The sequence below is a fragment of the Amblyomma mixtum genome, chromosome 10 (genome assembly GCF_055824585.1).
Source record: "Amblyomma mixtum isolate Tamu chromosome 10, ASM5582458v1, whole genome shotgun sequence".
In the NCBI taxonomy this organism is placed as follows: domain Eukaryota; kingdom Metazoa; phylum Arthropoda; class Arachnida; order Ixodida; family Ixodidae; genus Amblyomma; species Amblyomma mixtum.
In genome coordinates this window covers 52,173,353-52,244,684 of record NC_143021.1, presented here as the reverse complement: position 1 = coordinate 52,244,684, position 71,332 = coordinate 52,173,353, and the positions used below count along the sequence as shown (strand labels likewise).

The 71,332-nt window shown below is 49.6% G+C and overlaps 1 protein-coding gene, 1 long non-coding RNA gene and 1 pseudogene across 2 annotated transcripts; 1 reads left to right on the top strand and 2 right to left on the bottom strand.

Annotated features, from left to right (window-relative positions):
• Positions 1-21,496: 21,496 nt before the first annotated feature.
• On the top strand, positions 21,497-29,042 carry LOC149325790 (uncharacterized). The gene is made up of 3 exons (XR_016286172.1): positions 21,497-21,555; positions 27,337-27,430; positions 27,974-29,042. It is a non-coding gene; the product is annotated as an uncharacterized LOC149325790 (long non-coding RNA).
• A 2,151-nt stretch (positions 29,043-31,193) lies between these two features.
• Positions 31,194-33,347, bottom strand: LOC149325789 (uncharacterized). The gene is made up of 2 exons (XM_089564384.1): positions 33,192-33,347; positions 31,194-31,919 (listed from the first exon to the last, which is right to left on the bottom strand). The coding sequence occupies exons 1-2, from the start codon at positions 33,345-33,347 to the stop codon at positions 31,362-31,364; spliced, it is 714 nt and encodes a 237-aa protein (XP_089420510.1). The 3' UTR covers positions 31,194-31,361.
• A 21,204-nt stretch (positions 33,348-54,551) lies between these two features.
• Positions 54,552-60,349, bottom strand: LOC149325788 (uncharacterized; annotated as a pseudogene).
• Between the last annotated feature and the right edge of the window lie 10,983 nt (positions 60,350-71,332).

Below are 71,332 nucleotides of genomic sequence, written 5' to 3'. Positions count from 1 at the left end.
TCGCCGACGCGACGGCGATGCGCTCGTCGGGCGACGATCGGCGCTCAGTCGGCGTCTGCGCAGTGTGACAGGCGCGCCGACGGCACGAAAATCGCTGCCGCCGACCATCGCCAGACTGAAATCGGCCGATCGTCGGCCTAGTGTGAACGCGCCTTAAGTAGTGACATCCGTATCCTCTGTCTACATTTGTAACTCAATGTACTTCTGGTAGAGCACATACATATTTACACTAGGATGGTATGTCCATCATCATCAGCCTGACTATGCCCACTGCAGGGCAAAAGCCTCGCCCACGTCTCTCCAATTAACTCTGTTTTTTTGCCAGTTGCTGCCACTGTATCCCCGCAAACTTAATATTATCCGCCCATCTAACGTTCTGCCGCCCCCTGCTAGGCCTACCTTCTCGTGGAATCTACTCCGTTACCCTTAAGGACCAGCGGTTATCTTGCCTTCGCGTTACATGCCCTGCCCAAACCCATTTCTTCCTCTCGATTTCGACTAGGATGTCATTAACATGCGTTTGTTCCCTCGTCCACTCCGCCCTCTTCCGATGTCTTAACGTTACACCTATCATTTTTCTTTCCATAGCTCGCTGCGCTGTCCTTAACTTAAGCTGAACCCCCTTTTTTAGCCTCCGCATTTCTGACTCATAGGTGAGCATCGGTAAGATAGATATTGTATACTTTTCTGTTGAGGGATAGTTGTAAACGGGTAAATTTGTTTTCGATGAATGGAAATGGCGCAGTATGTCTCACACATCTCAGTGGACACCTTGAACTGTGCTCTAAGGAAAGGTAGGAATGTGGTAGTGAAAGAGATGCCGACCTCTCCCCAGAATAATTTCGACACCCTGGGAATCTTTAACGTGCACTGATATTACGCAGCACACCGGGCGCCTTTCGCGTTCAGCCTTCATCGAAATGCGGCCGCCGCGGTCGGGTTCACAACTGGGTACCCTAGATCGGTAGACGAGCGCCTTAACCCCTGAGCCACAGCAGCGGGTAAATGGTAAACTGCCATTCATGATCTGAGAGAAGCTGTCTTATGTACTCCACCCCATTCTTATTCTTCCAGTTATTTTCGTCTCATGATCCGGATCAGCGGCCACTACCTGCCGTAAGTAGACGTAGTATTCCCTTACCTCCTCCAGCACCTCGCTACTAATTGTGACCTGCTGTTCTCTTGTGAAACTCTATATGGACTTTAACGTCCCGAAGCAAAACTGGCCACGAGAAACACTGGAGTGGAGAACTGTGGTAATTTCAGCTAACTGGAGTTCTGTAGGGAGCACTGACATCGCATAGAACACTGGCACCTTGGGATTTACCTCCATCGAAAGGAGACCGCTGCAGCTGGGAGTGAAGCTGCATCCTCAGGCTCAGCAGTTGAATGCCCTAAATACTTATCCATCGCAGCAGAGCCATTCACAGTAGAACTGGCACACTAGTGTGTTAATAGACTTAGTGCAAAGTGGAACGAGAAAGGTGCCAGATTCTATAATTTTACCAAATATGTCTACACGTACCTGAATGGTACGGCGCATCATGCAACGTCAACTGGAATCCCAACGTAATGTTTGAGTCAAAAAGGTGGGATAAATGCGAACTTACGCTGTCATTATCCTCAAAAACAAGTGTCGTTGAACAATCAATACCTTAAGCACCTAAGTATCAAGTTCTGAGAATAAAAACCAGACAATGATGTAATCACTGTCTCTCTGAAGCCTAGTTATTTGTTAGAATTATTTTCAATACATTTTCATTCCTGCATTAGTTATGCCTCTGAAGTTAATATGACCTTTTCCTTTGAAATCTAAATCGGCGACAATTCAATATTACAATCTCTGCAGAGAATTTTCACAATAGCTGCAAAGTTATTGTGAAAACCAATTGGGAATTGGAGTTGTTGAGTTCGCGGTATCCCTCTCCTGGATATACTTTTCTTTCTCTAAAATTACTATGCCGCCTCCTTTGTCAGCGGGTTCAATAACAATGTCCGTTCGCTTGCTGAGTGATTCCAAGGCGTCACGCTCTTCCCTGGAAAGATTCGGTGGTCCCGGTTTGTGTGGCCCGAAGGCCTGAATGATGTCTCGTTGAATCGCTTTTATGTACATGTCCAGATGTTTATCCCTACCGAATCTCGGTGTCCACTGTTCCTGAGAGGGAGGAAATGAGTTACAATTTTGGTTCGGCTTATCAGAAAAGTACTCCTGGAGTCTCAGATTTCGAGAAAAATTGTCGAGATCCTTTAGTAATTTGCATTCGTCATATCGGCCAGTATTCGGACAGAATTTCAGTCCACGTGACAATACTGATTTTCCCTCTTTGCTAAGGGGTGCGTTTGAGAGATTAATAATGTTCCGCTGAAGATCCGAACCTTCCAATCTATGATTAAATGGGGTTGCATGGTCGCTTGCAGACATGCGGGTGTATATAGGTTGTAATATGTCCTTTCTTTGTTGCGATGCCATGGCGCACTCTCTTCCTTCATCAAGCTGGACGTTATCTCGCGAGAATTTTTTGAATTTATTATTCGAGATTTGCTTAGTCTTGCTCGACTGAAAGAACTCAAGCTCTTGAGTCTCCATATCCGAAAGTACTACATTTTGACGAGCTGGCCTCTCCTCACGACTCAGTGATGCCAACATCTCTTCGCAATGGTCTATGGTTATTTTCAGAAGGTTTAGGGATGCGTTAAGCAGAACTTGGCTCCAAGCTAGGCTATTGGTTTTCGAGAGATTGTTCATCGACGGCGTTAAAGACGCGGAAAGGCCCTTGGACAGCGTATTTGATTTTAGGTATATTTTCAGGGACTTATGTGGAGCTCGTGCCTGGTCTTTTTGTCTACTATTTTTCTTCATTTTAAAAAATTCGGAGAGTGTATTTTATTTATTTATTATTAGTACCTAAAATGCCCCTTGGTGTGGGGTATTACATGAGGGATGGGCATAATGTTCAAGTGAAGAGTGGTTCAATGGCAGTCTTGAAGGAATGTGGGTCGGAGTGGAGCACAGCGTCGACAGGCAGCAGCTGAGGGGGGCAGTAGGCGGCTGAGCACGACCAGACCGTCAGTCCTGTCTCACTCGATGGGCGGAGCCGCAGCGTCGCCTGAGGTCATTCCTCGATTTCGGGGTATAAAGCCCCACCTCGACGGACACATCCGAGGCGTACGGGCGGAGCGGCTGCGCGCCCAGCACGCGTCGCGACGGACGTCGGAAAATGGCATGTCCCTCCATGTCCCTGGTGCTGGCTCGCTCCCCCTCGCGAGCCGACTGAAAAAATGTCAAGCCGCGAAGAAAAGGGGTTGGGGGCGCTGAAAGGACCAATTAAACCGCGAAGAAAAAGTTCGGGGAACCCGAAAGAGGCTCAAGCCATGAATAAAAGAGTCCCCGAGAGCCCCGTGGTCCTCCCTCCCATTGTGGTAAACCGGACCCCGCTTCCGACGCGCGCGCGAGCGCCCGTGCGCAGGCGCGCCGATATCTGACATGCACAGATATCTGCGCCCCGCTCGCGCCTGCTCGCGCGTCGCGCCTTGCGCATGCGCAGACAGGCTCCATCGTACTCCCATGCGCGTAGGCGCTTCGCGTGTACGCCTCGGAAGTGTCCATCGAGGTGGGGCTTAAGGGTTCCCCGCACAGCTGCTCCCGATGTCAGGTGTCCGTCGGCGTCTTTCGGCCGTTTGAGCTTCAGCTGCTCTAGGAGACGCTGATACGCTCAAAGTTGAACTGCAGGTCTCAGGTGCAAAATCCAGCGGCGCCTCCTTTGATCCGCAACAACTGTTTTGGGTGGTGGGCTTTGGCGCAGCAGAGTATTCCAATTGGTGCCCACTGGCAGGTGGCTTGGAGGTGGTTGGGGCGAAATTGAATGGTGGTTCCCTCGCTTCGCTGGCATTGGTTTCTGTCCTGAATTTTGGTGTACTGGTGATATTTATATGGTGATACGAATTAGCGCGATGATTCTGCTGTGCTGGACTGGAGGATCCACGACCGTACTGAGAGATTTTTGCAACTTCTGACTGTGCGTCTCTGTGAGAATCCACTGGCCGAATGCTTGCATTGTCCGCTGGAAGCGTTCGCCGGAATACTCGCGTAAAAGGCCTCTGAGCATCCTCCCTTCTCCGTGCCTCGGCGAGGGTAGGGAAGCAGTGGCTTGCCAGTATGTTGGCTGAGTTCTGGTCCTCGGCTACTCCGATGTAGGTGGGAGGTGCTGTTGTACTGCATCCTGAGGCAGGAAGGTGGTCAAGCCACGGTGCTATGCTGTTCCGCTGGATTGTCAGTACCAGGCTGTGAATGTGCCATGCAAGCACTGCGACACCGCCATAACTTGGATGCACCCCATCCGCGGCCAAGAACGTAGACGGGTGGAAGGCTTCCAACGAGCGGTGGAAGTAGAAGACGTTGTCGAGTTTTTCGCTGAGCTGGGCAAGTTGTGAATTGAACCTCCCAGCTCTCCTGTTGAACTGTTACACCGCTTGCCATTTACCGAACCGTCACCGGCGGTTTGGGGCACGCGGGAGCACCAAGGTGGAGAATATGGCCTCGATTTGGGGGCGTCGTGTCTGGATAAAGTTGATAACGTCCACATAATTTTGAATGGTGGTGTGAATGTCCTCGGAATAGAGGTGGTTCGTCCCAACATGGATTATCACACAGGTCACACTGTGGGGCACAAAGTCGAGAAGGTTCGGAACATCCCCGATTCTTGCTCTGGGCTGCATAACGAATGCCGGGCAATGTTGGCTTGATGGGTCAAAGTAGGTCGAGACGTGCCTTGTTTGAGAGTCCCCTATCACAGCACATGTTGGAAAGTGATGGGGAAACTTCCATACAACGTTTCTTGAAGGGACGTTTCTTGAAGGGGAGTTTCTGGAATTGCAGTTTCTTGAAGTGACATTTCTTGGAGCAGCCATCGCAGGTGAAATATATTAGGATGAAAAAACTTGCTCGACTGCTGATAGCATAAGGAAAGAGTTGAAATACACTTCTTACAGAAACATTTATTTTACCGACGATTTCGGGCGGTGGACCGTCCGTCATCAGGGTAAGGTTGTTTATGAACAAAGACGATCCGCTTTCACAAGGCACAGTACACAGATGGAGAGAGGAAGGCGCTCTCCTTTGAGGAAACAAAACAAAACCCGAAAAGGAAGACAGAGTGGCGCACAAGGGTGTTCCTGCCGATTAAGGGAAAAAATGAGGGCTGCAAAGCGAGCAGACAAAAAAGAACAAGTTCAAGAAATTGGAAAAGAGGGGGTGGGGAGAAGGGAAGGATGCAAAAGGTTGTAGCGGAAGTGGAGAGGGGTGAGCTGTCCGAGAGACGTCAACACGCACTTGTTAACCGCCGCAATGCAACCTGCGACTGTGCCACCTGCGTATTTTTGCCTCATTTCTTCGCTTTGCTCTCCTGACAGGCTCTTCTACCAAACATCCTGGCACCCTTCTTCCCATAAATATACTAGGCTGTCAACCCGTGTCCCGCTGTGCGCTTCCCGTGAAAAACAGCATCCGTTGGGTAAAATACTGAGCTAGCCCGTGTGCGTAATTGGAAGGCAAAGATTAGTCTGGGGGAACAAAACAAAAGGAGGGAAGAGCAGAAAAACTTAACACAAAAAATATTTAAAGAAAATGTACACCACAAAAAATATTCACACACACAGAAAGAGAAAAAAAATCTATTTATGAAATGTGGCGCCACACAAATATGACATAGGCGACAGTAATTTGATAAAGTTTGGCGCAGTGTATGTGGTTTCGAGATTTGCATGCACGCGCAGGTTAAATCATTCTGAGATTATCGAGTTAAGTCTATGTTGCTGTAACTAAATAACAAATGATAAGAGATGTAGAAAAATGAAAATGGCACGGAAAAGTTAAATTAGAGTAGAAGAACTTTTACAAAAGTTAAAAATTAAAAATAATAATACATGTGTGCGAAAAACGCGAAAGGTCTGCTGCCCGCGGAGCTGTCGCGTGGTCCCAGTGCTCTAGATGATAGATACATTATAGGTGTCTATTTGGGATAGAACGTGGATGCTGGCAGGAGGTTGGACAAAGGAAGTACTCATGAAATAAACTGCTAGATTCCCTGCCATTTCAGAGTGTGGCTGCTGTCGTCAAGAACAGGTTCCGGCATATTCCGGTTTATAACGCTGTCCAAGGCCTATGACCGGCGAAATTTCCTAAGTTGGCTCCTTTAAACAGGAAAGTTTCCAGGGAGTAGCGCTCATCCCATGAGAGAACGTGCCGATCTTGTGAATGAAGTATGATTCCCCTTGTTCCCTGTAATAGGTGTTAGGGAACCCGGACTGGAGAAGGATTACACGGATGTTTTCGAAAGTGTGGAGTGGCAGACGCAGGTGCCTGGAAAGGGGCAAGTTGGGTAAGGATGACACATAGGCTTTGTGGTTGTTGAAGCGGGAACGGAATGATGTCTTGGTCTGACCAATGTACTCCTCTCCACACACCTCGCATTGAAGTTTTGTAAATGGCATTGCTTGAGTCGCAGTCGAGGTCTTCATTTATGTGAAACACAAAGCTATCGAACTTGGATTTTGCCACTTTGGTGTCTGAAACGTGTGGACATACTTTGCAACGGGGTTTACCGCATGGCTGGCACCCACCTCGGGTAGTGTTATTCTTTTTTACGCATTGACAAGCAAGTCTTTAAAGTTCTTGTCCCTGTGGTACACCACTTGGGGTGGTTCCTTGAATATTAGTGGCAACCTATTACTGTGATTAAATTTTAATGACGGCTTAGTATGTTGTTTACCTTGGGAGCCGTTGCGGAGTAGGTAAGGATTAGGTTTGTTTTGCTGTCTTTTTTCACCTTCTTCTCTGCCAAGATGGAGGAGCGGTCTAGGTTGCGAGCACATTGAATCGTGTCATCGACTATTTCCCCCGGGTATTTCTGTCGTGACAAAGCGGCCTTGAGAGTCTCCGTTATCTGGTCAAATTTCTGTTTGGTAGAACATATTCTTCGGTATCTGTGCGCCTGAAAATAAGGGGTACTTGTTTTGCAGTGCTTCGGATGGCTACTGTGAAAATGGAGATATTGCTGTCTATCCTTGGGCTTTCTGCATAGGGTAGTCGAGAGGCAGTTAGCGCTTACGGATATTTACACGTCGAGAAAATTAATCTTTGAGTCGGTCGGACATACAGTGGGTAAACCAGATGGAGGGATGTGGGTATTACAATTAATCCAACAGGCTCAGTTAATCATGTTTCCTTGAAAGAAAGATGTCGTCTAGGAAACGCTTGTAGAAAAGTGTTTTTTTTTTTTTGCCTGTTCGTCAAGGAAGGCAATTTCTAGTGACGCCATGAAGATGCTGGCATAGCTAGGTGCCATTTTTGTGCCCATCGCAGTACTGCTTATTTGGAGGTAGTGCTCGCCATCAAACTCAAATTTGTGGGAATTTAGGACCAGTTCAATAAGGACGGAAAGAGTTCCATCGTCCAAATGAACCGAATAGTTTCAGCTTTCGAAGGCTGCCAGCGTTGCTGCTGTGCCGTCTGCGTGCTGGATATTTGTATACAGGAAGCAAACATACATGGTTGCCAGAGGGCCTCCTGTGAGGATGGTCAAGTTGGAAATCTCCTGAAGGAAATGGCTTGTGTCTTTGATGTAAGAAGGAAAACGAGGAGGGATGTCCTTGTTGAAAAAATGAATAAAATTAGATATGTTCTCCGTCGCTGCCTCATTGCTGGACACGATTGGGCCAGCCATAATGGTTAGCTTTATGTATTTTAGGGAGAAGATAAAACCGGCCTGGAGCTGGATCGCTCGGCGACATTGGTTTAACATTGCCTCAGTTATTCCACAGTCCTTAGCGAGCCCAGCAAGATAGTCCTCTATTTCTGTCACTAGTTGACGTGTGGGGTCGTTCGGAAGCTTGCTGTAGAACTGAGGATCATTAAGCTGGCGGTGGCCTTTAAAATATTCTTATTTGTCCAGGATTACTATAGCTCTACCCTTATCAGCAGGTTTTATTACGATATTTTCGTCTTTACGCAACGTTTCCAAAGCCTGTAGTTCTTTGTTGGAAATATTGTTGCGGACCGGACGTTGTTTTCCATGCGCCCTTATTATATACATGTGCATTGCAGATATATAAAAAGTAGCGGCGTAGGTAAAAGCTATAGCGATAGCTGGGGAGGGAACGAAGCTTCTCAGAAGGCGGCAGCCAGGAGAGAGAATAGAAGCAATATCCTAACAAGGAAAGTACGAAGCAAATACACACAAAAATACGCTTTTTCCGCACCATCCCACGGATACCTTGATGCTCAATATTTATTTTTCTTGTTTTTATAATTTGTAGTGTTTGTGTTAATTGCACCTGCCTTCATCATGCTTGTATTTACCCTAACTGTATCCCCTCCTTATGTAATGCTCTCGGGCCCTTAAGGACGAAATAAATGAAATGAAATGAACAAGTACATGCATGCATATGTACAGTACGACACAGAACGGACCGCTCTCCAGCGGTGCAGGTGTTCAGGGCCGTTGTAACGTGAGTTACGAGTTAGGCCACAACAGTTTGATCACCTTAAGAGAAGTTAGTGATCGGCACGGTGGAAGCGCGGCGCCGCGGTCGTGGGATGCAAGGCGGCCGGTCAGACGCCGTGCGGGAACCCGATCCTGCAGCCGAGTGCCGCGGCGGCTGTTCCTCAGTTGGCCATTCCCTTAGTGCTTTTCGTTGCGAAGGCATTCGCAGTACAAACTCGTCCTTCAGAATAAGGGGCCGGAAAGAGGGGCTGAGAAAGAATCTAAAGAATAAATACATTTAGAAAATAACAAAAAAGGGAACGTGGGGCGCCCGGAGAGAGCAGACCCCATGGAAAAGGAGAGATTCAAGACGTTCAAAGCGTTCGGTTGGGTAGGTTTTTGAGAAAGGAGGAACTGCCCAAGTTTTCATTCATGCCATGGGTTGGTGTCCGAAATCTGTGTATGAAATAGGACTCTTTTTGTTCTCTTTGGCGACTTGTTTGGAAACCCGACTGGAGAAGGATGACTGGAATGCTTTCGAACACATGTTGGGGTAGACACTATGGGGGTTATTCTTGTGGTAACGCTCAAAGGGCTAGAAGCAGTTCTCGCTCTCTAGCACCAGCGTGCCAGCCCTAGCAGTCAGAGCTGTGACCCCCAACCCGCGGTGCGGTGAGTCGCAACCACGGCGGGTTCGGGCCAGAGGGGACAAACACGAGTATGCTACTCGGAGGAGCGTTTATTGCTCCCGAGCAATACAATGCAGCAGCAACAATACAACCGCCGTAACGAGGGAAAGTGTTCCGCTCGCGTACGGGGGTGAAAAACACAAAGGGCAGAACGCACGCAAAAATGTGGGGGAAGAAGGTTCCGCTCACCTCGCGTGGCTCCTCGCTCACGGCCCGCGGCGGTCAAGTGACACACGGTGGCCGGGCGATAAGGGCAGCGGTCTCCGTGGCAGATCTCTGATCCGTGCGTGTGCACGGCTCCCGCCAGAAGACGAGCGAGCGTCGGGAGAAACGCGTCTCCTCTCGGGCTGTGGAGAGGAGGTCTCTCCGTTCTAAGAGGGGAAAGAGGGCAAGTCTCCGCGGCGGCGTCGCGGCGGGGAGCGAAAGGAAGCGGGGGTGGCGAGAGTGCCCTCCCTCGCAAAACCTCCCGAACGGCGCGCGCATAGCATCGCGTGATAATTACGCGCGGCCGTTACAATGGGGCAGGGGATTCATGTGTATCCCCACATCCCCCCCTCCTTAAAACTGCCCTACGGCCGAGAAGTGACCGCGTTCACACAAAAGGGTATACCGAGTGGGGCCGGCGAAACGCCGTTTAACTTTAACAAAAATAAACAATTAACAAAAGTCGGCTCACAGCCACTGGCGCCGTCGTCGAAGGCCATGGTCACTGGCGCCGAGAGGGGCTCCCTAGTCCGCCATCAAATCTCCGAAATCGATTAAAGGGTCTGCCGACGACGCCGTCGATGCCGAAGAAGGTGTCCAGGCCGGCGCAGTCGGGGACAGCTGGGACGGGCTTGGCCCCGAAGACGAGGATTGAATGGGAACGCCACAGCCGGTAGCCTCCTCCGTAACCCCGCCGCCGTCCAAATTAACGAGCAGCGACGCCGACGGCTCCGGACCAGCGCGCGCCACGGTCAGCAGCCACTGTGCATAGGCCGGGTCCTGGCCGACTCACCGGATTACTTCCTTCACGGCCGCAGTCAATTGCGGCGCCGGTGCTGTTACCTGCGCAGCGGATCCCCTCTGGTGCCGGTCGATCCGACCTCTGTGCAGCTTGGACTTGGAATGGGAGTCCGCCAGCAGCAGACCACCGCATACGCAAAACACGGAGCCGGGCGCCGGAGGCAGTGAGGCACCGTTGGCGCGAAGGTCCTCGTCATCCACGGTCCGTCCCTGAAAACGGGCCTGCAGACGATCAGTTTTCTTTCCCCTGTGGGTCCGCTCGTGCCGCTTCCATGGTGCCGCAGAAAAGTATGAAACCGGCGCCTCAGTGCCGCTGTGGTACGTCCAGGTCGCCACCGAACGCTTCTCCGGAGACTTCACCACCTCCGCCGTGCCCGGTTGTGCGGTGGGCCCCGAACCCGTAGATGTAGTGGCCCCGGGGCGTGCGGGTTGGTGCTTGAAATAATTGCCGTGCTGCTTCTTGCCTGCTGGTCCACAGGTATTCGTGCTCGGATGCTGTGGGTGCGGTCGCCTCTTCTGGCCGCCGGAAAAGGTTCTCTGAGTCTGCATGACCTTTTTCCTTTCGATGATGCGGAACCACGGAAATTGACTGCGAATAGTTCGGTGTTCCGATTAGAGCACTGCACGGGCCTCAATCTGAGGCCCAAGCCCGGCCCGGGCCCGAGACCTGAAGCCCGAGCCCGGCCCAGGCCCGTGGCTTCAAGCCCGGGCCCGGCCCAGGCCCGCTAAATTATCGCTCTAGCGGGCCCGGCCCGGCCCGTGAATCCCGGAGTGAAGCCCAGCCCGGGCCCGGCCCGGCCCGTTTCACAGTAACGCTTGAGGTTTACTGCTCGCTCTGAGCAATTAGACTTCTACTAGACCGATAAGAAACAGGCCGAGAAAGGTTCTGAAACCGCAGTTTGGCTTGCAGAAAGTTGGTTCTTTTTAACCCAGAAGGAAGTGATTAAGAGTAGTGCTCGCCAGGCCCGTCTTTTGGACAGTGATCTCACGTAGGTGCGCAAAGATAAACTCGGAAGTTCCGAGAGCCAAATAAAACGGGCTGCATACGCGCGTAATAGACTACTTTGCATTCCCCCATGATTTTAATCAGTCATATTTTGCCGCCCGGAAGTATAAACATTAAAGCTGCCTAGCAAGCAGTGGGATGACATTTTTTCACTGAACGCGATCACACAGGTTGAACTCATATCCGAACTTGTCGCCTTTCAGCAGAAACGAAAAGCTAGAAGGCTTGAGTATTTCACGGTGTGTGTTTTGATGACTATAGGCGTCCTAAACTCATATGTTCTTCCCTAATGCATTTCTAATAGTATATAGGTATGTTTTTGGATGACGAACGATCAATGGCTGATTAAGATCAGTTGAATTTTACTCTTACTGGTGGAGCAGAAGATAGCGCGCGAACCACGTGATAACTTACAGGGTAAAACACTTGTCATGACAACGAGGCTGAAGAAGCGAGGAGGGATAGATGTGGTTATGAGATGAGAGTTACAAACTCTCGCGAGTTTTTGTGGCTATTTTATTTAGGAGACGTTCCGGTCGGCTGATCAAAAAGAAAACCAAACGCGCTTTAGTTTGTGAATTTTCTCAAATGAGCAAAAAAAAAAGCTGTGAAATAAAAGATATGTTTTTGGGGCTGAAGGGCCCAAGGGGAGTCAGGCTGTAAGAGACACCGAAGCAGAGGGCTCCCGATCATTTCGATCACCCGGGTTTCTTCAACGAGCTATGATACTGCAAAGTACATGGCTGTCATGCTTGGCGCCTAAATAGAAATGCGGCCACCGAGGCTAGGAGCAAACCCTGGTTCCCCGGCTCAGTAATCAAGCGCCTTGACCACTAAGCCACCGCGGCGTGGAAATAAGGAAATAAATAAGTCAATGAGTAAAACTTAGTTTTTTTTTTCACAGCGCGTACTATAATCCGTAGCTCATCCATGTCGGTGCTCCAATGCCGCAGTTGTGCACTTCACTCTGCAAAAGTGAATGAATAGTCGGACACCAGCCGTTTCTGTACGGACCCAAGCCCGACTCGGGTCCGCAGCTTTAAGCCCGAGCCCAGCCCGGGCCCGCAACTTCAGGCCCGGGCCTGGCCCAGGCCCGGCAAAACAGATCATATCTCGGCCCGGCCCGGCCCGCGGGCCGGGCCGGGCCCGGGTTTTCGGGCCGGCCCGAGCCCGTGCAGTGCACTAGTTCCGATGACGAGTGCAGATCCCCCAGGCTTGCAGGCCGCGCCCTTTCCCCTGGTCGGACCCGTACTCTCTTTCTTCTGACACTTGATTTACTAGAGCAGACCGTCGCGATGGCCCACTGGACCCTCTCACTTGGTCGAACCGCTTGCTGTAGGCTCACCTCCTTTCCATCCCTGCGACCTTCGGCCCAGAACTCCGGCGCAACAGAGGCCATGTTCCGCTGCCGCCTCCTCCTGACTCCGGGACCCGCGATGGCCCACGCAGCGGGGTGTCGGAGCGCTCTTGCGGGCGAAGCCGTAGCAGGGGAGTCCGGGGCTCTCAGGCGGCCTCTCCGCCGCCGTTTTCGCTGTGTTAGACAAAGGTGCCGGCTTCCCCGAATTCCCGCTCGCTCGTCCCGCGGCCGACCGGAAGCTGTTCTTCTGCGCAACTTGGTGGCGACAGCGGGCTCTTGACTCGGGAATGCGGCCGCCCTCCAAACGGCCTGGCTCTCGGTGTTCGAAGCAGCAACGGTCGTTGCGGCGTCCGCTGGCTCTCCTCCGGGCACGCTGTGAAGTCTGGCCTGCGGCTGCAAAGCTGTCTTTTCTTTTTAGTTACTTTTAACGATTTACACACATTTTTTTTTCTTTCAGTTAGTCTAACCCCGCTCGGTCTTTTCCGAGGAAAAACGTGTGCTTGCTCCGGAAGCCACGGCGCGAAATATAGAAGGGGTGTTCCGTCCATATTAAGCAGGAGAAATTACTCCCTGCGAGTTGGTCAGAGTTGTTTCTGCCGTGGGCGCAAGTTGTAACGAGGCGCCGGGCTCTGTTGTCGAGCCTTGCCTCTCGGTGCGGCTGCCTGCTGGCGGGGGAGGGTTTTCTCCACAGGCCACTCGTTCCCCCTGTCAAAGTAGGGTTTGAGATCACAGACATGCACTGGCCCGCCGGTCGGTCTTAGCGTCAAGTCCGCCAGCCTGTAGACGAGAGAGGAAAGTTTCTCCCGAGCTACATATGGTCCCGTCCATTTCGGCGCCAGAGAAGCAGAAAACCGCCTACTGGCATCGCTCAGAACGTGACTGCGCCTCAACACCAGGTCACCCGGTTTGTAGTGAACTTCCCGGTGAGAGCGGTCATACTGCGCTTTCTGCTGGGCCCGACCAGTGCTCAGATTCCGGCGTGCTTTGTCCAAAGCCTCCGTCATCCTCGCGCGCAGCCCGGTCGCATAGTCGGCGCGTGCCGACCAAGCACTCGGGGTGTTGCTGCGAACCTGTAGAGTAAGTTCTAACGGGTTCGGCAGCTCCCTGCCAAGGTTGGGCGCCAAGAATATGGGGGTTATTCTTGTGGTAACGCTCAAAGGGCTAGAAGCAGTTGTCGCTCTCTAGCACCAGCGTGCCAGCCCTAGCAGTCAGAGCTGTGACCCCCAACCCGCGGTGCGGTGAGTCGCAACCACGGCGGGTTCGGGCCAGAGGGGACAAACACGAGTATGCTACTCGGAGGAGCGTTTATTGCTCCCGAGCAATACAATGCAGCAGCAACAATACAACCGCCGTAACGAGGGAAAGTGTTCCGCTCGCGTACGGGGGTGAAAAACACAAAGGGCAGAACGCACGCAAAAATGTGGGGGAAGAAGGTTCCGCTCACCTCGCGTGGCTCCTCGCTCACGGCCCGCGGCGGTCAAGTGACACACGGTGGCCGGGCGATAAGGGCAGCGGTCTCCGTGGCAGATCTCTGATCCGTGCGTGTGCACGGCTCCCGCCAGAAGACGAGCGAGCGTCGGGAGAAACGCGTCTCCTCTCGGGCTGTGGAGAGGAGGTCTCTCCGTTCTAAGAGGGGAAAGAGGGAAAGTCTCCGCGGCGGGGTCGCGGCGGGGAGCGAAAGGAAGCGGGGGTGGCCAGAGTGCCCTCCCTCGCAAAACCTCCCGAACGGCGCGCGCATAGCATCGCGTGATAATTACGCGTGGCCGTTACAATGGGGCAGGGGATTCATGTGTATCCCCACAACACACATGCTTGGAAAGAGGAAGATTTGGCAGCGCGTGTTGCTGAAAGGCAACACATTGTTGAAACGGAACCTAAACGGCGTTTCAGTTTGTCCGATGTACTCCATGCCGCACACACCGCAGATAATCATAAATACCACATTAAAACTGTCGCAGTTAACACTTTTTCTCATCTTGAAGCTAAAATCAGAGAATGTATCCTTTGCAGTGCTTGCAGTCTGCACAATATTGCAAACCTCTCAATGTGGCTTACGGTGTGGTTAACATCCAGGACTCGGGTTGGAGTTCGACGTTTTTCTGGACTGAACTAAAACGACCCTCAGGTTCCTGCTGTCGCGGTGTAATGCTCTTGGGGGTTGTTTAAAAATGAGGGGCAAATGACTGCTTTGCTGAATAATGTTCAAATGTTTTGAAAGGATATTGTTCACACGTGGTGTGTTAGATGAATGCGTGAGAATAAGGTTGCTTGGTCTTTCAATATCCTGTGATTTAGGGAAATAAAGTGTTTTATTACTGTACAAACCACGAGCTTTCCGGATAGCGTCTTCGAGGATGGGCGTTGGATATTCGTTAAGTAAAAGATTTGTTTTTATTTGCTCAGCCTGGCGGTCAAAGTCTTCGAACTGAGAGCAAATCAGTTGGTATCTATGAGCCTGTATGTAGGGTATGCCAGTCTTGCAGTGGTGTGGGTGGCTGCTCTTAAAATGTATTGCTGGCGGTCAGTGGGTTTTTTGTAGAGGGTTGTTTTAAGTACGCCGCCCTTTTTGTCTGTTTGAATGCCAAAAAAGTTGATAAATGTTGTGGAGATGCTGTGAGTGAATGATACGGAAGGATGAAATGTTTAATACCTCGCTATTAATGTCAAGAGGCTGGCTTCGTCGTGGGACCAAATGAAAAAATATTGTCCAAGACACGTTTATAAAGGAGTCGTTTCAAGGACTGAGTGTCAAGGAATTCTGTTTCCAGTGCCGCCATTAATATATTTGCGTAGGCCGTTGCCATCTTTGTTCCCATCGCCGTGCCCTTGACCTGAAGATAGTGTCTTCCCTCAAATTCGAAGTTGTTGCTGTTCAGTATAAGCCCAGGATAGCAGAAAGAGTTTCCTTATAGAGGTAACCGGGGGGATCTGTCTGCAGGTGCTCATCTACTGTCGCGCGTATGCCATCTTGGTGGGGGATATTTGTATATAATGATGTCACACCCATTGTAACCAAGAAACTTTGGTCAGGAATTATGAGGTTAGATACCACTCTGAGAAAGTGATTTTTGTCCTGAATGTGGGCCGGGATGGTCGGTATAATGTCCTTCAAGAGGAAGTCAAGGACGGGGGAGTGTGGTCTTACTTGACACAATGGGACGGCCCGGGCGGTTGAGTTTATGTATTTTCGGGAGGAGGTAGAACCGTGCAGGGACCGGTGTGACTGGAGTCATTGCTTTGATAATTTGCCCGGATATCTTTTGATTTTGACGAACTGATTTTTACTTATTGTTAATTTCGATTTCGAACTGACCTGACCACTGGTTAGCAGCGTGCAAAAATGAATATTTTCCATTTGTCGGAAACATTGTTAAGTATCCGGGCTTGTCCACAACAACAACTGCACATCCTTTGTCTGCCGGCTTGATGATTATGTCAGACCGCTTATTTAAAGGTCTGAGGGCTCGCTCTTCCTCGGATGAGAGGTTGCACGGGACATTTTGAATTTTGAATATGAGGCTAGGATATCCTTTTGAACGGCAGGGATGTAGTACATATCGAAGTGTTTTCTCTGCGTTCGTTTGGATTACATGATTGGTTTGATGTCCCGAAAATGTTATTTTCACGGTTGCTTTTGCGGTTTCGGAAGTACTCACGCAGACGTAGATTCCTTGCGAAGTTATCCAGATTCTCATATAATTAGATTTCGTTGTATTTTCCGGTGGTGGGGCAGAAAGTTAAACCTTTGGAGAGCAGCTTTCATTCCGAAGGAGAAAGTGGACGGCTCGTTACGTTCACAACGTTGTCAGCCTCGATGGAAGACCGGACAGCATTAGGTTGCTCAGGGCCTAGCGTGCTCTTAGTAGGAGGCAGAATAGGTGAACGGGGCACTGGGGTCACGCCGTCTCGCTGGAGTTTGCTAAGTTTCTGCACATTTGTGCCTTTTTTCTTTCATTCTGCGAATTCTTTTAGCTCAGTTATTCCTGTCGGCGTAAGGTCCGGTTCATGACACAAGCACTGTTAGACATGCTCTAATTCGAGAGCCATTCGTTGGCTGTGCCGTATAATTAGGTCCACAAGGCTTAATGAACTCTCGTGTAGAATGTGTTTCAATTGCGACGTTCCCGCCTTTCGGGGGTCAGACACAAAGCAACACAATATTTGTTGCTATCTACGGGTTCCGCTGAAGCGGGGAGAACTGAGCCAACACACACCACCTCCGAGTCAACCTTATTTATTCACACTCTGCCTGAAGGTGAAACTGGGGTTCCGCTCACCGCTGTCTTGTATGAGGAGTGTGTCCAGTCCAGCCAGTAGGTGCCTCGCTCTCGGCTGCTCTGGCGGGGTGGCGCTCAGCCTGGTGACGGTCCCACAGTTCGGCAAACTGGCCCTGCTACCGCTAACGGGGGCTTCCATCTTGACACTGTCGGATCTTCTCAGGCATATCGCTAGCGGTACTATGACGGGTTGAGGCGTCAGGCTTCTTGGGGCTCTCGGCTGGTGGTCAGTTTGCTACGGACCCCTGAGGTCCGGCTTCGCCGACTACAGACCAGCGCGATCTGCTTCCGTTCACCTCGCCCGTCTCTGCTCGTTCTCTCCTTTGTCTCTTATCTCTGCGTCGCGTCTCTCTGAGGGTCCTCTTTCTTTCTCTCGGTGTCCTCCTCTCCCAATGGTTTTTCGCCGTCGCTGCTCATGCAGCTGACCAAGGGCGCTCGCCGATTTTCCACGAAGCCGCGGCCGTTTCGACACCAAGGCCGATGGCCCCTATGGGGATGTGTCCAAGGGGATCAGGTGTCCCTCGGAGGGGAACGGTTCCCCTAAACAAGCGTCTCGCCTCCTCTGCTGGGAGCCCTCCTGGTGCTAGCCGCCGGCCTCCCCCCGCTACGCGGTCTGCCGGGGCCGCTGCTAGTAAGGCCGTCTGCAGGCGCGCATGCGGGCACACACAAACGTGCTTGTCTGCGCGCCAGGGGCGGGGGGGGGGGGGGAGAGATGGAGTTGGGCCGCACCGCAAAAAAGGCCGCAGGGATGTCTGTGGTTGCACTGGGCTCCCCGGACGCTCCCCGGCTCCCCGGAGGGCTCCCCGGAGGGCTCCCCGGAGCCGGCTCCCCGGCTGTCCTCTTTAGCCCTCTGGCTACTTTTCACGTCTTTCTGTTGCGTCCGCCGCATTCCACAGAACCGCTTTCGCAGACGGGGCAGGGCGATAACTTTGAAGCTAGACGCAGTGTCTGTGGTACTAGTCGGTGGAGCGAGTTCTTTTGGGCCATGCCTAGGCCTCCCGTAGACAGCCCTTCACACCATTTCGCGTCCTAGTCTGCGTTAAAGGTTGTCATCACCTGCGTGAGCTGCAGCCGCATACCTTTTGGTTAAGAAGAAGTTCTTGTTGGGCGAGCTGGTGCGCACTGTTGTAGGTACGAAGTGCGCACAAAAGACACACACAGGAAAAAAATTGAATTGAAAAATTGAAAATTGATTTGCCTCCTTATCCTCTCTTTCCCCTCTTTGTAGGCACGTCTGCACACTGCCTATAAAGCGGCATTGAATCCAATAAACACCAATTGATAGTTTGCGCTCTTTCAGTCTCCCTCGTGTTTTTTTTTTCCTGTGTGTCTTTTGTGCGCAATTCGTACCTACAACAGCATACCTTTTGGTATGGTTTCTTATTCGGAATAGCGAGTTAGAGTGGTCGCGTGGTATTCATATCTAATTCGTTTCTCGATAGTTTTCCGGATTTTTACAAAAGACGGCGAGTGAGTTTCCGGGGAGCGGGCCGTACCTGTGGCAGCAGCGAGTGGTTCGCTGCGCTGCTTTAGGTTGTGGCGCGCCGCCTCGGCGCAGGCCTCTCTCGTCATGTAGCGGCGGCGTGGCGGTACGGGGGTGTCTCGGCCTCTTGGGCCTTCGGATGAGCAACAGATAGCGTTGTTCTTGTCCTGCTGCATCCCTGAGTCCTCGTCATCGGTTGTCTACGGAAGCTTCATCTCGTAGCGGGGGGTCTGGTCCTGAGGGCGCGTGTCAGGTGCTCGCGCACGATAGCCACGCCCTCGAAGCTTAGATGATGTCCACCGGCCGTGGGTACCCTCCATGGTGGCAGCTCTTCAAATGCGTGATTTAGATTCGCCACGTCACTGCCAAGTCGCCATCGGTGACATAGACGCCGCACCTGGCCCACAAAGACTTTCGCCTGGCCGTTAATCCAGCTGACGAACCTTCTGTTCGCCCCTCAGTATGGGCGGTTCAGGGCGCGTGGAAAAGGAAGACCCAGGCACACTTTCAACGAGGGGCGCTCACGGCCTATTCTCAACACGATCTCCCTCATGCTGGACATAGCGCCAGCGTTAGCGATGTCGGCTGTCCCAACGTAAAGAGTCACTGTACGGTGGGGGCAGGCAGGTATTCCAAGAGTGCCGGAATATCCGCAAACTTGGCTGATCTATACACCACGAAGCCAGGGGTGTTATGTTGCTCCGGGTCGAAATACTCGTATACATGCTTGAAAAGTTCGTCGCCAATTATAGTCGTGCTAATTGGGTTCCGTGGGAGGTGCATGGATGATCGCTCGGTTGTGTGGGCGCTGGCAGCAACTGCAGTAGAAGTAGTAGCAGGTGTCATCGTTCAATGGGCCAGGAAGACTAGTAGAATGAAGGGGTCACAACTTTCTCATCGGTTTTGTTTATTGCCAACAGTGTCGGACGCAGGACCGTCCCTCATCAGGGTAAAGAGACGAATGAAGAAAGTTCGCATATTCAAGGCACCGCACGAAAAGGGAGAGGAGATGTCGCTGTCTCTCTCGTTCGTTAGAGGAAGCAGAACCAAAGCCAGTGTAAGCACTCTAAGAACTGCTACTCCTGCATTAAGAGTAAAAGAGCCTCGCTACTCCTGCAGGTCTCAATCTACTCTCTCTACAAACGAGAAAGAGTGAAAGGTCCTGTTCACTCCTCTTGACAAAAGAGTAAAATGGCATTTCCACTCCTGCATACCCCAAGGGAGTTCAGTGCTTGTTTTACTCCTCCGCCCTTACGGCCATACAATCGTAAGGGCGCGCTAGCTTCTCGGGGCCGGCCTGCCAGCCTGGATGCCTGCGTCAGAAAAATGCACTGGTATTGTTTGTTCACGACCAAAGCTCTGGGATAGAGTATCATTAGCCAATGTCGAGTTGTTGGTAGAAGCGATAACAGCCATACAAATTTCCTCTCATAGCCGCTTTGCTGCTGCTCTGGAGTTCGCCTGGCCTCTGCTATAGCTCCGCTCCTGAAGGGGTCGCGGAAACCGAGCATATATTTATTTCCCTATGACGCGGGGTTCAGAGTAAAACGGTGCCGAGGGTAGCACCAAAGTGCTGGCCAGTTTCGAAGCGCATTCAGCTACAGCATCTATGTGAAATCGGCTAGGTTTAGCGACGACAAGGGCAGCCAGCGAGCAGCGCACAGTTCGCCGCCCGGCGCGATCGCGGGCGCCGTCGTTGCCGAAAGCTCGGCTCGCTCAATGATTCGCTCTGTAGCTTGCGAATCGCGCACGCAAGGCTGGAAAATCGAGCAGCGACTGGCCTGCGATTGAGCGAGCCTTTATGCCCACGTTTGCAGCACAGGTGAACAAATTTAGCACACATGTATGCATGGAATATCGGCGGCGTTGCGGCGATTCTTAAGCTCGTCCTCGACGCCATCATCACCGTTCGGGTGGACCCGAACATATCTTTATTTCACTACGAGACATAGTTCACAATAAAACGTACTTGCAATGCAAAGAGTAGCACCTCAGCGCTAGCCAGTTTCAAAGCGCTCTCAGCTCTGGCATCGAAGTGAAACCTCCTAGGCTTAGCTACGAATACGGCAGCCAGGGAGCAGGCCGAAGCTCGTCGCGCGGCGCGCTCGCGAGCAGCGTCATAGCTTAAAGCTCGGCTCGCTCAAAGATTGGCTCAGAAACTTGCGAATTGTACTCGCAAGGCTGGCAAATCGAGCAGCTAGCGGCTGGCCTGCGACTGAGCGCACGTTCGCAGTACAGGTGAACAACAATTAGCGCACGAATGCTTGGGATACCGGCTGCGTTGCGGCCACGTTAAGGCGATTCTTAAGCTCGTCCTCGACGCCATCGTCACCATACGTGACACACAGGCTGAGAACTTGAATTCGAGTACGTGCTAAAGTAAGCTGCTCGTATTATTCGGAACAATCTGAACTCGAAAAGACAGTTGCTTCTGTCGGCTTCCATGCATGTGGGCTCTTGCTAGTGAAAGTACACTCGAACAGGATGCGGCGAGTGCGGGCCGCTGTTGCATATAAGCTAAAGTGTGAAGCAAGTATCGTCGTAGTTCCGTAACGCAGTTGATATCACAGTAATCCGCTTGTACGGGTCACATTTAAGCTCTGTTTCATGTAGATCTCCGTCGACCATGCCAGTGTCGCGTAGAGTAATGCATCGCAGCTGCTCTTTGTCCTACCGCTCGCGTCGAACATATCCTTGATATGGACCAGTTTGCGATACGGTGCGTTTCTTTGCCTTTTTTGTCGCATTTAAGGGATTTTCGCTGCCGTCAATCGAAATTGCATTCCGTCAACAGCGTCGTCTGCGCCGTCGTCTGCTAGGACACCCGGGGATGGGATCACAGGATCGCAGCTTCTACAAACGACATGTCAGCAAAAGTATCTAAAAGCGCTTTGGTATTCGCATTTAATAAAGAAATAAAATGAAAAAATATAATTTGTTTTTGTTGCGAACACAATTCAAATATTAGTAATAAAAAAAGCGCATTTGTAGGTTTTTTCAACGAAGCAAAACTGCAGCCGTCGTCACGTTTTGTGTTATTTGGGTTTTCGTAGCATTGTTTGAGTGCTCGTGCGGTGGACGTGTATGAAGAACACAAGTGTGTTTTGGAAACCAACGACGAGAATTACGCCCTGTCAACACTGGTGATTTTGAACGGGTAAAGCCCTGAAGAAAGGTAGCGCTACGACTTCTAGTCATCTGGAGAGGCAACGAAGAAGAATGTGCGGTTTTGCTAAGCCTTGATGAGCCGTCTGAACGGTGAGTCCCGTGTACGTTTCTTTACTTCTGATCTCTATTCGCACGCGTTATTAGTGTGCAGTGCAGGCAGTCTGCGTGCGATTGCCTCAGCTATAATGCGTTAACGCCGATTCACACGACGGTCCGTTCGCCCGCGGCCCGCGCACTACGTATTCATGCGTCACCACATTGAGAGGCGCGCTGTCGGCCGCGGCAGCGGGCGAACGGAAAATCGTGTGAATCGGCCTTTACCAGAAAAGAACGGGCGTATAGGCCGCATGGCAACTGTTGCTCCATAGTCTCTATCTGCGTTTAGTACTCGGGTGCCGCGGTAAATAAAAATGCCACCAGTTATCACAACAGAGTTATGCGGTCGCTTGCTAGCGCTGCGAAAAACAACAGACAAAGTTTATGTTGTGTCCCCGTGTTGCTTTTGTGTGTGTGCGCCCCCGCGTCCTCCTCCTAACGACAGTTCGCATCCTCCTCCTAACGACCACTCGCATCCTCCTCCTAACGACCGCTTGCCCCTCGTCGCACGCTGTCGCCGGATGCCCCCCCACGGTGCGCCCCCGCACCCTCCTCCTGTTCTGGGAAGCCACTCCCTCCCGTGGACGCTTCTCCACTCCCTCCTTTCTTCGGGCGGCCAGTTCGGCTCCTGCCTCGGTCGACGCTGGTCGCACCCTCATCGGCTTTAAATAAACGAAGTCTAAAAGTACCGTGTGCGTCTTTCGCTGCATTCAACACAGCGACCGGACACGACAGTGGCGACGAGAAAGTGGATTCGACCCGCGCTACGCAACGCTATTGACAAGCCATGGCTACGCGAGGGTTTCCCAATCAGATACCAGAATTCAACGGCTCATCGTGGTCATCGTGGGTTGGACGCCTTCAGTTCTACTTTGAAGCTAACAACATCACAGACCCAGCCTTGAAGAGGGCCAACCTGCTGACGCTGTGCGGGGAGCAGACCTACGATACTGTCTGCGCCCTTATTCAGCCAAGCACACCAGCGGCAGTGTCTTACGACGACATCGTAAAAGCGCTGCAAAAGCACTACGACCCAAGGCCATCCGAGGTCTACAGCCGGGCTCGCTTCCAACGACGAGATCAACTGGGAGGAGAAACTGTGAGCGCCTACGTAGCCGCGCTCAAGAAGCTCGCTGCCGACTGCAATTTTGGAACGCTGTCGACAACAGCTACCGGGCAGGAGGGAGACGCAGCTTCTTCTGCTAACACCACCATGCTTCCCTTGGACGTGATGTTACGCGACAGATTTGTGTGCGGACTGAGTGACGAGTCACTGCAGCAGCGCCTGTTCGCTGAGAAGGACCTCACATTCAGCAAAGCTTACGACATCGCCGTTCGAGCGGAGAGCGCCGGTCACCAGCAGAGAGGGATTCGCCGGAACACCGAGCCGGTACACCAGACAAGCAACCAGGTGCGCAAGCCTTCTGTTGTTGTAAAATCGGTCAAAAAGGCACAACGCTGCTGGCGGTGTGACGACCAACACAACCCCCAGGGATGTCGATTCCAGTCAGCCACGTGTAATTTTTGCCACAAGCGAGGGCATATCGAAAGAGCATGCATTACGAAACGGAGACTTGCCAAGATAAAGTCACCTTCCCAGCCTAATCACAGCGTCAACGCCTCAGAGAATACGCCGCTATCTGATCTCCATGGAGCAACATCAGCAACACCATCTGTGTTGTACGACCTGAACACCATGAATCTCGGCACGCGACCGAAGATTTTTACAGAAGTAAGCGTACATCACCAGCTGATTAAGTTCGAGGTGGACTCCGGCGCAGCCTGTACTCTGATCAGTGAGGACACGTTCCGAACTTCATGGCCATCTGACGCACCCGCCCTGCAACAAGACGACACGCACCTGCGAACGTGGTCAGGACAGAATCTGCCACTATTGGGCTCTGCCAACGTGCAGGTTAACTACAACGGCCAGACCCATACGCTACCTCTGCTTGTTGTGAAGGGCACAGGATCAAGCCTTCTAGGGAGAAACTGGTTTTCTCCACTAGGCGTGATGATATGCGGCATACACCAGACGCCGAGCCAGAATATGGTTGAGCAACTGCAAGAGAAATACGAAAGAGTATTCTCGGAAGAGATTCCAGGAAACGAAGGGCCCCCGGTCACACTGGAGTTGTTGGACAACGCGCAACCCAAATTTCTGAAGGCCAGGCCGGTGCCGTTTGCTCTCCGAGCTTCAGTTGAAAAAGAGTTGGACAAACTGGAGCAGCAAGGTGTCATCGAGCCGACGCAGCATTCAGAATGGGCCACACCACTTGTCGTAGTTCGCAAGAAGAACGGAACCACACGCCTCTGCGGAGACTACCGGAGCACCGTCAATCTTGCGACTAAAGCGTCCTCTTACCCGCTACCGACACCTGAAGAAGTATTCAGTGTACTACGTGGCGCAAGAGTCTTCAGCACATTGGACCTCACCCAGGCGTATCAGCAGCTGAAGGTGAGCGAGTCAACTGCTGAATTATTGGCAATTAACACACTGAAAGGCTTGTACAAAGTCAAGCGACTGCCTTTTGGCGTAGCTGCAGCCCCGGCCATATTTCAAAAATTCATGGAGACAGTGCTTCAGGGCATCCCAGGAGTTTGTGTCTACCTTGACGATGTCATCATCAGTGGCACTTCCACTGAAGAGCATGCAGTGCGCCTAGAGCTCGTTCTCGAAAGGCTAGCAAACGCTAATTTGTGCATAAGCAAATCGAAGTGCTGTTTTGCGGTGCCAGAGGTGCAATTTCTGGGACACCGAATTGATGCGGAAGGCATTCACCCTACCGAGGACAAAGTGCGAGCGATCACAGAAGCACGAGCTCCAACAAACAAGCAGGAGCTACAGGCTTTTCTCGGACTCTTGACGTTCTACGACCGGTTCTTGGAACAAAGAGCTACCATGGCCAACGACTTATACCAACTCCTTCGGAAAGATGTGACATGGACATGGTCGCCACGCCATCAGCAGTCATTCGATGCCCTGAAAGACCTGATTCGAAGATGTACAGTCCTCCGCCACTACGACGAAAGGAAGCCTCTGCTTTTGGCTTGCGACGCATCACCGTACGGAGTCGGCGCGGTTCTATCGCAAACTGACGAGCAAGGAAGGGAAGCTCCCATCGCCTTCGCCTCACGTACGTTGTCGCAAGCAGAACGCAACTACGCGCAACTTGACAAAGAAGGGCTAGCCATCGTCTACGCGGCGACACATTTTCACCAGTACATTGCCGGCCGGAAGGTGACCTTTATAACCGATCACCGACCGCTATTGGGCATTCTGGGACCACAAAGGCCTATGCCACCAACTTTGTCTCCGCGAATGACACGTTGGTGCATCAAACTCTCAGCGTACGACTACGCTCTGGTCTACCGCAATGGGAGTAAACATCAAAACGCCGATGCGCTAAGCCGTCTGCCACTAGACGCAACTGTTGACGAACCATTTCCACCAGGAGACGTTCTGATGTTCGAAGCACTGCCAGAACCTCCGCTTACAGCAGGCACAGTTGCAGCATCTACGCAGAAGTGCGCAGCTCTCCGGCTAGTTTACATAGCTGTTCAACAAGGCAACGTGCATAAACTCAAAGGGGACAACTTCGACGCTTACCGCAGGCGAGCTACAGAGTTGAGCACCCATCGCGGCTGCATCATATTTGGGTCCCGAGTTGTGATGCCGAGAGAACTACGCGCACAAGCTATGTCTCTCATCCACGCCGGACATCGGGGCATCGTTGCAATGAAAAAGTGTGCCAGAAGCTACATGTGGTGGCCTGGCATTGACAACGACATCGAAACAGTGGTGCGAGAATGCAAGCCTTGCCAGAGCAGCCGGAGCGCCCCGCCGAAAGCTCCTGTCCCAGAATGGGAAAAGCCAGACACACCATGGCACACACTGCACATTGATTTTGCAGGACCAATTGAGGGCTGCACTTTCCTTGTGGTCGTAGATGCCTACACAAAGTGGCTTGAGATAAGGCAAATGGGACAGACGACTTCGGCAGCAGTCATTGACAACCTCCGATCACTATTTGCAACGTTCGGCCTGCCGCGCAAGGTAGTGTCGGACAACGGAACACCGTTTGTGTCTGCGGAGATCCTCAAGTTTTATCGCGACAACGGGATCTCATCAGTTACATCGGCCCCCTACCACCCAGCGACAAACGGACAAGCCGAGCGCTACGTAGCCGAGCTAAAACGCGCCCTTGAAAGAGATCAGACAGGCTCGCTGCAGCGCCGCCTTGCGCGCTTTCTCTTCAAGCAGCACACGACGGTTCAGAGCACAACAGGCGAGACCCCCTCGAAAATGATGTTCGAGCGTGAAATGCGAACCCAGCTCACAGCCATCCTCCCCGAGCCAAAGGCAGAGACGTTCCGGGAAGAAAAAGCAATTCCGCGCTGCGGCACGCTTAATGAGGGGCAGCGCGTCCTCGCCCGACAGTTTCTGAAAAAGCCACGCTGGGAGGAAGCTACAATTGTCAGACGCATAGGCCTGCGCTCTTGGCTCGTCAACATACATGGCACAGTAGTACGCCGACATCTCAACCAGCTGCGTAGATTTACGACGCCGTCTGAGAGCTGTCCGCCAGCGGAGAGAACACGTGCACCATTTTCCCACATAGCCTGGCACCTCTTCCCGGAAGAAGAGACTTCGCCCAGGACAGACCCAGGAGACACAGCGAACAACAGCCAGCCTACAAGTGTTTCTCCCCCGAGCGCACAAAGCCAGCGCGCCTCCACGCGTGAGCGCCGACCCCCTGCACGATACCGGGCAACTTTCTAAGGGGGAAGGAAGTGTTGTGTCCCCTTGTTGCTTTTGTGTGTGTGCGCCCCCGCGTCCTCCTCCTAACGACAGTTCGCATCCTCCTCCTAACGACCACTCGCATCCTCCTCCTAACGACCGCTTGCCCCTCGTCGCACGCTGTCGCCGGATGCCCCCCCACGGTGCGCCCCCGCACCCTCCTCCTGTTCTGGGAAGCCACTCCCTCCCGTGGACGCTTCTCCACTCCCTCCTTTCATCGGGCGGCCAGTTCGGCTCCTGCCTCGGTCGACGCTGGTCGCACCCTCATCGGCTTTAAATAAACGAAGTCTAAAAGTACCGTGTGCGTCTTTCGCTGCATTCAACACAGCGACCGGACACGACAGTTTACTACATTCCAATAGCATAGATTTGTGCTACGTAGGAGAGGATGATGAGCGTGCAGTGCCACGTTAGAGAGCGCTCTTGCTAGGCCAGCTGCGGACAGACAAGGAAACTGACAACGGTCGAGTTGCCTCGCGGCTGGTGCCCGTCGGATTGATTTGTGCTACTTAGAAGATGACGATGAGCGGCAGTGCCGCGCGACAGAGCACTCGCGCTAGGCCAGCTGCCAACAGACAGTGCTCAGTGTGTGTACTCGTGGGATTAGTGCTTACGCCTTAATATTTGTCATACAATTTTTTCGGGGACAATGATCGCGTGTAAAAGGCTGGGGCATATCCCTTGCCTAGTCATTTGTAAATTTTTATCTGTGCTTCCCCATGGAACAGAATTTGACACAGTATTATGTCAAAGTTAGATCGTTCTTGCGTCTGCCCTGAGGTGTATTTGTCGATGCTTCCTCGCCTTCAGATTTTGAGAACTGTTTGGGATGCAACTGCGCACTTATTTATGATTTCAAGCTTTTTGCTATATCCCTCGTTTGTGCGGCCCGCTTTCAAGTCGTTCGCTATATCGGTGATGGTTTGTTATTGATTTTCACTTTCTCTTATTTATTCTTGGTTGACTGCCACCAGCTGTGCTGCCGGCGATTCTCCGCGCTCGGAACTATTCCCAGGCACGAGACCCTACCCACAGACCTCCCTGCACCACACTCACCAGTTTTCTTCGGTATTTTTTTCCCTTGCTCTTACTTGCATTGCCACTAGGCAGTTTTTATTTCTGTGCAGATTTGTTAAATGCAATACCAATTTTCGTTTCATGCTGTGATGTGAGATATCGTGCTTCTTGCTAATGAATGCATGCCTTTTCCATCCTCTCATCATTTGTGCAAAGCAGACGGGTCTACTGGTCGCTACGTTCAATTTAAAAATACTTTCGGCGCTGCTGCAAAGCACCCTAGTAGTAATAAAATCCTGTGCATGCTATATTCGAATAGTTACGCTCTTTTCATCATGCATAAAAATAGTGGTATTCCAGCCTGCTCATCTTTCTATGCGGGTGTGACAGTCATGTAAATCTACTGAAAAAATGTATATCGGTGCATCACATACAATCTGTTCATTTCTTTTGTCATGGGCCCTCTCATTGCTTTGTGTGTTCCTATGTTACTACCTTATTCTAATTTATGAAGCAGTAGACAATTTCTTCTCTTGTCATTCATGACATTGTTACGGCCACTGACAACAGTTGCTCTGACATATTTATTTGCAGTTGCCAGCTGCCAGTATCTACTGGGCCATTCGTGCTTCCAGCTTTTGGCTGTGCTATCTCTCCTCAGCTGTTTGTGGTAGGTATTGTTTTCCAGTGATGCATACCTTACCTGCCTATTTAGAAAAATTTCGTAGACATAGGCTCACAGCCGGGTTTAGAAATGCATGCAGAGCTCTACGTGCACTTAGCAGCAGTACCTCCCTGTATAATCACATGAATCTGATCCTGAATTACATGAATGTAATTACATGATCTGTATGAAATAGTCGCTCATGAAGCTTTTGACTGCTGCTGTTAACATAATGGAATTTACACTGCTTCAGGTGCAGAGACTATTTCACACATGTTGCCTCTTATGCATATGTGCCCTCTGAAAGGACGAACATATTCCTTTATCCCTTTAAAAAACATTGTGTTCTATCATGATGCTTTACCGGTATTTCTGGTGTATAGACCAAAATGTCACTCAGTATTGTAACATGAAGCGGGAACTCAGTTTGTCCAATGTTTTAGAGGTAACATGAAGCGGGAACTGAGTTTGTCCAATGTTTTAGGGGTCCTAAAACATTGGACCAACACAGTTCCCACTCGAGTTATTGATCACTTCGCTCTCGCCCTACCATAAGCTTGCCGTCCAGGTTGGACAAATTGATAGAGCGACTGCTCCTGTGAAGTGGTGGTTCTGAGTTCGAACACCGGACCAGGACGAATCTTTCTTTAACTACGAAGTTTCTGTGAAAGCTGTATAGCTTTCCTTTGTAGCCATTTGGCTGTGCTCGAGTGGATGTCAATGAGTAATTACTCCTTATTACAGATCTTTTGTCAACGCCAAACTGATTCAGTAGCAACAAATAGTAGAAGGGTAAAAGCATGCTGCTCCCAAAAATTCGTTAAGCATGTTATAAAATGTATGCTGTATTGTTTTAACTGCTGCAAAGAAATAACGGTGATGTTAGATGCCCAGCCCCTATTAGGTAAACATAGCTCGCAATTAACACAGTGGATGGAAAAGAAATATGGACTTCAACCCTCACGACGACCCTCACCCCAGTAAAACAAAAAGTGCCAGTGTTGCCATACTTGAGAGCTTTGCTCTTTAAAATTGCTGTAGACTGCTACTCAAAGTTGACAAAAAAATGCGTCTCGTTTTCTGCATGTGCATTCCACAGTGCTGGTGCCATTTTCACTGGCCATTGACATTCAGTCGCATGATGTGCACCCCGCTCCTCGAGTTGATTTTGTTTGTCTTGTGAACCTGCCGTCAAAATCAGTGCAGGATAATGCTTCCCCAGTTGATCTGCAGTTAACCTTGTCCTTTGCCAGCTGCTGTCACCCTTTCTCCACAGAGAAGGGCGGTGGGAGTCCAAGCCAGGTGGAGTTGAAATATTTGACTAGTAGTGGACAGGGATCCTGCGGTTTGTTGAGTACACAGGCAAATTGGAGACTTATGGAAGAATTTTTTTACCAGCCAAAAAAGACGCATACACAAGACAGAACCGCACAGGACAAGGGCTGGTAAAAGCCGTAGTCCTCTGTGGTTCTCTCTTGTGTATGCGTGTTCCTTGGCGGGTAAAAAAATTCCTCCGCAAGTCTCCAATTTGCCGGTGTCCTCCACAGATTGGAGGATCCCTGTCTGTTACTAGTCAAATTTCATTACTCCACCTGGATTGGACTCCCACTGCCCTTCTCAAACTTTTGAAATCCTGTTGCCCTAGCAGATCATCAGCTGTCGGTTGTATTACTTTCGCTTCAGTGAAATTTGACATGTAGCGGACAGGGATCCTAGAATTTGTGGAGTACACAGGCAAACTGGAGACTTATAGAATTTTTTTACCAGCCAAGGAAGACGCATACACAAGATTCGTTGTCTGTGTTTCACAACTGAAAGTTCTAAATGCGTGCAAAAGTGTATCGTGCATTCGCACGTATTTTGAAAACTCAATTTCTGCAGCATTAGGTTTTCGGAATTAGAGCTGTAGCATTGCCGCCACAGAATCCCGCTCGTTAACAAAGCGCACACTTATTTGCTAGGTATATATTCGGTATACCGCAACCAGTACAACGTCACTGTTTGGAAGGTTCTGTCGTGAAATTTCTGATTGTGCAAGGTAGCTTTTCTTTTAAATTCAAGCGCTCTCTATTTGCTTTTTCCTGTGCATATTCATCGGTCGTTTCAATTCGGAAGCGTTGGTGCTGCAAGACGTGCATACGGAAGCTACGTTTGTGCACAAAGCTCCTGAATTTTTGAAAGCGCAGCTCTGACAGTTCTTGTTGTCATAAATAAGTACAAAGCAGCCTAATCTTTTTGGACACACAATTTCATGCTCTTAGCTGTTTCTGAGAAACAGGCTGCCTTTTTTTCTGTTTTTGGTGTGAAACATTCCTAACAACTTCTTTCTTTCTCGATGCACAGATAGCCTATGCATACACGGGCAGCTTGATTGCAATATTTAGGGCAATATTTATAACAGGTGCAGTGAGCCTTGGTGCATGTGGACAGAAATTAAGCTAGGGTGGGGTGGGGTATTTTCGCACAGGGTAATATTATGCGGAGGGTTTGGCATATTGAAACCGAGTCTTTCTGAGCTCTTATTAGACGTCCCAGCACCAGGACAGTAGTTGAGGCTTTTCTTCTTTGTTGTCTAGTCAATGGTTTCCATCACATAAAATAGCCTTAATTCTAGCTATCCCGTGGCCGTCTAACAGAACGATGCAGATATACTGAAGTGATCAGTGTTGCATAAAAGTAGTGAGAACATTGCAAATGCAAGGCAACTTCATTGGTTTGCAGTGCACTAACGTGGCAGTCAGAGAGAATTACACATTACATTTGCAAATCTAAATTGTGCATAATAGTATGGACTGGCACGTAATGTGCGAAGTAATCACAGTTATCTCGTTCATGCCAAATGCTAGTGTCAAACATTGTCAGTATTGCATATTTATAAAGAGCAGGCATGCTGCGCCTAACTTGTCGTTGGATAGATTTTATTACTATGAAAGCAGAAAGTTTACACATGGCTGTCGTGTTCTTGCGTGGGAAGTAGTATTACCTTAAATGAGTATAAACACCAAATTATTGGTTATGTGTGTTCTTTGTAGTGACGTGCTGGGCATTCATATACATAGAATTGTTGCATAGTATTCGTCTCCAATAGCTAAATAATTACAACCAGGACAGCAGCTTGGGCATGTTGGTTATTCATTCTTGATGGAACAGCGCAAAACATCGGGACAAGAGACAAGCGCTGACTTACAACTGGTTTTTATTTCGAAGAAACATTGCTTCTTATACCTTCTTCACCCTCTCAAAAAACACATGCGTCGCAACCATATCGTTCAAGCGTCCACAAAAAAGCATAAGACAAATAATCACAGATATTTATAATCACATTTTTAACATGTCAAATTCTTTCTTAGTCAAAGCAACAGACGGCGTGCTGACACAATCGTCGCGCAGACTCGCTATCGAAGCTGCCTCGATTATTTCCCGGACTAACTGGTCTTTGTGATTAGCCAAAGCTTTGCATTTTTGGAAAACCGGTGCACAACTAGTTGAAGGGCAATCTCTGCAATGGATTCCCAGGTTCCTGCAAGCTTGCTCGAAATTATTTTTGTGTTCTAGCAGCCTTTCATTCATGCACCTGCCAGTCTGCCCAATGTACTGTTTACCGCAAGTCACTGGCAACGAATAAACAAGGCCTTCGGTGCACTCCACAAAGGGGGTTCGATGCTTTATCGTGCATCCCTGCTTCTTTTTGGTCGGATCGGAGTTGACTCGTCTGCACAGACTTTTGAGTTTATTAGGAGCAGTCATCACTACATTCACGCCAGCTTTTCGACCTATGCCTTTCAGGCGATGGGAAATATTGTGAAGATACGGAATTGCTACTACCGGCCTCCTTTCTTTCTGTTTCTGTGCATCATCTTGCTGCTCGGGCCTAGCCTGCATCAGGTGCTTTTTCATCTGCTTGGCAACAGATACCAACAGGTGCGAGGGGTAACCCGAGTTGCCAAGCCGTTCCGCCTGGCGAAGAAAGCTCACATTCATTTTGTGAACACAGGATTTCCTCAAGGCATTCGTGAAGCACAAGTTCACAATAGCCCTCTTGGTCAGCTTAGAGTGAGCTGATTGGAAGGGCATTGGCGCTTTCTCCGCTCTGGGCTCATAGGCCCAGCAGGCGTGCCCTCTAGTGAACTCAAGTCTCAGGTCTAAAAACCTGAGTGACCCTTGAGCAGGAAGCTCGTGCGTGATAATAAGTGGCTGCAAAGCCTGCGCAAAGCGACCCACCTCCTCCATTACTGCTTCTAGCGTATTCGCCCTTTGGCCATCACAAAGAACTAGGTAGTCATCAACGTACCTAAATACCTTTTTAACACTAGTACCTGCAAGGGTTACGTTCAGGAACCTGTCTTTTCGCGCCAAGTACAAATCACTGAGTAGAGGCGCGATACATGAACCAATGCAAACACCGCGTTTCTGGAGATACACTTTTTCCTCCCAACAGACGTAAGTTGACCTGAGGAACACTGCTAATAGCTCCAGGAACCCTCTAATAGACATTCCGCAGGCGTTTTGAAATGCAACAGCACCATGCGTATCTATGCATTCTTCTACAGACACCATCAGCTCGTCATGCGGTATGGAATAATACAAATCTTTTACATCAACTGAGCATGCGGCAAAGGCACTGCTAGAATTGTCAGTTAAAAATCTAGCTATATCGTCCGAAGATTTCACCTGAAATGGGTCGTCAATTGTTAGTAGTTTTAATTTTGCTTGCAAGAAGACACCAAGAATCTTTTGCCACGTCCCTCCCTCAGAAATTATTACCCTCAAAGGCCAGTCTGGTTTGTGAGTTTTTACAGTGAAAAACGCGTCCAAGTTAGACTTCTTGCAAGTTTTTATGCCTCGAAGGAGGTAGTCAAGTTTAAGTTCTTTGCATAGCTTCATAGCAGTTACCTTTGCTTTCCTAACAGCTGATGTCTTGTGCTCGTCAAAAACAGAGCTGATGGTTTCTAACGCCTTAGTTTTGTACAAGTCCTTGGAAATCACAGCAAAGCCCCCCTCTTTGTCAGAGGTCAGCAACGCAAGGGAATTGTCTTTCAAGTACCTTACAGTACGTCCCACTGGGAGATTCCTCTCGCAGAGCTGGTAGCGGCCAACGACGTCGGCTCCGTCTGAAATACACCTTGCACTTTCCGACTCAGGACTTGCCTTGGCAACGCGCCGCACCATGGCAAGAAGCTCCGGTGTTGTCTTCTTCGGTTGGATGGCAAACTTAGGCCCAAGGCTAAGCACCTCGCGGACCGGTTGTGGCAGAACATCCACACCAAGCGTGTGGATCTTGTTTTCTTGGCTTTGTTCGGTCATGCCTCTTCTCCTTTCATTGTAGTCAGCGCGCAGCAAGGTGCAAGGAAAGTGCAAGGTGTATTTCAGACGGAGCCGACGTCGTTGGCCGCTACCAGCTCTGCGAGAGGAATCTCAGTGTGGGACGTACTGTAAGGTACTTGAAAGACAATTCCCTTGCGTTGCTGACCTCTGACAAAGAGGGGGGCTTTGCTGTGATTTCCAAGGACTTGTACAAAACTAAGGCGTTAGAAACCATCAGCTCTGTTTTTGACGAGCACAAGACATCAGCTGTTAGGAAAGCAAAGGTAACTGCTATGAAGCTATGCAAAGAACTTAAACTTGACTACCTCCTTCGAGGCATAAAAACTTGCAAGAAGTCTAACTTGGACGCGTTTTTCACTGTAAAAACTCACAAACCAGACTGGCCCTTGAGGGTAATAATTTCTGAGGGAGGGACGTGGCAAAAGATTCTTGGTGTCTTCTTGCAAGCAAAATTAAAACTACTAACAATTGACGACCCATTTCAGGTGAAATCTTCGGACGATATAGCTAGATTTTTAACTGACAATTCTAGCAGTGCCTTTGCCGCATGCTCAGTTGATGTAAAAGATTTGTATTATTCCATACCGCATGACGAGCTGATGGTGTCTGTAGAAGAATGCATAGATACGCATGGTGCTGTTGCATTTCAAAACGCCTGCGGAATGTCTATTAGAGGGTTCCTGGAGCTATTAGCAGTGTACCTCAGGTCAACTTACGTCTGTTGGGAGGAAAAAGTGTATCTCCAGAAACGCGGTGTTTGCATTGGTTCATGTATCGCGCCTCTACTCAGTGATTTGTACTTGGCGCGAAAAGACAGGTTCCTGAACGTAACCCTTGCAGGTACTAGTGTTAAAAAGGTATTTAGGTACGTTGATGACTACCTAGTTCTTTGTGATGGCCAAAGGGCGAATACGCTAGAAGCAGTAATGGAGGAGGTGGGTCGCTTTGCGCAGGCTTTGCAGCCACTTATTATCACGCACGAGCTTCCTGCTCAAGGGTCACTCAGGTTTTTAGACCTGAGACTTGAGTTCACTAGAGGGCACGCCTGCTGGGCCTATGAGCCCAGAGCGGAGAAAGCGCCAATGCCCTTCCAATCAGCTCACTCTAAGCTGACCAAGAGGGCTATTGTGAACTTGTGCTTCACGAATGCCTTGAGGAAATCCTGTGTTCACAAAATGAATGTGAGCTTTCTTCGCCAGGCGGAACGGCTTGGCAACTCGGGTTACCCCTCGCACCTGTTGGTATCTGTTGCCAAGCAGATGAAAAAGCACCTGATGCAGGCTAGGCCCGAGCAGCAAGATGATGCACAGAAACAGAAAGAAAGGAGGCCGGTAGTAGCAATTCCGTATCTTCACAATATTTCCCATCGCCTGAAAGGCATAGGTCGAAAAGCTGGCGTGAATGTAGTGATGACTGCTCCTAATAAACTCAAAAGTCTGTGCAGACGAGTCAACTCCGATCCGACCAAAAAGAAGCAGGGATGCACGATAAAGCATCGAACCCCCTTTGTGGAGTGCACCGAAGGCCTTGTTTATTCGTTGCCAGTGACTTGCGGTAAACAGTACATTGGGCAGACTGGCAGGTGCATGAATGAAAGGCTGCTAGAACACAAAAATAATTTCGAGCAAGCTTGCAGGAACCTGGGAATCCATTGCAGGGATTGCCCTTCAACTAGTTGTGCACCGGTTTTCCAAAAATGCAAAGCTTTGGCTAATCACAAAGACCAGTTAGTCCGGGAAATAATCGAGGCAGCTTCGATAGCGAGTCTGCGCGACGATTGTGTCAGCACGCCGTCTGTTGCTTTGACTAAGAAAGAATTTGACATGTTAAAAATGTGATTATAAATATCTGTGATTATTTGTCTTATGCTTTTTTGTGGACGCTTGAACGATATGGTTGCGACGCATGTGCTTTTTGAGAGGGTGAAGAAGGTATAAGAAGCAATGTTTCTTCGAAATAAAAACCAGTTGTAAGTCAGCGCTTGTCTCTTGTCCCGATGTTTTGCGCTGTTCCATCAAGAATTACAACCAGATTTCTTTTCTTCCCTGTTTCAATAGCATAGCAATTGCTATGACATCAATGTTCAGTATAGGTTATGGAAGGCACAAAAAAGCTACTATATCGCTACTTCATCGTTTTAATTAGTTACAATGCTAAAGCCAGCCTGCCTTAAGAGTCGGAATCACAATGAATGATGAAGCCGCAATTATATTGCAGTTTTCCTCATGCCTCCCCTGGCTTATACTGACCTTTGATGCCATTGCCATTGCTCAGTTTTTAAAAGTGAAGCAGGAGAGAGAAGATATTTAATTACAAATTATTTAGCAGTCATAGGCGAATACTGTGTGGTTATCCGTGCATAGTAATGCCTTATGCATCATTAAAAACAAAAAAAAAAATGTGCAACTGAAATTTGCTCGGCTGCTGACCCAAAAGACGCGGGTTCGATCCCGGCCGCGGCGGCTGGAATTTCTTTGGAGGAGAAATTCTAGAGGCCCGTGTACTGTGCGATGTCAGTGCACGTTAAAGAACCCCAGGTGGTCGAAATTTCCGGAGCCCTTCACTACGGCGTCTCTCATACCCTGGGTCGCTTTGGGACGTTAAACCCCATAAACCAACCCAAACCAAACTGAAATTTGTTGTCTGCCTCTTTGAGATGAAAAATTTTGAATTTTTCCTTCACTATTTTAGAGCATGAAATTCAGTTAATGGTATCTGAGAAACAGGAATTGCAACAGCCATTTCTCTTCAGCAAGAAAACTGTCATTGGTTTAAGCGTTTTCCCGATTCAAGGTTACCCTATATTTTAAACTGCACAATGTATTATGTGACAAGAACCGTCAAGCACAATAGGTGTGGTTTTAGAAATGACTGGAAGTGATAAGGGAATACATTTACTTAGAGCAGGTAGTGACCGCTGATCCGGATCATGAAGAGTAATAACTAGAGGAATATGAATGGGGTGGAGTGCATATGGCAGGTTCTCTCAGATCATGAATGGCAGTTTTTCAATACCCCTCAAGAGAAAAGTATACAACAGCTGTATCCTACCGGTATTCACCTATGGGGCAGAAACGTGGAGGCTAACGAAGAGGGTTCAGCGTAAGTTAAGGTCAACGCAACGAGCTATGGAAATAGAAATGATAGGCGTAACGTTAAGAGATCGGAAGCGGGCGGAGTGGGTGAGGGAACAAACGCGGGTTGAAGACATCCTAGTCGAAATCAGGAGAAAGAAGGGTGCTTGGGCAGGGCATGTAAGACGAAGGCAAGATAATCGCTGGTCCTTAAGGGTAACGGAGTGGATTCCAAGAGAAGGCAGGCGTAGCAGCAAGCAGCAAAATGTTCCATGGGCGAAGGTTTGCAGGAACACGGTGGACATAGCTGGCGAAGGACAGGGTTAATTGGAGAACATGGGAGAGGCCTTTGCCTTGCAGTGGGCGTAGTCAGGCTGATCATGATACTTGCAGAAGAGCTTGCTCATGTTAAAATTTTCATTTGGTAAATATGTGCTTGTTTTACATGCACACATCTTTTGAAAGGACTAGCATAGTGATAATTGTATTGGGCTTCATAAAATTGTAGCTCTGAATGAAGGTTTGCAATGAAAGGTGTCTGCACTTGGTCACAATATAGGTACACACTAGTGGCGACATGACACACACGATCAGTACATTCTAGTTGTATTCTTTCTTTTTTTTCATGGGGTTATATGCAGGATAGTATGAAAAGGGCATTGGAATTGACTCTTACTTGCATTATTTTCATTCATGTTTGCAGGCACCCGGTGAAATGCACTCATAGCCAAAGCTCCTTCACTCAGCCGAGCAAGCTACGGCATCATCCAGCATCTTAGTTTCTTTTGAGCGCTTACAGCTCACTGCGGTGGATTTGGTAGATGGGTTTACTTTGCTTTTGGCAGTGTTCTTGGCATTTAATGTCAAGTACACCCCAAAAACAAAGCGGGCTTGTCTGCTGCTTGAGACACTAATGGGGCTTGATCCTAGCGAGCGCCTCCCGAGCGTGTTTTGGGCAGCCACAGCAATCACAGCAATGACTTGAGAAATAAAAGTTATCAGTGTTGTACATTTGTGTCATTATTTCTTGAACCATTGTTATTCCCAACGCAGACAGAGCACCATACTAATGTGCAAACTGTAGTGTAGCCATAAAGTAGTTGTAAGAGCAAAAATTATTCTACTCAAAGATTATAATCCCTTTTGCTCATTACTCTTTTGTAGATGTAGCGCAGGTGGATCCTGCAAAACATATGACCAACTTGCTCTGAAGAATATGTGAAATAAGGAAATTAGTACGATACATTGAAAACACGTGAAACTCCTTTGGAAGGAGTAATATAAGATCTGGGCTGATACTCCTTGAAGGAGTATAGTCACTCTAACAAACGGAGTCCTGGAACTCTACCTGAAAGAGTAGTAGGATGCTGTTTCAATGTGGTAGCTTTACTCCCTCGGAGGAGTGCCTGTACTCTATTGCAGGAGTAGTACAGTACTCCTTGAGTAGGTGTTGGATCACTCTTTGTCCAGAGGGAGTAATTTTATTCTGGAAAAAGGAGTGGAATATGGGACAAGCGAATACTCCTTCAAAGTGTGTTCTGGGCACTCCTCTGCACTCCTTTAGTTCTAAGAGTGAGAAGAAACAGTGCTGCAGTCCATTTGGGGGCAGAAGAGGAGGGTTGCTAAGGCCAGGGGTGAAAAAATAAAAATACTTATAAAAATAAAGAAAGGAAACTAAAATAAAAATAAAACAAAAATAGGAACACAGCGGAAGCGGCGTAGGTAAAAGATCTATAGCGATAGATGGGGAGGGAATGAGGTAGTTCTCAGAAGGCGCCAGCCAGAAATATTTGATTTCATTTATGGGGTTTAACGCCCCAAAGCGACTCGGGCTATGAGGGACTGAGAAATATTGTCCGCAGAAGCTCCCTTTGGTGGGACGCACAGATATATACACTGCACACACATACCAGGTGTCCAGCAAAATGTAACCATGGTTTTAAAAGGGACGGTCTGTCCTCGGCGCGTAAAACAAACTCAGTGGTCCTTAGGGTCGTGTAGAATATTCTGCAGTAATTTTTTTCGTAGTGCATAGCTGGTTAGATAGCTCAAATTAAGTAGCTAGGTATATAGATATTGCCTTCGGGAAAAGTTCAGTTCGAATGTTGTAGGTCACCTTGAAAAACAGCCAGCTAAAGTTTTAGTAACAACGTACTCTCTGAACAGCTTTGTTTAAGAAATGTAGAAGAAACCATGCGGAACTCAAAGTATACTCCAGAACTAGAGTGCTACTTGAGCGCCCCAGATGAATATTCGCTTATCATATATCTCGCGCCCATTCTAAACACAAAGCTCAGTCGGAGACTCGTTTAGCTGTAGCACCTCGTATACTGCAAAATGAAGTAAAACCGTAATCCGCTCTCTGTTCCTCCGCAGCGGGCGCTTTTCGGGGTGTAAAGCGTATGTATCTCGCGACGGAGAGAAAAAAGTTGGCTGATCTATACACCACCAGAAAAAAAAAAACTTTTTTTCTCCGTGCACAACTCACCCAAGCACCCACACATCGCCGCCGAAGCTGATGATGATGGTGATAGCTTGGCCTTCCCTTTGAAGCTGGCGGGCGCCAAAAAAAGTGCCCTGGCCAAATACAGAGAAAAAAGGGCAATAAAAAACTAAAAACAATATCGTGAGTGAAGCGGCAAACACACACACAAACAGCTACGAAAATATCAACGAGAAACAGTTGGCTAACCTTGAACTAGCGTCCACCACTCACTCAAGCGGCGCTTCGTCCCTGCGCCTGCCGCTTTGCTTGCCGTTTTGCCGTCCCCATTGGGCGAGCAGAAACCCAGCGCTGCGAACGCATCGAACAACAAGCGGCTACCAACGCTGTTGTCGGAGAGACTTTCGACGCAGATGTCTCGCTTGCCTGTCCGGTATGCTCCAGCGTCGGTTCCCCCTCCATGGCAGCTCTCCAAGACTCTAGCTGCCGCACTCGCACTTGGGCCTCAACCGCATTGGCTCATTTCTTCGCGCTGTCTGCCTGTACCTCATTGCTTAAGAAACCGAACTGCGACGAAAGTGCTGGAGTCACTTAACCCAATTCGTCCACAGGCAGTTTTGGTTGACATAAACAAAAACTTTGCGCCCCCACCTATCCTTTTACGTGAGGCGTAGCCTGCCGTCATAGGCTATCTTGCTCCGCGCCTCGCTGGCCTCAAAGGTTGACCAGCCGTGATCACTCCGCACAAATTCATTAGCCGCAAGACCGTGGCACCCCGGCGCAAGACGACCCCGTGCAGCTTGTTTCAGGTGATCCTCATATATAGCTGGTAATCAGGCTGCGTACTGAACCTGAAGTCGAAGTACCTGTTTTCTGCAGCCCTCTTGATGACATCCCCATTGAGGATATGGACAAGCTGTTCCGCGTCCGAAGGCATTGAGACGCATAACACCGCTGACTTCTTTGCGTTGAAGTTCAATCCACAGCTTCCGCGCTAACATTGATGACTGCTTGGAGCTCCGTATTTGTTCCTGCTATTAACACCACATCGTCGGCAAATACCATGCCTGGCAAGATCCATCGGTCTTTCACGCCGTCGCTGATGTCGATGAGCGTTAATCCGAGCTTCAAGTTCAAGAGCTGGCGCTCCACCTGTGCAACGTAGAGCATATACAGAAGGGGGGACAAAGGACAGCCCTGCCTCAAACCCTTCTCTACCACCACTGACGCCAAGCTTTGAAGCCGCACTCCATGGCTACTATTGGGAGGCCTGTATAAAGGCGACGAAGCCCGCTGATCCAGGTGATCGGCACCTCCATGACTGGAGGCATTGCATAAGTGGCTCATGTGGTACGCTGTTGTATGCCTTCACGACATCCATAAAACAGCCCGTCAGTCCACAATACTCCTTCGGGCGATCTCAAAGCACTGGTTGAGGACGAAAATATTATCTTCCAGCCGTCGGACTCCACGAAAGCTATTTCGGAGCTCCGTCAGATGACCACTCTGCTCCGCCCAGCCACTCATCCAGACTTTTAACACCTGCGTAAAGACTGTCCCGCAGAAGACCGCTGGCCCCACCGGTTGACTGTCTCTCCCTGCCGGGCGTACCATCGCAGTTGCCCTTTGTTTTAGCGTCCTCGGGTCGGTACGCCGGTCCGATTCTGCGTACCTTGGCCAAGTGCAGCGCGTGCTGCCCGCATAACATACGTGTACAGGTCGAGAGTTCGGTCTGATAGTTCCCAACCGTTTCTGAATTGCCCGTCACTGAATGCAACCGTTTCGGCTCCCCGGGAACGAATGAGAAAACTGTCTCCGTTCCAGTCGCATCGCGGCTCAAGTTCCTGCGACGCTGGCGGGGGTGGTCGATACGCGCGGGAGGCGAGTATGTCCGCCTGTATGCGCTTGGCTGCCGAGGCGAGTTCGTCCAATTCTCTGAAGTGTACGTCTCGCAGGTACGCTGCAAAAGTATGGTGAGCTTGTCGCGTGACGCGCTCCAGCTTCTCGCCGTTTGAAGCTGAGGGGTCCGCGATATGATAAAGTTCGTCCATCGCCCTCACGTACTCAAGCAGGATTCGTCCAGATGCTGAGTACGCAGCTCCAACTCGTGCCGCAGACGACGCTCGTAATCTGCGGGCAAGAACTCCTCACGAAACCTCGCTCGGAACTCCTCCATTGTGCGTGACCGGTGGCCAGTTAGGCGGAATCAGCGGGTAGCCTGATCGGTCAGTGAGTCGGGCACGACACGCGCCAGAATCTTGCCATCAGTAAGCCCTGTCGCCTGCTGGTAGGTCAGCATGCGCTCAAGGTACTCGTTGGCGCTGACAAGATCATGATAGCCGCCGTAGGTGGGAAGGTTCAGCCTTTGCCTCGGACTCGCAGCTGGAGCGGGTGTTTTCAGGGTGTTCTGCATGATACCCGTGAGGCTCTCTATGAGGCGCAAGGCGTTGCGCAACAGAGCCTCTTGGGGGTTGGCCTGGCCGGGGAGTTCTGGCTGAGGGGCCGCGTGGGATGAGCAAGATTGCACAGGTCCCGCCATGCTCTCCCTACCTGGCGGCATAGCGCTTGGCGAGAAGTGCCTAGCGTCGCCGCTCGTCTGAGCCAGTGTGTCGTGGGAATCACCGCTCGGCTCAAACGATATAAGATTGCAGCGGCTAGCGTCAGCCTCTGGGAATACACCTGCCGTAGTTGTTACTGCCGTGTCAAGATGATGCTGAGATGCCGTATTGGACAACCACAACAGGGACTGTGGTTGTCCGTCCCGCTCACCGCCATGGCAAGTCTGTGTGTCGGCAGTCGGTGACACAGACACTCGGTTTGTCACACCTCTGGCCCCACGTTGGGCGGCAAGAATATGGGGGTTATTCTTGTAATAACGCTCAAAGGGCTAGAAGCAGTTGTCGCTTTCTAGCACCAGCGTGCCTGCCCTAGCAGTCAGAGCTGTGACCCCCAACCCACGGTGCGGTAAGTTGCAACCACGGCGGGTTCGGGCCAGGGGGGACAAACACGAGTATTGTACTCGGATGAGCGTTTATTGTTCCCGTGCAATACATTACAGCAGCAACAATACAACCGCCGTGACGAGGGAGTGTTCCGCTCGCGTACGGGGGTGAAAAGCACAAAGGAAACACCGCACGCAAGAATGTGGGGAAGTAGGTTCCGCTCACCTCGCGTGGCTCCTCGCTCACGGCCCGAGGCGGTCAAGTCACACACGGTGGCCGGGCGATATGGGAAGGGCAGCGGTCTCCGTGGCAGATCTCTGATTCGTGCGTGTTCACGGCTCCCGCCAGAAGACGAGCGAGCCTCGGAAGAAACTCGCCTTCTGCCCGGGCTCTGGAAAGGAAGACTCTCCGTTCTTAGAGGGGAAAGAGGGAATCTCCCCGCGGCGGCGTCGGGGCGGGACGCGAAAGGAAGCGGGGGCGGCGTGAATGCCCTCCCTCGCAAACCTGCTGAACGGCGCGCGCATAACATCGCGAGATAATTACGCGCGGCCGTTACTATGGGGCACTTGATTGATGTGTATCCCCACAAGTGATAAGAGAAAGATCTCTACTGACCTAGCTAGATATTTCATTTCCTGCACATGCAATGCAACCAGCTGAAGAACGCAATTGTAATGTGGTGTCTTAAATGAGTAGCATTTTATTTCGTGGTTTCTTGCATTACAAAACGATGTTATTGAGTTGATGCACCTTACCTTTGTCGATACTGCATGAATGGCTCGAAAGAAAGCTCCCTCTGCTGTTTGTGCAAATTAGAAAATTTAGTCACTTTCGATCTCCTTGATACCGATGTCATGTATATGTATAGCTGTAAAGGTTACTTCCGTGATCCGTGATATGTCATTAAGCTATCGGAGACGACTAGACATGTCAAGTCGCACCACAGTCATAAGTGTCGGAGATGACGGGCTTGCAGTTTCGAAAATTGTCTTATTTCAACTTTACTGGCCACCAGTGTGGAAAAGAGCGCACCTTTAAGATAACATGCTTCCAAATTTCTTTGCAATTTGTGGTTACAGGTGACTCGCATAATGGACAGTTTTGTCCAGGAACCAAATTGTCTATATTAACGAGACATCATTGTATTCATATCTTTCTGTGATAAATTTGCACTAAAACATTTATACTTCTGCACAATACTCAGTGTTTCGTACTTTGCATTTTGAGGTCATTATCTAAATGTTTACATTTTTGTGCATGATCAAACCACCAGTGCTTTGTGCATAAGTTATAATAACTCTCCACAGAAGCAGCCACATTTGTGAGCAATAATCAATGTTTCATGTTATCCATTTTAAAATAGCCATCTGTGGCGCTGTGATAGCTGCATGCTGCTGCCATATCTGCAAATATTTGCCAATAATCAAAGTTCTTATCATTATACATTTTAATTTAGTCAACGTTGTCACTTGGAGTATCAGTGATGGTTTTGAGCTCGAACATCTCTATTTCTGTACAATAAAAGATGTACTTACAGTTTCCTTATTTTAGTAATGTGTATATAGTGACTGGTGTAGCAGTAACAAACACACGCAACAGTCTGCTTACAAATTCATTTAATTCTATTAATTATTGGGAACAGGTGGGACAGAAAGCTGCAGCAGCAGCTTGGCTAGTCCGCGCCTCCTACAAGGTGACGGCAGTGTATATTTTAGAACTTGACTACGTTACATGGCAGTGCAAAAAAAAGAGAAAAGAAAAGAGCTTGTACAACACAAAAAGGACACACACTCGTAAGCATGTGCACTGCGTACTGCGGCTTGCATGCAATATAAAAATAAATACCAGGAAAAAAAACGAATCCTCTTAAAGCTTCTTGTGCACAAGCTGTTCAATTATCGATACCCACTGAGGTGCCAGGTACACATTCTTGTATGTTTCCACGAACCTCGCAATGGACTCATGGAAGTAGTGGCGAGCCGGCCGTGCATCAACATCGCGTGTCGTGCAGCCATGCAGGCCTTCCATACGCAGTGCAATTCCATCAGTTTCACAGAGACGAAAGGCTAAAACTTGGATGGAGGAAAAGAGACTGTACGTTCCCTGGGGTGTTCATTGCTTTTTATGCAGGAAGCCCGAAACCATCGAGCACGTCTTCTTGGGGTGTTTGGGAGGAGTATTCTTTTGGGACATAGAGCGAAGAACACTGAAAAAAGACCTGCAACTAGATCCCCAAGAAATTTGTTTCCTACCCATAGAAAATGATGTCATCATTGTCAATGTCACTAATTGCAGCTTCACTGTCATCACTACTATCATCCTCAAGGTAGACAAGGAGAATTATGACACGTATTTCACGATCCCGGGCGTGGCGCAGTTGGTTAAAGTGCTCAGCTGGGGATCCAAGGGATGGAGGTTCGATTCCCTCTAGACAAGAATTATGATGTGTGTTGTGTGATGTGCGTCGTGGTGGTGCAGTGGTTAGGGCAGTCGACTAATGTGGCCAAGGATGCGGGATCGAATCCCGCCCATGGTGGCCGCTTTTCGATGGAGGCAAAAAACAAGGCGCTCGTGTGCTGTGTGATGTCAGTGCACGTTAAACCCCGGGTGGTCGAAGTTTTCGTACCCCTCCGCTAAAGCGTCTCTCGTAGCCTGAGTCGCTTTGGGGCGTTAAACGCCACAAACCAAACCAAAAATTTGCTGGCATGATGGAACAATAGCGCAGCAAACATGAACAGAGAGAAGACTGTGACAAGACAATCGTTGACTGCAACTCAACTGTAGTCAATGCTTGTCGTATCTCTGTCTTCCCTCTCTCTCTGTGTTTCAGGAAGCTATAAGTGCAAACACTCATGGCTTCCTGACACCAGGTAGACGCCACACTGCCTTTGCGTTTGACCCTCATTACAAAAAGAAATTGATGAATTTGTTGCGCACAAGAGCGGCACTTTGTACAGATTCGTGCCCTCGCACGCTGCTGCTAGAACATCGCCGACGTTGGTTCATCCCTCCAGGAACCTTTGTGGATGTTCCCGAAGGAGTCAGAGCTGTCAGCGTAGCCAGGAGGGCAGTAATGGCTGCTGGAAATGCTCTCCAAACAGGAAGTTGTGGTATGCGCATGTGGCTTTCACTACGTTATCAACATTTTCAGGCTCCAAGTTGATCCGCCTTTCAAATATGCGCCACCGGGACGCCAAGATCCCGAAGGCATTTTCGGCACACCTTCTGTAAAAAAAAAAACTTTTCCTTGCAAATGTAAACCTTTTCACAATAACAAGCAAAACCATTCTGTGCCTCAATACGCTTGTTCTAACAATTTGAAAATATCGCAAGCCAGCATGTCTGTAATCACCGGCGATAAAATGAAGCCAAAGCAACACCAGCTGAATTTCCTGTTATGCTCTCACTTGACCAAGGTTAAGAAAAAATGCCACAACACTGCATGAAAAGCCCATTGAAAGGAGTGAAATTGCATCGTTATATATACCTTGCACGGCTGAAGCGATAGTTTAATACTACTTCTTCAGTATCTGTGCGGCTCCCTGGCAGTGGCCGCATAAAATCTGGGCGCAACTGGAAGGCCTCATCGCCTACGAATACTTGACGGCACACCTTCTCCGACTGTGGCAGCTGGGCTGCACGAGGCAGGTCAAGCTTGCCCTCATGTAGCCATTGGATAATGGGGGAGTCTTTGAAAATGCCCCCATCACTTAGCCTCCAGGTGCACCCACATTACAAGCCGGAAGACGTATTGGCTGTCCACAAATGCCATGAGAACAATGGAATGGGTGCCCTGGAAACAAGTAGAAATATGAACACTGAAGTCTTGGTTGCAGAGGTGTCATTACCACAGGAGAGAACAGTTGCCATAAGATGACCTTCGTGCGACATCTTCCTCAGGATAAATGAACATTCTCCTGTAAATCTTTTCACGAACCTGAGAGATCGGTCCGACTGGGTGGTTTAGGTGAGCAATTGTCACGCTTTCCTATGCTACGAGCACAGCCCATTGCCCAATATGGCAGCACCGTTCACTGCTTTGTGAAATTGTGTGCAGGTGGAATGATGTCCATCTTTGGTTTTATGGATTCTACATGGCTTTCTAAATAGACGTGCCATAAGAAGCATTTTTATCTGCTCAAGCACTTTGTGTTCATTGCACATGCATATAACATTTTTTCATAGCTGTTAGCGTCCCGCTCTTTCTTGCATTTCTTCTGTGTGACATTGTTTTGCAGACATAAATGATCATTTCTGCAATGCTCATCAATTTGGGCCTTGACGTATAACCTTTAAATGCTACATCACATCGAAATATGTTTGATTTCATACCTTGTAGTTGAAATAAAGGCTGCCGGCATTCCTGGGGCATTCAATTTCAACATGCTTGCCATCCACTGCTCCCAGGCAGTTGGGGAATTGCCACCGACTCCAGTAGACTGAAGAAATTTGTAGCCATTCCGTTTGTGTTGGAGGCTGTAGTATTAAAGACCAGTGCTTCATCAAAAATGAAATGCATGTATCATAGCCGACGTATGGTCAAGGGTAGAGTTGGCATACCTTCATATATATGGGGGTCAGCACCTACCACAGCAACTTGCACGTCAGGTGCATAGCCTCTCCGGCCGTTGTGATCGCCACCCTGAGCGCCATTGCGGCATCATTTATCAACTTTCCTGATGACAGGTATCTGAAAATATGCACAGTCACAAGCATTTCAGCAAGTTTCAACACATATGTACACTCACACTTTTTATCCTGATTGCTGGGCGTCATCCAAGCAGTCTGTGAAGCCACTAACTTTCTTTGTAATGAAACGTATGGCTTCAAGATAACCGCTTTAGGCAGCAAGCTGCTGATGAGATTGCTATCCTAATTCACAGGCAGCTCGCTGCGATTAAAAACCGCTGTGCAGCAGCTAGACTATATATACAAGATGTTTTTCTTAAGGACCAATACTTTTATAAAATGGGAACTTGCTTCAGATTTATTTTAGCCCTGAGGCTATATATATTGAAGGCTAAGGCGAAATCAAGATAAGAGGCAGAATGCTTTTATTACCTTGCTAAGGAAAAAAAATGTACAACATGCTCCCAAAACAATTATTGGTAAAAACGCATTTTGTAAATCTGATAACTAATTAGAGCATTCTGCCTCTAACCTGGTGTCCACCGTAGTCCTCGATACAACTTCAGGTCCAAAATATTAATTTAAGCATGCCTTCTATATATATAAATATTTTGGGGCATTTAAAAAAATAAACTGATATAAGCACACTATTGGCCCTACTCAGAGAAAATAAGCCGCAGTGGAAGATCCCAAACAGTGTTCCTGCACAAGATCCGCTCGCCGGGCACAAGCAGTTCACAGAGTACCTTTTGAAACCACGTGCTCTTACCGCAGCGTCAGGGCGAGGCGTTCGCCAGACGATATGGGCTGTCTGAACAGCCGCTCTTTAGTAAAGCGACTCTTCGCTAACTCGTGGAGAAAGTCGAATGCCTCCGGTGACATCCGATAGTACTTTTGAAACAGCGACGGATCTCCGTTCTTCATCACCTTCATCTGCAAGGACGTATTGAAGTATTTAGTTACTCTGAAATCACCTCTTCGCCAGAAACAACTTACCGCCGTGAAAAAGTCGCTTTCTTCGGCGCGCCGCTGCCAGACCGGCCGCACCCAGGATTTCCGGGCAAAAGTCTTCTTTCTTTTGATGATCAAAAGCAACCGCAGATCTGCGAGCTTCCTGCGTCTGTCCATTTTGAGCGGGCAAAAGATCGCGAATGCGCGCGCGCTTCTGCGAGGCGAAAACGAAAACGCAAGCAAAAAAACAAAAGGTCACGTGACTACTTGTTAGCGCAAAGTTAGCGCGTGTTGAACATATTGTCCAGCAAGGTCCAAGGAGGTCAATGCCAACTTGCTCAAACGGGGCTGTTGGAGGTGTGATTGGCCGCAGTTTGCCCGGTGGACTTGAAGTCGGCAACTTAAAGCGCTGGCATTGCACACAGCTGGCTACATAGTGCTGGATGGTTGAACGCATGTTAGGCCAGTAAAATCGTTGTTGTGTGCGGTGGAGTGTGCGTGTCACTCCCAAGTGCCCAGACGTGGCGTCGTCGTGCATCATTTCAAGAACTGTGATGCGTAGGTTTTCGGGTACGACAAGAAGCATGCGTGCTCCTCCAGAAGCGAAATTCTTCTTATAAAGCAAACCGTCGCGAATGCAAAAAGTATTCTTTACAGAATCTTGAGCGGCATCAAACAAAGAGGTTAATGTTTGGTCTTTGCGTTGCTCAATTCGGAAAACTTGAAGATCGGGGAAGGCTTGTGAAAGCGACGCCAAGTATTCATCAAAGTTGTCTGCGTCGTCATCAGTCGTTTGAAGCGGCAAACGGGAAAGACAATCGGCATCTGAGTGTTTACGGCCGCTTTTATGCACCACAGTGAAATTAAATTCTTGTAGGCGCAAAGCCCATCGAGCAAGCCGGCCACAGGGGTCACGAAGACTGACTAGCCAGCAAAGCGAGTGGTGGTCGGTCACGACGGTGAAAGCATTCCCGTACAGATAGGAGCGGAAGCGCTGTACAGCGAAAACAACGGCGAGACATTCTTGCTCAGTAACCGTGTAATTTCTTTCGCTCTTACTCAATGAACGGCTGGCATATGCTACCACGTGCTGATCGTTACCATGGCGTTGTATAAGTACAGCGCCGATACCGATACCGCTTGCATCAGTGTGCACTTCAATTGGTGCAGATGGACAGAAGTGGCGTAGGATGGGTCCCGAGGTCAAAAGAAATTTCAGATGTCGGAAAGCTGCGTCACATTCGCTGGTCCAATTGAACGGTGCATCTTTATGCAGCAAACACGTGAGTGGGTAAGCGATGTCCGCAAACCTAGCTATAAAGCGTCGAAAGTACGAGCGGAGCCCTAAAAAACTCTGCAGCTCTTTCACTGATTGAGGCACCGTAAAACTTTTAACAGCTTCAATTTTCTTTGGATCTGGTCGAACACCTTCTTTATCAACTAAATGACCAAGAACAATTGTTTCACGGTTCCCAAAATGACATTTCTTGGAATTGAGGATAAGGCCAGCTCGTTCCATGCAATCAAGCACAATATCCAGGCGGCTGTTGTGCTCACTAAACGTTTTGCCAAAAATTACAACGTCGTCCAAATAACATAAACAAATTTGCCACTTGAGGCCACGCAGGATTGTATCCATGAACCGCTCGAATGTTGCAGGCGCATTACATAATCCGAAAGGCATAACGTTAAACTCGTAAAGTCCGTCTGGTGTTATGAATGCGGTTTTTTCCCTATCTGCAGCGTGCATGGGGATTTGCCAGTAGCCGGATCTCAAATCAATAGAAGAAAAGTATGAAGCGGAGTGCAGACAATCAATTGCGTCATCTATACGTGGAAGCGGGTAGACGTCCTTCTTGGTTGCCGTATTTAAGCGACGGTAGTCGACACAGAACCTCCATGTGCCATCTTTTTTCTTAACAAGGATAACTGGAGCTGCCCAAGGACTGGAAGACTCTCGAATTATGCCTCGCTTTAGCATCTCTTGAACTTGGTCATCTATTAACTTACGTTCAGTGGCTGAGACTCGATAGGGCTTCTGGCGTATAGGAGGTGCGGAGCCGGTGTTGATCGTGTGATGAATACGACTGGTAGGCGGTGGTGTTGAATCGTCTTTGGCAAAGTCGAACACAAACACGTGCTTCAGAAGGAGTTCCACTAGAGTGCGACGCTCGGTTGAGGGAAGAGCCTGATTAATCATAGCCTTAACTTGGGTCTCCATATCTCTTTTCACGTGCTGCTCACTGACAGAGTTGGTTAACGTCGCGACGGAACCTGACACACCTTCCTCGAAACGGGCGAGTTTGAGACCCCGGGGCAACACAGCTGGCTCTTCAGAGTGGTTCACTGTCCACAGCTCGCTACGGCCTCTCACCACGGGAACGACGCAACGAGGCACGACGATACTCTTCTTAGAGCAGGTGAGTGTCGTAGGCTCTACCACAGCTTCAAAAGATTCGCACTGATTGTGAATAGGGGAAACCCGCACGAATGCTGCGGAGAAAGCTGGTACAATAGTGTCTTCTTCCACCGCAAATGCTCCAAAATCCGGTGTCGAGTTATCCACAAGAGCTGAAAGTAGTGAAGAATTCAAAGCAATTTCTCCCGTACGACAGTCTAAAGTTGCACCACACTCTTGCAGAAAATCAATCCCAAGAATCACATCATGCGTTGACCGTGGTAGCACTGCGAATTCTGTTCTAAACGTTAGGCCACCAATAACAACATCCGAAGCACACACACCAAGTGGAACCAAAGGTTCACCACCGACACCACGGAATAACGCTGCACGGTCAGCACTAAACATCACTTTCCTACCTAAACGGTTCTTAAACCTCAAACTCATAACGGATACGGTAGCACCAGTGTCCACAAGAGCCATTGTTTTCACACCATCAATAAACACTTCCAGTTTGTTCTTCAACATAAAGACGGGCAGAGGTATATTGGACGTCATCGACTCGCCGGCGGCCTCACCTCCATCGGCCGCGCCTCCTAGTTTCCCGGAGGCGGAGGGGATGCACGACGTCGAGGAGAAGGTGACCGCCGTTGGCGCTGAGGTGGCGGCGTCACACTCCGGTCAGATGCAGGTGATGAACTTCGCAAATTGCTCGGACGGTACGGCTCCCAAGCGGACGTTGGGGGTCGCTGCTGCGCGGTGTGCAGTTGTCCGTAAGTATGCACCGGGGGTTGGCCGTCTTGAGAAGTCGGGAAACGACGGCGGCAATATCTAGCGATATGCCCTGCAATGCCACACCGGTAGCACAAAGGCTGAGAGCGCCAGCGACCGCCATAAAAGTCCTGGCGAACAAAGTCGCGACGTTGGCTGGAGCCAGAATCTCGCTGCTGACGAACCACGTCTTCTGGGCAGATGGGCCTCCTTTCCGTCGGCTGGTGGCCATAACGTTGGGCAACGTTCCGATCGTTCATGGACAAAGTGCCGTTAGGTTGAGCCCACGGAGTCGACAGGGCGGCAACATCTTCCTCCGGTGCAGAACTGTGCCGCAGATATTCTGTGCGGCAGGTGTCCCGGGATCTGGACAATTCCTCGCGCACAATCTCTCGAATTATATCAGCCATAGACTTTGGAGGACAGGCTTCAACACTGGCTATAGAGGTGACATTGGCCAATCTTCCGAATTTAGGGGTGATTCGACGCAGCTTAAGAGCTTCAAATGTTCTGCAATGTTTTATAACGTCAGCGGTGGTGCTCAGGCTCTCTTTGCTAATCAGGAAATTGTAAACATCTTCCGCAATTCCTTTTAGAACATGGCCGACTTTGTCTTCTTCAAGCATACTGGTGTTAACTAGCTTGCATAACTTTAATATGGCTTCGATGTATGCCGTGCAAGTTTCTCCTGGTACTTGCGCGCGGTGAAGCAAAGTCTGTTCCGCACGCTTCTTCTTTGCCGATTCATCCCCAAAATTTTTCTTTATCTCGGTCGTAAAGGTAGCCCATGAATTCAGTGTATCCTCATGATTGTCGAACCAGTCAAGGGCAGTGGCGGCAAGGAAAAACACCACGTTAGCCAGTTTAGTAGCCGCGTTCCAGCGATTGTATTTGCTCACCCGCTCGTAGTGTTTCAGCCACTCGTCAACGTCCTCTTCAGGTTTTCCAAAAAATGTGCGGGGCTCTCGATAATGTGGCCAGTTGTTCGCTGTGGATATCCCGGGTTGCTCGGCATTGTCGTCTCCAGGCATGTCCGATGGCAGTGGTGGGAAGCCTGCGAGTCTACGGCTCCTTCGGTAGATGGAATGCTCCGTGGTCGATACCCCGCACCTCCACCAAACTGTTACGTGCTTAGCACGCACGGGGGTTTATTCACAGAGGGGATCGGTCGGAGCAGGATGGAAGCAGGAAGCCTAGCAGCGTCCTTCAGTTCTTTCTTTTTCTTTCTCTCTGCCGGTCAGTCCTTCATCTTTTGCTTCTTCCGTCGAGGCTCTGTGGAAGCACGTGACAATATAAAGTCCAATGCAGTGTGTTGTAGATGCATTGTATTTTGTGTTTCGTCGCAAAATATAATTCTTGCAATTATTTAACTGTTGTTGCATTTGCGAATACATTTGCGGTGTGCTGTGCCAGCAACACTGAACGCTGTCGCCTTTTCGCGTTGCCGTCGGTTTCGCGCTGTCCCGTGCATGCTTCTACCCCCTGTACGCGACAGAGCGAACCACGATCGCTTTCGTCGCGCCGCCTTGTCGCGTCACTCTCTTTTTCGCTTACACGTGACTCCCGCTTTAATCACGTTATGTTACTCATTGTTACAGCGTTCCGCGAGCACATCATCCTTTATTGTTGTGCTTTAATTTGTGTCGCATATTTTTTTCCTGTTGTTATTTCCGCGTAGTGTCTACTTGTTGTCTAATTTGTTGATATATTGTTTATCATGACTGCACGTTTCCCTTTTGTTTCCCTTGGCTATTAATGCCATGTACAATATTTTACGCCCCCATACACAATGCCCAATGGGCGAGTAAGGTATTTCAAATAAATAAATAAATAAACGTCTGTTGCAGCCATGGTAATATGAACAGTCTTCTGCTTTCGTTTATATAACTGCTTAGCTTGGTAACAATATTTGGAGCAATTTTTGTTGTCCTCGTTATGTAGCTTCCTTTCGAATTCTATTTCATGGAACGCTACAATAATTTGAGACAGTGGTATTGATTACTTAGGCTTCCAGCAGAGTGGTAAAATTCTTGGATGGTTTTTCATTTGTTTTCTTTTTGTTAACTTTCTCAACTCTCCACTGACCTCATTTGTAAATTCAATAACATGAAAAAAAAGCTTTCTTCATTTGCTTTCAGTAATGGCAGTTTGTTTATTGTGTATCTAACTGCTCACACATTATTGGTGGGCCATTTTGTAGCAAAATGCCTTGCAACTCGGTAAAAATGCATGGTGTGCTGTCCTATTGTGGCTTTGTACTTGATTTTTGACTACATTTGTTATGAGCAACACTACATTGAAAAGTCACTATGCTTAAGTTTGGACTGGCAGGTATGTTCTGTTATTGCTGTAATTATTCAGCAATAGACTGAAACTTCAGGCTGTAAACATGTCTAATAGGATCGCATTATTTGTATAAATTGGTTTTAGCACGTTTTAAAGATAACCATCACTGTCACCTTATCAGGCTTTCACTGTTGGTGCATTGGCTTTGAATATGCTCTATAGTTAGGATAAAATGCATTGCCTTAAAACTGCATAAGATGCTTTCAGCTGCATGGTACAGCACTATGCGAAATGCATATGGTCTTGCACCTTTTTTATTAATAAAGCAACAAGTACATGCAGCTATACCTGCAGCCAGATGCACATGCAGCTTCAATTTTGTTTTTAGTTTCAGCCATGGAAGTTTTTTGTTCATTTCAATTGCGCACTTGTGTATTCACATGCATTAATAGTATGTCAAACACAATATGCAGTCCTACCTGCAAGCTGTGGAATCGAAGAGCTTCTGGGCGAGTTCTGCAACACTCCTCAACGACAATGCCAAACTTATGACAAACATTCTCGTCCCCGAGATGCATAAAAGCTCACGAGATTGATGACGCAGAGACTTGAGCCTTGTTGATAGTTTGATCATCGTCTGCTTTTGAAAAGTGAATGTTGCTGCTCGGAGCAGTGCTTTCAAATCCATTGCAGTTGGACTGCGCAAATTTAATATATCAAAGGCCCTGAAAGAAACATTAAAGGTAGATTGCATTACTTATGCAGTTGAGAAGTTTACTTGGGAACTCACCGATCAACGTCAGCAAAAAATTCTGTAGTTCCACCAAACCCATTGAAGTTTTTAATTCCAAGCTCGTGGGCAAACTTTAGGCTCTTGCTCACTAATCCACTAAATGTTTGTGCAGCCAGTCGCACTTTCATTTTTGTCTGTAGTATTCAATACGGACCCAGGGAGCTTATTTGCTGCTCGAAGACCTAGAGCTTCTTGCAGATATGCAAGTTTTCAATGAAGTCCCATTCAAATGACTGCAAAAAACAATTAATATATTAGAGGCAAATTACATTTTATCAACCATTAATATCTTATTCCATATGCATTGCTATCCAGTGTTTTCTTGTAACCCGGGGAGGTTTCTGAGTAATTTTAACCCATGGGCAGCATCGAATATCAGGGACATGGCCCTTGGTTGGTTGCAGGGATGGGGGAAACCCGCCACAAACTGCTCGCTTTAGTGCCTTCACGGATCCGACAGTCACGCAGCTTGTCAATGAATAACTAGCAACTAGAGCATCGCACATAACGGCATCGGACACAATTGCAACGACATTCAGCGAACATTGTGTCACTGCTTGATGGCTTCATTTACTATATTTTTCAGTTGCTCCCCACTGAGTCCATTGGTGAGGAAATAGCCGAAGGGAATTTCTCATGCAGCTGCCACACCGACTGCCGTGAGCACGAGTGCATCTCCAGCTAATGATGAGTCATCTATGTCCACTGGACTCTGACTGTTCCTCAAGTAAACGTAGCCAACTAGTTTCCCTGTATTAGTGTCCGTCTCACACCTTTTCCTAATATTCATTCCGCCCAGCATCAGGCGGCAAAGGTGCTCTCGTTCATTTTTTGTTTCAAATGATTTAGGATGATTGAGTGCTTCGCTTGTAAACCCTGCCATGCACCAATCACTTTCAGCCAGGTATGAATGGTCTGCCTGCTTGGCAATGGCAAAATGCTAGCCACATATTCATATGTCCTTGGATATTGATAATTGAGTGTGGTAATGAACTTCCTCACCTTCTCATTGTATCGTCTTCATGATGCTGCTTTGGTCTTCTTACAGCGCCAGCTTTTTACAAGCTCTCTGGTAGTTCTCCAAATGCCTCCAGTGCTTCTCGTCCATTCGGAGAAATCAGTTTTTCTTTCATTTCATTTAGAAGGTTTCTGAGGTCAGTCATTCTCTTCTTCGTTTATTTTAACTGGTGTGTGACTGAATAGTTTTTTTCGCGTGACAGAGCTTTTTCTTGACTCTAAGCAGTCGAGGTCTTGGAGACTGTGAAGCAATGTACGGGTGATCGTGGCTTACTCCTTTCTTTTTGCTGGAGCTGTCAACAACTAAGCTTCCGGAATAATCTGCATATGCATACCTTATGTTGCACTTTCACTGCTGCTTGGCTGTGCTTGTTGAACATTGGTCCTCATTGTACAGCCTTCAGCTTGCAAGAATAGGCGTAGACGTCTGATGAGGCAGAAAGAGTGTGTCAGATAGACAGTGCATGTAGTTTATGTAGTTAATTTTGAATGAATGGATGATGATCGATCGATGTTCGTGATCGACAGATCGATGATGATGATAGTAAAACTTTAGGTGTTGCTCTTGTTCTGTTTTTTCTTCTTCTCTGTCTAGTAGGTCCCGTTTCCCTGCTTCGCCCAATGAACCTCTCGAATTAGCCGGATTAACTGAGAACACTTATTTAATTAACACTTGATTACAACAAAATGTACAGTACAGTTATAATGATGACAGCAGCATAGAAAAGAATAACTGAGCTGGGCCGCCCCTGGACTTAGGACAGTCCGTCGTCCTAAGCGAGCATGCGGGAGGAAGTCCGTCTCCTACCGAGTTCCGAACTCAACTGCCGCCCGCTCAGAGCTCGCGGCCGCGGCTGGGTTTCTTCCACAAAGAAGCAATTATTCGTCCAGCGCTCTCATATTCCCAAGGACACTTTCCCCCGGTTTCGGGGAATCCATGTACCGCGGACGGGGCGGGGGCGCCGGCGCGTCTGGGCTCCGGTCCGCAAGTTAGGAAACCCATTCCTGCGGAGAAGCGCAAATTTACGACAAGTGGCTCCGACATCCGGTAAAGAAAAGCAACGCAAACCCAGGCACCTAACATATGTGCGAGGTGTGGTTTGTCGAAGGCGTCCGGAGCCCCGTACATGCGCGAAGTGGCGCCGTCTACGGAGACACACGGCGCTTTACATGTCGGTGCTACAAGACCCGACAAAACCAGTAGCACACTCAATGTTCACTCCACGCGAAGTGCGAGTTCACCCCCGGAATCAAACAGCTCAAAATGCCGGTGATGAACGTGCGGTCCGTCTCGCTTAAGGAGTCAGGGGGCCCGCTCCGCACGACAAACAAATGACAAATGAAAGTTCCGCCCCCGAAGGCGCGCGGCGACCCGGCGACGCGGCTCGGGGGTGCTGCTGTACTAAACACAACTCCAAACAGCATACAAAAGACAAACAAAAGTTTCCTCCCCGCCCGGGACGCCCGGCGTCCCAGCGAAGCGGCTCGGGTGCACCTGTATAAAAAACACAAGCAAAAGAAACGCGTACAAGCGGGTGCGCGCTACGACCTTACACGCCCCTTCGAAGATCGTTGCAACAACGTCACTCGTTGTTGCACACGATATGTAACATAATTAAAGGTCGTCGTTACCACTACCCTAATGCTCAGAATACAACTGTTTCAAAAAACAATGCGGTGCCGTGTTACATGATACAAACAGGTAGTCGCCACATGCAAGGCGTATAACATGGCACCGTGCCGATGCATCTTACATGACAACAACCACTGAAGTGGTCCCTCTACCAGCCCTCGGAATCCACAGGTGGCGATCGCGGCTCTTGTCTTTGGTTCCAGTCACCACAGGCAAAGCATCTGCCAGGCTTTGGTCCAATCGCTGCGCCTCGCAGGATACCCGATTCTGTTGTGGTCTCGGTTCCTCGGCGAGCGTCTCGTTTACCGCTACGCGTACCTCATCTGTACTCAGATCTGTCTCGCTGTTCTCCGAGGACTGAGACTCTTCGACCTGCCAGCTGCCTGCATCTAAGGTTTTCGCCACCTTACTTCTATTGCCGGGCATTTTGCAAGCGCTGCTTCGTGTCCGTTCAAGCAGGTGCCAAGCCCCTTTGGAGAGCAAGCAGTCTGCGTCTTTCGACGCCAGCTCCTTCGTTACAGCGCATAGCAGCTGTGCAGCTCCTTTGACCTGCCGACTGTCACCCGTTGTTAAGACAAGTGGTACCTGAGCTAGTTTTGCTACTACTTTAGCACCAAACGCGGCAACAAGCGTGGTGTTGCCAACATCCTCCGTTGCTAAGTATAGCGCCCTCTTTGATCACTGTGATTTCGGCGCCCGTGTCGATTAGCGCTCTCACAACCACGTCGCCGCATTTCAAGTCAACGTACTTTGGCGAATTTAGTTCTTCTGTCCTGGGTGGCTCCGCTCTGGACTGAACATCAACGTTAGCTCTCCGCTCGGCAATATCCGTAGCTCCTCCGCTACAGCTGTCAGCGACGTTATAATCAGCCTGCGCTACCCCGTTCACGCTTTTCTGCTCCTTGGTTCTTAGGGCATGACCGCGCAAAATGTGGGCCGTTGCAATTGAAGCATGCCAAGGATTTCGAAGGAGGCGACTTTTCCCGGGAAGCTGGGGCGGACTTTTGCGGAGACGATGGTTTGTGGACCCTGGTGGGGCTTTCGGCAGCGAATGTTTGCCTCTTTCCCGATCCTTTTCCCTCACAATCCTCGTACGCCTCCACTAGCTTCGCTACTTCGTGAGGCTTAACCCAGCTGTCTCCTTCCTCTCTCTTGACATATTTGTAGGCCTCTGTGCTTAGCGCCTGCTTCATTTGGTCTGCCACGTACAGCGCAGTGAGGTCCTCGAGCGTTTTGATTCCCTGTGCCGACATGTAAAAAACATAGTAGCTCTCAATTCTCGACGCGAAGTGTTGCCAGGTCTCGTTTAGCGCCGGCACGGCGTTGCGGAACTGCCTGAGGTAGTCACCCGGGGACAGACGGAGCTCGGACAAAATTCTCTTTTTCACCTGATCGTACCTGTCGAGCTCTTCTGTAGAGAGCTTGGAGAAAAGGTGTGAGATCCTTCCACTTACGAGAGGCAAAAATAAATGGCTTTTAACCTCGTCCGGCACCTTATATGAGCGAAAAATGCCCTCGATCCCCTCAAGCTATACCGGCACTTCTGGATCTTTCGGAATTTGGGTCAGCAAACTCTTTAGACGCTTAGCGAAATACGCAAGTGTCTTTTCGCGCGTTTGCCGCCCGCCCGCTCGCGAGCCCTGTGTTGAACCGGTTTGCAGCTCCAACTGCCGGGTTCTTTCTCGCTCGATAAGCAGCGTAGTTTTCCTCAACTCCAGTTCCATCTCCATCTCCAGCCGCCGCATGGCCGCATCTGAATCTGCTGCATTACCTGTCGCCTTCGCTGCTCCCGTCACACTTCCTCTCCCCGTCAATTAATCTATGCTAGACTCTGTGGCGTTACTACCACTTTCATCTGTATTCATTTTTACCACCACTGCACCGCTACGTAGGATCATACAAAAGACCTGTGACTCGCCTTAACGCCTCAACTCCGCGTCAGTGGGTTCCGAGGACCAGCAGAGAGACCACTCACCTTCCTACAGGAAATGCATGCCCTGTCGTCCCCGGGACACCGGCGTCTGTTGACCTTGCGTCTCTCCCTCCGGTCGAGTTTAGGCACAGTCTCCGTCCCTTGCCGCCCGTAGCTCTCGCTGCTTTCCGTTGCCGCTGCTCGATGTGAGGCAGGGCGAACGCGAAAGTACACCGCTAGTCCGTCAGCGGCCGATGTGCCTCTTGTGGTTTAATGCCACCGCTGGCTCAATCCGTTGTCCGTCGAGCCGGAACTCTGCGGCTGTTGTAACGCTAGTCCGTCAGCGCTAATGTGTCGGTCCGTTGACACACCCAGAGCCGCTTGTTGCCTCCGTCGATCACTGCGCTGGGAGTCGATGACTGCTGCGTCGTCAGTCGCTCAGCGCTGATCTGTTTTTCCCTTGAACCTTGAAGCGCTCAGTACCGGTGGTTCGGTCCGTTGGCCGCAGTGCTGGTCGCCTCTTGTTGCTGCGTCGCTAGTACTTCAGCAGTCCATGCGCCCGTCCGTCGGCACGGTAAGCACAGCTGGCTCGGTCCATTGGCCACTATGCTGTGATAATTCTTCAGCTGTTGTCCTCTTTCCGGCGGAGACGTTTCTCAGGCATGGTCCGTCGGCCCGATCGTCTTCGTCCTCGAAACGCCTGAAGTTCGCCGAAGTCTGACAGGAAACGGTGATCCTGTCGCAGGCTGCGCTAGTAAAACTTTAGGTGTTGCTCTTGTTCGTCTTCTCTGTCTAGTAGGTCCCGTTTCCTTGCTTCGCCCAATGAACCTCTCGAACACAAGCAAACACAAGCAAAAGAAACGCGTACACGCGGGTGCGCCCGACGACCTTACAGTGATCTTGAAGTCTCCTGATGGTTCGGTGATCCGGCGACACGCTGCGGAGCAGACTTGACAACTTCTTCGTGACACTGTGAACTGTGCTGCACAGGCGCTCACCAGCGACCTGCCCTCCGATCTCCCCGACCACGCCGGGTCTCTCCTCCGGTGCCGGCTGGTCTCTCCTGCCTCTCGCGATCTCCCTCGTTTTCGTGCCAAAACTCGCCCTGAAATCCCATTGCCCAGCATTCGGGGGACCCCTTTTGTAACCAAGAGGAAATGCGCTTGTCAGAGCCAGTCAGGAGAATTTCGTTAAAACTAAAGGAGACAATAGCACGCCGGTGCTCACGCGGTTGTTGTCTCGTGAGCACTGCGCGAATTGCAAGAAGACGTTACGCATTTCCGCTTGGTTACAGCACAGAGACACAAACGCACAAAAATTCCAGTGAAGCACAGGGAAGGCGAACACCCAATCCGAACTGCATGCACTGCCCTGGTCGCGCTCCCCAATTCGCTGCTCGTCACTGAGGCATTCCGTCCGTCACGCGGTCTGCCGTTAAAAGCCATAAATTTACACGCTACCCCCTCTCGAAGCCCCAGGGATCCGCGGATCGGCTCCCTTTTGCTGCTAGAACGCGACCTCGCAAGGCCTCGTCCTCTTGCAGCCGGCTACGCTGCAGTCTGCTAACTGCCGTTGTGGATGCACTCCACCACATTTGTTGAAAACAAACCCATTCGAACGGCGCCCGGGTGGTGGCCGCTCGAGGAACCCCAACAAAAAGCTACGAAGAAAACCGAGGAGGGCCAAGCTGTGGCTGCTGGGTGTGCGCTGCCCGATGGCCCCAGTTCGCGACAGCGCGTGATCTGAACTTCTGTGTTACCAGCAAGCACTTCCGTGGAAATTTTCACGATGATGCTGCTACTGAGCTGGAGGTTTGTGGTGTAGACATGCCCTGAAGCAAAAATACTTTTGACCTGAGGTTCTACCTGTTTATCTACAGCATCTCACCTGCTTTAGCTTGCGTGGGGACTTTCTTGTTGGAGTCTGCAAGTGCTTGCAGGGGGATTTGCATGTAGGTGAGGTGACCGGTTAGGTGAGGTGACCGGTTGGCTGAGATACTGCGTCACACTAATTTCCTGAAGTAGGAACCTTTTCATTTGCTCGAAACACTAGCTTTCGGATTCACTGTGTTTTACCTGCAGGCATGGGGACTTTCTCAATGGTGATTGAGCACGTGAGGAGGGTGAGGACATTGTCTGTGAAAGGGTTGCTTCTGGGTTTGCGTGTTCCTGGATAGATATGCCCTGAGGTAAAAATTTTGTTGCCTGAAGCACTGGCCTTTCTGCTCACTTAACCTTACCTGCTTGAGTGTTTGTGGTGACATATGGGGCGACGTCTACAATCCTGAAATAGCACAGCGATATGTGCTTGGAAACTGAAGTAAAAATATTGAATAAGCCGCCGCAATCACTCTATTATGACTTATCACCTTATGAACGCAGACTTGGTGAGACACCACGACCGCTGTCAGAATCCTGTTTAATTACGTAGACATGCCTGACATACAGTCACTCCTGCATAAGCCCTCCCATCTGTTAGCTTATTTGGCAAATATAAAAGGAAAGATTAAATATACAATATATATAGAAAGACGGACTATAAGTCACACATAAGAATAAGGAAGTTTAATATATACACAAGATGCAATGCCCTACTTACGCACACCCTACTATTATTACTGCTGGATTTCGTCTCTTCTTCTCACTTAAATTCTTGCAATGTTTCTTTCTTTTTTTGTGTTATGTTCGTTTTCTTGATGTATTATTGATATGGCCACTCCTGCCTAAGGCCTCAAACTGAAGCCGGCAGTATCTTGTAAATAAAAATAAATAAATGAACCCTAAGAAAATCTTTTCGCTCAATGTACCGCTCGTGCACAGGCTCGGACACACTAACGCAGAAAACGTTATGCTCGTTTTCCGCTCCGGCTCTGGGCCGCACACAGGGTTGTCTGCGGTCTGTCAAAGTTGACACTGTCACAGGTACAAACACACAAATGCGTTCAGAAAACACAAACACACACAGAAAGGACGAACACGTGCAAGATCCTCCCTTCCAAGAAACGCCGGGGCTGGGAGTGGTCCGCGTCCGAGCCTCGGCTGTCCCTTCGAAAACGGGAACACTGCTTCGGGGCACAGCGCGCACTGCCACAGCTGTCGCCCACGGACTCTCGAACAGGCGAAACGACCCGCACCACTTCGCTCGTAAAAAAAAGGATAGATGGTAGTCAGAGAAACAAATGCAAGCCATGAAAATGACACCCGATAACACTCGGGCATCCTGACTTGTTTGACGTCCTCATCGTTTGGAAGCACATACATGAAGCAAAAAAAAATTCAAAAGCACTCAAGCACAAGAGATACAGTTTTCATAAAATGCAGTGCACGTATATCGACAGATCAAACATTTTTTGCTCACACGGTATAAAACAACACTTATTTAGATGCACTCAAAGAACGATAAATAAGTAGAAACACTGGCTAAATGCGACTTCCTACCTCCTTCAGACAAGGTTTTTTTTTCATGTAGTTCCTCAGTTCGTCTGAAACCTTTCGGGAGGTCGTCGCGTTCTCTGAGGTCGAGCACTCAAGCAGGTCTCTCCCGTGTCACTGCGCTCGTTATCTTCATCTTCCTCCTCCGAAGTATTGTCGTCATCATCTCTGGTGCCGCTGTCTGTCATTGGCCATCCCGTTAGCTGCGACTCGTGCGCAGTCGTCAAAAATCCATTCTTGCCTTGCCTTGCTAAGTCAGCAATTCCATAGGTGTCCGACTGCAGGACTTCAGTTATAACAAGCGGCCCTCGGTATTTTACTTGTGTTTTTGTCGGGTTTCCTGTTTGCTGCGGCGCTCTTTTCATGAAAACCCCCTCTCCCACTTCATAGAGCATTGCGGGGAAGTGTCGGCATCGTAGGCTTGCTTGCTTTGCTGCTGCTTGTTCAGAATCCGAGCTCCAGCGTTAGCCCGAAGATCGTTTGGGTCCTCACGCGGATCTGTGGTTGCACTGAGCTGTTCCAATGCTGCAGCATAGAAGTCTGGCCTGCAGCCATGCGGTAGCTCAAACTGCGTTTTGTTCGTGGGTTGGTTTACAGCATTATTCATGAAGCTCTCTGCTTGCGTTAGCCGTTGATCCCAGTCACGATGGTGATCATATTTAATCAATGTTGTGATGACTGGCAACACAGTGCGGTTAACCCTTTCCGCTTCCCTGTTTACCTTGGGATGGCGCGTGGAGTTCAGAACGTGTTTTATTGTCATCTTGTTGCAAAACTTCTCAAACTCCTTTGATATGAAGCAACTCCCAAGGTCTGTTATCACCGTCGCCGGTAGTCCTCTCTCATATATTAGTTCTTCGAGTGCGTGAAGAACATGGTTCATGGACGTGTCTACAGTGGTGAATAACTTCAGAATCTTGGTCAGGTTGGAGACGATAACCAACAAAAATTGATTCTTCTACTGCTCACGAAAGGCCCCAAATGGTCCATATGGAAGACGTCAAACGGTCGCCTTCCGGGCGGGATGGGGTGAAGAAGTCCTGGTCTCTTTCCTCCTGGCACTTTGTTGTAAATGCATTCAAAGCATTAAACGATATGTCTTCGCACATATCAGTGAATCCTAGGGAACCAAAATTTTTCCTTGATTTTTGCAATCTTTCTGTCATTTGAAAAATGTCCCCGTAGGTTATGACTCCTCACAACAACTGCCTTCCTCATCGACTATGGCACAACGATCCTGCCGACTTGGCTTCCATGGTCGATTCTCACAAGTTTCGCGTTGCCTAGTGCATAGCCGTCAACCCTTGTAGTTTCTTCCTTCGTGCGTTCATTTTTCGGTTTCTCTGAAATCTTGATTATTTCTCTCAGCTCCTTGTCATCTCTCTGGATAGTCAGTATATGGCCGTCGAATGTCCCAACCGCAAGTACATCCAGCTTCTCATCCCATCATTGCACAAAAGGTGTCTACGGGAGGTTCCAAAGGGTTCCGGGTGAGGGAATCCACATGCATCATCTGCGCTCCCGGTCGGTGTTTCGTAGGGAAATCAAATTCCTGAATTAGTACTGTTAATGGTTGTGTTAATTCGGGGCGTGGGAGCCCCGCATGCGAGGAACCTCTCAACACAGTTGTTGGGTGGAGACTGGAGGTTTATTGCAGTAGAGGGAGAGAGAGAGAGAGAGAGGGCGAGTGTACAAGATAGCGCTTCCACTGCTGTGGGAGCGCGGATGGTCACGGCATGGTGCCAGTCAGGGGGATGGGGGAATGCGTTAGTCGACGGGGCTTTCTTGGAAGCGGGCGGCGAGTATACGCGGAGGAGGCAAGGGCTGCTGGAGCGGCCTTGCGTCGCTTGGTCGACGAGCACGACAAGTACCAGCGGTCGATTTGGGGCTTCTGCGTGCGTTGCGCGTTCAGGTACACAAGAGCCTGGAAGTCAGTCACGACGGTGAATGTATTCCCAATAAAAGGGACCACAATCTGTCGACAGCCCACACAATGGCCATCAGCTCCAGTTTTGATGAGTGGCAAATGCTTTCAGTCTCCGTCGTCTTCTTACTCACACAGTACACAAGGCGCCATTTATCCTCACTTTCCCTCCGCTGCGAAAAATTAGCAGCGGCTTAGCTCAGCTGTGGCCGGATATACGTAGCGAGAGGTACAGGTTAAACTTGGTTACACCTTGTCGTTTAGCTTTGGTTTCGCGCAAAGCCAAAGGGATTGTTCTTAAAGTCCGCTTCGAGCATCCGAGTCGCACTCGCGCTTTCACTCAGTCTAATGACGCGATCGGTTACACGGCGAGCCTTCACGTCGTCCTCCATTGCCCCATCGCGTTCCAGCGAGGCCGGGGCACTCCGCTCCGCGTCCTGACGTCGTCTCTTGATCAGGCGTTCCTCTCTGCTCGGGCGTCTCAGCCTCTCGCTTGACCTTGAGACGTTCGTTCTTCCTGTTCTTGGTGGCCAGCCGCCAGGCAGCAACCTCGGGGTCGGACGAGTTGAGATTGTGCAGTCCCCAGCGCCGCTCGGCAGCGGCCCGGCTCTCCTTCTCCATGGCAAGCGGCTATACCCTGCGGCTGTATCACCCTGCATTTATACAGCGACGCAGCCTCCTTGCGCATGCGCAGTAGCGCGCGCCGTGCGTACCCACAGCTTGCGAGGCGGCGGCGCGCGTAGTGACGTCACTCAGCTCCTCGCGCATGTGCCGAACTGCATCTGTTGGAGGTACGCGAAACGGCGAAGCTGTGACCAATGTAGCTCTCGCTACAAAGGCATGGCTGCCAGTCCCTTTGAGCTGGCATCCATGGGGAGTTCTGTTTCTGCATTCGGGTCGTACAGGGCAAGAACTGGGTCAGTTGTAAGCAAACGCTTCAGCATTGAGAAAAACTCATCTTGCTCTTGGCTCCAGTCAAATTTCGCGTGCTTCTTAGTTAGCAGTGTCAGGAGCTCAGCGATGAGGGCAGTTGGAACTTGGTCCGCGACATCGGTGCCTCCGGCGTGGTGTCGGGCCGAGTCAACAGAGATGCGAAGTTGCGGGAAGACGAAGCTTTATACAAAAGGTTAAAGGGGATTGCTTCTGGAAATTTTGTGGCGACGCATAGCGCGGTCAAAACGTAGCGGTGACCCGACTCCGCTGCAGGCAGCGGCCTACGATGTCTATAACGAGCGGACGGAATGGCTCAGTAATTATGGGGACCAATTTCATGGGCGCCTTCCACTTGTCAGTGGACTTTACAATCCTTTTTCACGTGTCGCACGATCGAACGAAGTCCTCGATTTCCTTCCAGCAACCGGGCCAGTAGTACTCCTGTACTAACCTCGCTTTCGTTTTTCGCATGCCGAAGTGACCTGGCCAAGCGTTGCTGTGTGCAATGTCGAGAAGCTGTTTACGATACTTCTGCGAGACCAACAATTGGTCGTACACTCGTCCTTTAGTGTCACAGTATTGGCGGTACATTTGACCCTCTTTTTCTTAGAACTAAATGTTCTTTCTGGAGCAGCCTTGTTTGACACTCTTTAGCAGAGTGCTCAGTGAAGCGTTACTCTTCTGCTTGGTAACAAGCGTCGCCTTGTCTAGCTTAGCGAGCTGCTTCCAAATGTCGTACGCAGGAGTCAACACAGATCCTACGTCCGGGTTTTCTTCAGCTAGTACGGCAGCTTCTTCTGTGCTCTCAGTTCTCTCTCTCCCCTGACCCTCGGCATCTGAAGCGTGAGGCTGAAACCCTGTCGAAATACTCCTTGGTTCCGCATATGTTGCATCTACTGACGATGCAACTGGCGTTGCGCGTTTCAGCTTTCCTGTGAGTTGACGTGCCCTCACGTGTTAGCGCCATGCACGCTGTGTTACCGGATAACGACTGCCCTCTTTCCTTCAGCATCTGCTCGGATTTGTTAGAAAACAGATGGAAAATGGTCAGGTAGGCTAGCGAAAACTGCCGCCTCAGTGTACAATTTTCCGAATGGGCCTTCAATGACTACATTCGCAAGTGGCAGGCAGACACTTTGCTGTTCTGCCACCTGCCGGATCCTGGCAGCAGAAGCTGCGCGACTATATCGTTGCTAGTCTTCCAGCTGCGACGCTGCCCCTTCACGGACGCCTGCGCGCGGACCCTCAGGGGGCACGGGTCTTCTTCTGACGGAAATAAAGTTTCTTCATCATCATCGCGCATTCCCCAGTAAAATGCTAACGAGAAGCGCAAAGCGGGTGAGCCACATCCATGGTGGCCGCAGAATCTCCGAGAACTCTGCATTTCTTGTCGTTTATTAACAGCTGCTGCATCTATGGCTGCAAACGCTGCAGTCTTCCGTCAGAGTCCTGAATACTAGCGAAAACGACTTTCTTTTTTCAGTTTCTAGCCAAATGGCCTCGTTCTTTGCAGTTAAAACAAATCACGGCCTTTCGTGCCTCAACCGCGCCTGTGCTTTCACCACGCGACTCAGACAATTGTGCTGATTTGGACGACTCATCTTGGATCTCCATTAATCTCTCCCGTACCTGCGGGAGTTCCCTTTCGAAGTTTCTAGAAGGAGGAAATCTCCTTCCTTCGGGCTGGCGGGAACCAATGTCTGCTTTGTCGCTTTTATGCAGCCAGTTCGGCTGCATTGTCCAGATTTAATTCAGTTATTCTGTCCTGCACCCAGAGCCTAGTATAATTCGGAATTCGTCGATAGAATTTCCCCAGGCAAATGCACCCGACCACTTTGTCGCGTTCTTCATACGCACCTGCGCTCTTCAGCCATTCTTTCAGGTTAGCTTTAATCTGATAAGAAAATTCTTGGTGGGACTCTGTACCCTTCCTCACATGTCTAAACCGCTGGCGAAATGCTTCAGTCGACAGACGGTATCTCCGCCACAGCGCCGCTTTCACCTGGTCGTAGTCCTGTGCATCGTTGTTGCTAAGGCGTGCGACTACCTCGGAAGCCTCGCATGAAAGTACGGTCAGCAATTTTTGTGGCCATTCGTCCTTTTCGAAGCCTCCTCTTCCGCATGTGCGTTGAAGGTTGGAGAAAAAGTGCTAATACCTCGCCCACTCTAAACGGCTGCAGAAGGTCCTTCATTTTGGACTTTCTACCTGAAGGAACAGCGCCCCGTATACATTCGAATAACTTATATCTCGAGTTTCTTCTTCAGCAGTTCATGCTCTCTTTGTTCGGCTTCCTTTTTTGTGCCGAGCCCCTCTCTGCGCTTTCCGCACAAGCTCTAGAAGCCGCTCCTTTTTCGTTTCGCGTTCTTTCCGGTCTACAACTGTCTTCCAAGCCTCATCGGCTTCTTCCTGGGTCACCTTCTTTGCCTGCATTAGCTTCAAAATTTGCTTTTTGCGTTTTGCGGGGCCAGCTGAAAAACCCAGCTCCTGGCAGATTTGAAGAAGGCCTTGGACTTTAAGCTTGTCCATTCTCACTTCGCACTCTGTGCCGTTTGCCCTCAGCTAAATTTGGGCATGTGGAAAATTTCAGCAATGATGGAAATACACCAAACTCAGCTAACGACTCTCTGCGTTAGAGAAATCTGGCGAATCGAGAAGCAAGCACGCGGCACCCACCATACCAGCGTAGTTGACGCCGGCTGATCCCACCGAGCTGCCGTCCACTGTTGTTGGGACTTGGTCAGCGGCATCGGCGCCTCCGGCGTGCTGTCGGGCCCGAGTCAACAGAGATGCGAAGTTGCGGGAAAACGAAGAGCTTTACACAAAAGATTACACATTGCGGGTTCCCAGGTAGCACACGACGGCGGGCCAATATTGGAAATCCACTGGCAAAGCGTGGCCCTAACTAGGCCCAGAGTTGCCAGTGAGCATCCGATATTGGTTGTGCCACTCCTTAGCACATCCAACAATGGCCCTGGTTGTCCGTCGCTTTACCAGTATTGGCTGAGCCCTCATTAGATCCTGGCTATCATGGGCCAGGTTAGCCAGGATTGCCCCACTGTTTGCCATTGCTGGCTGTGCCATCATCGAATCATGGCTATCATGGGCCATGTTAGCCAGTGTTGTTCCACTCTTTGCCAGAATTGGCTATGCCATTTCCGGGAGCTGGCTATATTGGCCTAGGATTACCACCGCTTATCCAGTGTTCAAAGTATACTGGCAAACGTTGGTAAACATTGTGTCATCCATTAAAATGGGTTCAAAATTAATTTTATTGTCGAGTACCATATCGGCAGTTCATAATTTTCGAACGCGCTAAAACATGCGAGTTCAAAGATTTGGTTTTATTTATTATTGCTCAGCGGCTATGGTGCTCGGCTGCTGACCCAAAAGACGCGGGTTCGATCCCGGCCGCGGCGGCTAGAATTTCTTTGGAGGAGAAATTCTAGAGGCCCGTGTACTGTGCGATGTCAGTGCACGTTAAAGAACCCCAGGTGGTCGAAATTTCCGGAGCCCTCCACTACGGCGTCTCTCATAGCCTTAGTCGCTTTGGGACGTTAAACCCCATAAACCAAACCAAACCATTTTAAGCGAACACTTTTGCAGTTTGTGAGCAAAGCTACCCATGATTCCGTTGGAAAAACTGCACTCTGGTTGCGCAGTGAGCAGCAATAATACGTTTAGAATTGCGATCGAAGTCCTGTTGATCAGAATTAACGTTCTGATTACACCCGAGACGCCTTCAACAAAAATTGTGAACAGGTGCCTTCAACAAAAATCAAATAAGTTTCATTTTATTAAATTTTTGGAATAAAAAATCACTTTTTTTATTCGCTCTAGGAATTCACTGCCGCAGTGCGCAGCTGGTGTCTGCTTCAGGGAGATCGCGATACAAACGTAATAGATTAGCGCAAGTGCATTCGCTAAACCGAAATTGTGCTCAGTTTTGGCAACGTCCAGAAACGAAGCAGTCGCCTCGTAATTTTGAATTATGCGTTGCGCTCGTGAAATATTAGGCGGGTGCTTCATAAACGCACGCGGACACGTGCTAAGTGATTCCTACGCTTCCCTACGTCGTGCCCTGTGATTGCGCCTTTCCCGTGTTTTCTGATTTGCTATTTCCTTCCTTTTCTGCAAATCGTTGTGTTGGAAATTGTTGTTTTTGACCATTTATTCTTCTGTTGCGTAATTTGCATTGGGGGCAATATAGCTCTTGCTCACGTCCTTGCATATTTACTCGCAAGTTTTTTTTTTCTTTCGAACATGACCTTTATTGATGAAAACCGTCGAAAGTAGTTGCGAACCACAATTCAACATGCCTTTGTTTGTTTTTGCTTTTTTGCGCGAAACTTCCACACCAGCAAACAATTTGAGGATTCTTCGACGACCACTGAATAAATGGACTGACAACTGGCGTTAGACGCATGTTAACCTAGCTTGTTTGGCGCATGTACGGTACATGAAACTATGAAAGAGCGCGCATTCTGCTTGGATATTTTTTTGCTTTATATTTTTGTTATTATGTGGTAACATTTCAAGCTATCTTGAACTAACAGAAGCCACATCATACGGCCCCACAAAATACGCGAGTGTCTCAAGTCGTTTTGGCGAAATGCATCTTGAAGCTCCAAGTTTTTCACTTCAAAATTTTCAGGCTTTTGCTGCAGCTTTGTAGCAATACTTTGACGCTTCCGTGTTTCCCATCCACTTCTCTCTTGTAGATATTCCTTTCTGTACTGCCTGTGGCCATGTGACTCATTCTCCAAAAATTCCAAACCCTTTTCACGTGTTTTGGCCTCTTTCCCTTTCTCTTTCAAGTCTTCAAGTCCAATATCTCCCCACCTGTTCTCCCGGCCGTGCCCTTTTCCAGGTAGCGGGCTAACACCCCACCCCGCGAAGCGCTATTTTTTCTTTCTGGTTGTCACTTTCTCAAACCTGTTTTCCCTCGCGCGCAGCTACGCGCTTCGCTGTTCCTCCACCTCCCTGTCTCCACCTTTCAGCTCGAGGACTTTTCTCGGAACCGCAAAACCTGTGTAAAGGAAAATTCCTCTCTCCCCTCCAGCCAACCCCCCACCCCCCCACACCATCGTCTCCACTGCTCGTCTTGGAACCGCGCGACTCATCACAATAAGACATTCTTGACTGCACGGCGGAGCTCAACCACGTGCAAACCAACGCGACGAAAATGCATGCACACTCGAGCTAGCACCGTTCATAGTCTGCGCACGCGAAAAGCCACACTCATATAGGCTCCCAAAGCATCGCCGGGTGGCGCTGCTGCGCCTGATGTGCAGCGCCATCTATGGGAGAAAAGTAAAAACTGGGGCGCTGCTCGCTGCTCGCGCTGCTTTCACCACGCTTCTTTGCACGCGCGCTTCCTTGCACGTGCGCGCGCCCGCGCTGTCGCGATGTGTCGCCTGCATGAGCCACAATAAGATCGTTCAGACTGACGCGCAGTACTGCAATGCAAACTTAATTAAAGGGGGGAAACTGATTAGTCGCGTCTACTGTGTGGAGCAGACGGTCGACGATGAGGAGGCCCATTTGACTGTAAAATGCGTTTCTCGAGTGAATATTAACGTCGTACTGTATGACATGTAACTAGAGGTAAGTCCACGGTAAAATTATATGCTCGAAATATGCGAAGTACTATCAGCTGTGAGAAATAAAGCGAGACACTTGTTGATCGTAGTTGTCAGTTGTTGCATGCGATGCGCAGGGCGATCCACTTACGTGCGAGTCGAAAGGACATGCGACCAGGCAACAGTTCGTCAACATTCTACTCCACCTTGGGGGAACCCCCTAAACATTTGACCACCATTGTTCCCACTTGCAAGTGTGACCTGCGGGTCGCCTTCTTGCTTGAAACGAAAACTCTCCGGAATAACATTGCTTGCGCGCTTTCGAGAATTTCGTCTGCTTTGACCGCGTCTCCTGCACTCGCGCTCGGTGCGATTCTCAATGCACTACGGTGACCAGGAGGATGTCGTGACGGTATTGATGTGCACCGCAGTCGTATAAGCGTCATGATGACAGCGACAGCGGCGCGCTTTTTAGGGCCGGCCTGCCGACCTGTTTGCCTGCCGCCGCCGTCAGAAAAATACGCTAATATTGTTTTTTCGCGTTCATACCAAACCCTGGAGTAGAGCAACGTCAAAAATGAATCATTTTTGAGGATCGTTGGCCATTACCGAGCTGCTGGTAGAAGCGATAACTGCGATACAAGCATATTTCTTTTCCAAAACCGCTTTGCTGATGCCCAGTGCTGCTCGCCTGTTGTCACCGGGCTCCGCAGTTAAAGGCATCACGGAAATCGGTCACGTCTTTGTTTTATTATGTGACGGTGAACATAGTAAAACGGTGACGCGAGTAGCACCTTTATTACAGCGCTGGCCAGTTCCGAAGTGCCCTCAGCTACAGCATCGGTGCGAAATGATTAGGCTTAGCGACGACTACGGCAGCGAGGGAGCAGCGCAGCTCGTCGCCCGGCGTGGCCGCGGGCGACGTCGTTGCCGAAATCTCTACTGTCCGCGGACGGCGTCATTGCCAAAAGCTCCACTGTCTCGCCGATTAGTTCAGCGGCTTGCGACTCCCAGTCGCAAGGCTGGAAAATCGAGCAGCGAGCGACTTGCCTGCGCGTCGTCTGTCACTTTTTTCGTGCATGGTAGGGACAGACTCACTGGCTCTCCGGAGAGCGCGGCCGCATACTCGCGTGTTCGCGGTAAGAGTGGATCACCGTGTACATACGCTTTGGTTTTTACATTACGGCCTTCGTACTACCTCCTTTTTGCTTCGCCGAGACCGCGTCTGTCAGCGCGAAGATTGCGCC

Bases quoted from the DNA above. Each gene is read 5' to 3' on its own strand.
- LOC149325789 (XM_089564384.1), bottom strand. From the start codon at position 33,347: ATGACCGAACAAAGCCAAGAAAACAAGATCCACACGCTTGGTGTGGAT. The intron at 31,920-33,191 runs GCAAGTCCTGAG...CACCTGATGCAG, and splicing joins TGGTGCGGCGCGTTGCCAAG to GCTAGGCCCGAGCAGCAAGA.